Here is a 72,089-nt window from a genome sequence, read left to right as displayed (position 1 = left end):
ACACGTGGGGCTGCTTTTGCAGAGGAGCTGTCCCACACACAGGCTTTGACCGCCATACAAATTTATGGGTGATTTTTAAGAGGTGGAGATATACAGGATGTCAGAGTAGGTGCTGTAATGGTCTGCTAGGGCTTGAACTGCATAAACTCCACAAAGGAGAGAAGGAGTGCAAGGGTTACTCCTCTAGCAGGACCCACAGCTTACCAAAAGAGAGGGGTTTGTCCTGCCTGTGTCTGGGAGATTTCCATTGGAAGAAAACAAGGAATGGGTCTTGATTAGGTGGAGTTCCCTGTAGGCTGGAAATGATGATGAGCTGAGGTTAAAGGCCGGTACCACTCCTGAATGACTAGTGCTTAATGTGGCTTAGCCACACTGTCTTAGAGACCGCGTTTCCTGGTCTATGGTCTGCAGTTGCCCTGGATGCTTATCCCTAAAACTGCCTCAGGAGGTTTTCTGCAGTTAGCAACCTTTTTTAATCCCTAGAGACATTATTTATTCTCATACTTCAGCTCTTAGAGCTAAGCCTGTGCCTGGCCTTCATTTCGGAGCTGCCCAAGTGCTTGCTGTAACAGCTGCCTTGTTGCAGGTGAATTTTCATCTGTGCCATAAGAAGCTTGCAAGGAAGTTTGTGTTATACTTAGTCATGGTGCTTGATTCCAGCAATGTTATTTGTCCCCCAAGACCACAAATACAAAAATCACTTACAAATGTAAAAAGCCCCCAAACCACTGAGCGCCAGGCATAAACACTCTTTTACAAGGCACTGATTGCTTGAAGGGTCTCTCTGATATTGGAAGCCTGCCATTTGTTGGTCTTTTGTAACCAAACACATGAACTATGTCTCTTGGGTGGCAGGGGGAGTTTGTTTCCAAATCCAAGTGCAGTTACCAAGAGTGTGTTAGAGGAGTAGAAAATATGTATTTGTTTAAAGAGGGATTGCACCTTCCAACTTGGAAATGTGTAAGGTTTTTCAACCTGATAGCAGGTCTTTCTCTGGAGAGGAACAAGTATGTTGTCTGGCTGTAAAGTGAAGTGGAAGGAAATTGGAGTAAGGGCTTTTTGATGTTATTTGAGCAATGCCTTTAGAAAGCCCTCAGACAGGCAGCAAATACATCACTGCAAGGGATGGTGAGGGCACGCTGGCTCTGCAAAATGCCATTTCCCTGTTGGGAACCCAGAGCCACTGCCTCATGTGCAGGACATGCCACACCAGCTGACTGTAGTGTGGGAGGTGTGAGTGCTTATAACAACAGAAATTAGATGTGTGTAGCAGGTGCGGGGTTGCAAAAGGTGGATTGCTCAGATCATTTTATTTATGTTAAGGGCCATATACTGAGTATGAATCTAATCTTTCTGTTATTTTGTGCTCCAAATTCCTGTTAACTAATATGCCTTTTATTTCTCTAGTACAAATGACTGGGCATTGTGAGTATTCGTACCCCTGTGGTGAAGCTGTGCTCCTAGTTCCCAGCATAGCAAAGCAGTGGAGGGTAGGAGTGGGAATGTATGATCATACAGAATTGGGATGAGGAGTTTCTGTGCGTTGAAAACAGACCAGAAAATTTCTCATGTCCTTAAAATTGTGGAAGTATTTGAATAGCAGGAGTTGGGGATGGCTGCTATCATGTGCAGGAAGCAGTGTGAGGGTTGAAGATACCAGATATGAGAGCATGGAGCAGAGTGGAATAATCTTTCCTGTGTAATGAAGTGACGGGGAGTCATGTTTGGTGGCATGAGCACCCCTGTGTGTGTGGTGGGTGTGAGAGTGGTCTTATACAGTGAAGCTAGCCTATACCTCTGCTAAAGAAAAGGCGTTTGAAAGGGAAACCTACAGGTCAGTCTGTTTGACCTTCATGGGTAGCACAAAGAAATAGTAGTTTCATCCCCTTTATGTGTGGTGTCAGATTTCTGTGCTGGGGGACACACAAACATGGATATCTTTAATATCCCTGGGTGTATCACGGGTAACATGTTTATCGAAGGATCTGTCTTTTGAATGTTGTACAGCCATGTATCTATTTCAGGGTAGAGCAGCTTCATTTAAACTGCCGTGGAAGATTAAATTATATTATTCTCTTAACATGACAAGAGGGTGACAGACTCCAGTTTCACCGCACAATGGTACACAGCGGAGCGGAACTTGGAACATGTACCTGCTCCCTCCCAGGGAGGAGCAAATTGATTGAAGAGCTGTGTAGTGCGTTAGAAGGATGAGAAAGCGTGGATTAATTTTGACAATTTGATGTAAAACACGACCATCCTCTTCTTGAGCTAAACCACAAAGGGGGGCTCTGGGCCTGTCAGGAGTCACAGTGCAGGCAGAGCAGGGGACTCCACAGCGTTGAGAGGGATACAAGACCCGTGGAGGAACAGCTTTAGGCTTTTTCATCTTTCTTTCATTGCCAGCTTCTGACCTCATGACAGAGAAATGCAACTTCACACAGATGGAATAAAATAATCCATCTTATTTACAGATGGAAGCAAGAATGGTCCCTGGCTTGGGTACTAGCAGAGAGAATTAACAGAACTCTACTCTTCAAACCTTCTCCTTGCCCATTTGTAAGTCTGCATGGGTAAACTTTGATTTTTATGCAAGTCTGGCACAGAAAATCTCTGGGCTTCCTTTTCTTGTTTGCAAAACATCATTTCCCTGCCTTACAGGAGTGTCATGACAATTCATACATTAAACAGTGTGAGATGCTCAGATTTGGGGGTGATTCATACAGATGACTTGACAAAGATAGACTGCTTTGCAGGGCGTTAGACAAGATGAACCAGGCACATTTGATTAAAGGACTATTAGATGGACATTAGGCGGTTTCGAATGTAAACATCAAAGCTCTGGTAGAAATACATATTTGGCTTGCAGATCTTTTTATTCTCCTCAGTTTTGGCAGGACCTTGAAATCTTTCAAGTATTTTTCTAATAACACAGTAAAGTGCCTCCAGTGCAGGTTTTCACATGTGCTGCAGAAATGTTTATTGGACTAGAAAGAAACTGTGGAGCTGGGCTCATGGCTTAAGCTCCTGAAAGCATCCATGCAGTGGGAAAATTAGGCACTATATTAGCTCTGACAGTAAACACTACAGATTCTTCTGCTAATATTGAAGGTCCCATAGACCTTCTTATATCCCCTGTTGCTTACAGCCTGCAGGAACTTATGATACAGGAACATTGATTTCTGGCTGTATCAGAGTGACTTTGATGCCAGAATAGGCTCTTGCTCAGCAATGAAGGGAGCCAGTTGCTCTGGGATGCTGTCTCAATTAGATGTTTGATTTGCTCTCAGGAGGAAGGGGGGGATTTGTCAGGAGGGAAGATGGCATTCTTCTTTCACATCTAGCTTTAAACAGCTTCTTGGGTACACCAGAACTCTGTATGCTTTCTCTCAGCTGAATTCATCAGGGTACAACTGTTCTGCACAATAATCGTAAACCTCCAGGTTTTGGAGCATGAAGCATTTAGGAATAGTGTGACCTCTTTTTTGGTATTTCCTTATGTGGGGTCACATCATGACATCATGGGAATTCTGCTTAAAAACTGGCATCACAAGACTGTTTAGTGACTACAGGCTTGACTAAATATCTAAGTTGGTACATGTGAAAGCCAGTTTGTTTCGGAAGGTTGAATTCCTAAATACTCCAATCATACACACAACTGCTTACATAAAGCATTAGTTATGCTTAGTTCACTAACAAGATTTATGTGTGTGCTGTGCTAGAGGCAGCGAGACCATACTGTGCAACAAATGCTGTTCTCTGACAATGGCAGCTCTCGCTCTAGGTTAGATACTGGTAATTTATCACAAAGGCTTGACAAGTTTAACAATACATCAGGTGGATTTACTCTCACTTTGAGCTTAATGTTCTTCATTCTCTTATGTTCTAGAAATGATCCTTCAGTGAGGTCTGGAGGCTGGGAAGCTGGCTTAGAGGTATAATGGGACTCACTCATGGCTATCGTTAAATCTAAAATTGTTCCTTTGAATATTGTCTGCAGCCTTTAAGATGCAGACTGCAAGACTTTAATGCTGCCAAAGGGCTTTTCTTGGTAGAGAAAAATCTTCCTCTTGATGTTCAGCAGTTTCTTTATGGACTTGTTTGGTCTCTAGACACAAGGAAATCCTGGCAATTTTGATCATTTGAAGAGAATGAGTAATGCACAGTGCTTAGTACAGTGCGTCGCTCTTCAAATCACTGATTATGCTTTATTTTCTATTATGTTGAATGGAGTGATTCTATTATGGACTATCATTTTCTCTTTTTACTGCAGTTTATTTCAAGGATTCCTGCCGGAGTCCTATCTTGAGAACATTTCTAGATTACAATTGACTATCTAAGACTGTTTCAGGAATGCTTAATGGGCCAACTCAAATTAGCCAATCTGAAGAAGTGAATTTCGGCCTCGAGAGCTCTCTGAACACATGCCATTCTGAAAGCAAAGGGAAAAGGCTGTCTGCTGTCAGAATTTCAGTAGGTGTCAGTGTAGATTTTAAGCTGGATGCTATCCTGAGTATTTAGGTTCTTTTCTTTACAGATTTATCACAGTCCTGTTCTCACTTATCAGCCCTTGGTTCAGTTTAACCTTCTGTTTCCACACCCTTATCAAAGATTGCTGTTGATAGATGGTCACTAACTTAGATAACAGAGCCAGGACTAAGAGATATCTTTTACTCTGTGGTCATAAGTCTGCACAACACCATGACCTGACTATCCTGCCAGTGTAGTTGGGGACTGTAGCAAAACCACACATCTGGCTAAGACACAGGAGCAGATACTTCACGTTCATCCTGGTGTGACCTTCAACATCCTTATCTGGCAGGAATTGCTAAACCTGCATGGGAAGGTCAAAAGAGCTCATCTCATTCAGCCCATCAACATTTGGGCCTAACTCCGATTGCTGCCAAGGGTACATCAAAAGTAAACACAAGAACAAACAGGGAAATAATGGCCAAGAAGAAAGGTGGGCTGCCAGAGAAAGGCCATCTAATCTTCAGGGAATGATATTCAGTAACAGCTTTCAGACAGAATGTTGGGGTGGGTCAGAGCAAACAGTGAGCATGGTAGAAGGCAGCAGGCCATCAGTTTATGGCAGTTTATTCCAGATCTAGGGCAGTGTTTCAGCATGTTTCTCATTTGATTGGCTTGTCTGACTCTAATTACTACATTTTCCAAATGTATGTGATCAATACTTGCAGGAAATATACTGCCTATTAATGGGATTGAAGTCCCGAGCATACTTTTCAAGCTACAGAATTATCTGTTTTATTATATTCTTCCTCTTTAGCTTGAGGAAATTATAAAAAAGAGCAAAATTATAGGCTGGAGGCATATTTTTCCCAAAACCTCTTCTTTCTGTAGTTATTAAATCTTGCAAAGGTTTTAATTTCATAAACTGAGAGGGATACAGTGGCACTGATCCAATAAGTTGTCTTTCAGGGATCATTATTAAAATATCAAGGAATAATTTAATTTTCCCTCTGCATGATTTTATATTTTCTTCTGACTGTTTGAGACAGAACTGTTTGTGTATATGAAAGTCACAGCTGAAGAGCACACTGAGCATTCAGGGACTGGAGGAGAAAAATGTCAAAGTGGATCCAAGCCTTTCTCAGCTATCATCTGGGTGATCTTCATTTAAGCGGCATTTATCTAGTACAGAGATCACCAGGAAGGCTGATATCCATTATAGAGCAATACAGAAGTCCTCAAGAAACTAGGACAGCAACTACAGAAAGCAAGGCACATCGTGGCCAGGTCTCTTCATACTAAGTTACTTACCACTGCAGATGAGTGCAGGTTAAGAGAGGAGACCAACAATGGTGGATTTCAGGATTGCTTTTGGCACTGCATTCCCTTTTCAGGGACGTTCATAACTAGTTATTCCAGTATGTGTAGTGCTTGTGGTATGTGAAGAACAAGCTTTGTTTGCTTGCTTGTTTAAATGAAGATGGAATTAAGTGCATGCTTAAGTGATTTCCTGTTGGAAGATCCAAGATAGAACTTTGTGATGATAATTAAGGAGCTATTAGACAAAAGAAAAGGGTTAGCCCATATTTGACAGCAGCCCAGAGAAGAATGTGAGTGTCCCTCTTACTATTAAAATATTCCTGTGTATTCCTTGGTCATGCCTTCATTGGGAAACGGCACTTCACAGAGAGGCCTCAATACGAGTACCTGTAAAATCTCCTCTGTGTTTGATGTTGGTGCTTCTCTGAAGATGTATTTTTCCAACACGAGCCTGAGTCAGTAACAGACAGCTCAGAGGAAAGGCTGGGCTCCAGGAACAAATACAGCTTTCGTCTCCTTTCTTTGAGGGTTTTGGATTGCAAAAAGAAATGTAACCTGGCTGTTCGGTGTGCTTCTGTTCTGTGTTCAAAAGTCTGATGTGGAGGAGACCAAGAGCTGGTAATCAGTATTGAGTTAATTCCTGCCTTCATCGTTGCTGCCTTAGAAACTTCAAAGGAGAAAAGCTGCTCTCTTTACACTTACAAGCATAATTTCCAGAGCTGAAGCAGGGTAATTTTCACATGCAAATTCAAGAGGCAAGCCTGCCTTATCTGAGCTGGTGGATATGCTCTTTAATGGGACAACAGCACCTCTCCTTTTCTTCCCAGAATGGGAGCAAGGCAGAAGAAATAAAAGGTTTTCTTTTGCTGTTGTTTTAGAGGAAAAAAATATGCCCCATTACAAAAGGGGGAAATGCAGCCTTGTGCTTTGTTTTTATGCTTTGAATTGTGTTGAATGCTGGAAAAAAATAGAATTCAGCTTACCTTCTACAGCCTTATATTACATTTTTCATAAGCTATTGGAAGCATAATGCAGAAATCAAAGACTTGGCAAAGGAACAGGTCATCTTTACAATCCCCCTTCTTCTCAGGCATCTGAAATACACAGATCTGTGGACATTAATCCTAGCATTATTAATGTAGTGGAAAAACAGGGAGCAAATTTATAGCACATGCACTTCTCTCTTGGCATTTTTTTTTTTTTTACTTCATATTCTCTTTGGGACAGTAAGTTCTCTCGTTTGTTATTTCAAAAGCTGCCATCTTAGTCTTGAATATTGGTGACGGTTTTCTTTTTTTCATTGATCATGACAGCAGAATTATTGGGAAGGGAAGTTATTCGAAGCAGAGAAGGGTGAATGCTAAGGGAGCAGACAGGATCATAACTGCTAGTATGATTTAGGCAGGTCACTTTGCAAGTTTAGGTGCTCCTGCTAAATCATCTCACAAATGACCTGAGGATTTGAGTTGCTTGGGGTTTTTCTAGCAGTTCCGCAAAGCAGGCTGTGGTTTTTCAGTGCAGAAATGTGGCTTTTGTGTTTCCTCCGCTTGATGACCAGATTCCATCCTGCCTCTAACTGAGCTGTCTATTGGTGCCACATTGGTGAAGCAGGTACCTCTAGCAGGTTTGTAAGCCTGACCTCAGGCATCAGCTGGCCCTGAAGCATAAGCCTACATACAGGATGCTGTGTATAAGCATACAAATATCTAAAGCTCATAAGTACTTGGAAAGTTCTGTTTTCACAGCAGAGCCTCTCTGCATTAGTTTCCCATGTGGGTTTTCAGGTGTGTGTAAAGTTTTTTTTAACATGCTTATGAGAACATCTCATCCTGATGCAGAGTGGTTTTGGGTGAAGGCAGTACTTTTTGCTGGATTGACTCTGACTGAGGCTTGCTGTCCTTGAACAGCACACAGGGAGTGTGTTGTTCCCTCATCCAGGCACACAGGACAGCATGTGTTGGCTGACACCTCTATACACCCTACCATATCTCTCAGAGCTGCCTGGGAGAGAAACAGCTGATGACCTCTGCAGAAACTGAGGACTTCATTGTTAATTGCTAAGAACTTATCTAAGTCTGATTAAAATCAGCCTTTATTAAATTAAATAAGGTCCATCTGTTAATAGTGTGTGTGCCTTTCCACTGGAGACAGAGAAAGCAAGTCAAAGGGAGCATCATTCAGAGTATACTCTTGTTTCAGCTAAATTGCAGAACAGAGAAGTGTCTCAGTCCTTGAAGTCTAGGTCAGATCACACCAAGTCTCCTGTCTGTAATGAATCAAAACCAAATCCCAGCTCCAGCTGCTGTATGCAGTGGGAATTAGAATGAAAATGCAGATTCAATTAAATGAATCTCATTCTTCAGTGTTGATAAATGTAAGTGAGGAACTGGGCTGAATTCATACTATGGGTGAAATAGACTTGTGGATTTATCCTCATTCTTATTTTTAATAATGAAATGTCTTGAGATGACATTTTTGCTGGGCTTTTCAGATACCTCTGTGGGAATCTTAGTGTGAAGACAGATGTAATTTGGCTGAAGGCTTTATTGCCTTGGTTTTGTTCTGCTTTTTCATGCCCCTTAGATCTCAGTCAATGTAGTACTGTTGTGTTTGCCTGTATGCATCTGCATTCCCACTTGATGAGGCTTTTAACTCGGCCTTTGATATGCAAGTAAAGTGATGCAGAACCAGATCTAAATATGGGGGAACCTTTAGTCAAAGAAACACTGAGGAGGGAACCTTGGCAGAATTGCAATATAGCTGATAAGATAATGATGCCTGTGCTGGGAAGTATTCCTTCCTTTCCTGAAACAGCCTCTTGGGATATTAGGATTCTGGGTCTGGAAGGGTGGCTTGGCACCATTTTCAAATCAGCCCAGATGACTTGCTGATATTAATGATCTCTGGATGGCTTTCTGATGGACCTGATATGCTAAACAACCTTTGGAAGGGAAGAAGAGAGCTCTGGAGAGGAAGAGACATCTCTGGGTTGGTGATGCTGCCACTTTGCTTCTTGTGGCAGTGGGCAGGCAACATGGAAACTGTGTAAAGCCTGGATCACGAGGGCAATGTAATATCCATTAAAGCACCGTATGGTACCTGGGGCAGTCCATGGTCATGATGGATGCTGTGGCCTTCGGTGAACCTGTACGGAGGATCGTGCCTGAAGAACCAGAAGGCATCTGACTCCCACATGAGAAACTGTGAACAGGTGCCATGAGCTTACGGGTCTGGGACAGCTCTCTGTGGGGACAACTTTCCATGGGGATGACTCTAATCCTGTCCCTTAGCCTAAACCTAATGGCTCCCTGCAGAGATTTGTCCCCACAGAGAGTTGTTCTGACAGAGGACGGGCCACAGAGATCTGACCATTTGCACGTGCTTAGGTACAAAGTGAGAGGTAAATGCATCTCACCTGACATCAGAACAGGATATTCCTTGCAATCATGCACCAACCCCTCACCTATCAGAGTTCTCAGAGAGCTATTTTTTACTGTTTAAATTGTATATTGTTGTCATGCTTTTGTTCATGGGGATCAACTCAACTCTGTCCATGTGCTCCAAGTCCAGATCAGCTCTAGAGAATCATGAATCAAAAAAGCCCATTTACTGAAATGCCCATTTGAAAAATCCTGCTTCAATTGAAATCTCTGATGAAACTCCCACTGATTTCAAGTAGGCTGAGTTATTTTCCAAAGTCACCAGACAATGTGATTGAATCTCTCTGATTGCAAGCTGAGGCTCTATGAAGACAGCAAACCTTCCCATATTTAGCTATGTTGAAAATATCACAAGAACATCCTTTTATGAAGTATGTCATACTGTGTTCTTTGAGCTTGATCTTGTGAGGAAAAATGATTGTTTATGTGCAATTAACAAAGGTAAATGTTGAATAATGCTTTGGGGAGATTTATTTTAGGATTGAGAAGAAAATGCAGAAGTTTTATTAAATATTCTGTCTTAGTAAGAGGAGGGGGATGTTTCTTAAGGTGACCTAAAGAGCATATAACAAAGATAAAAGGATGTAATTAGTAGAAAGTTGAACTTGCGCTGAACTTTTCAACAAATACTGGAACATTTTCCCAGAGGATGTGGTGGATGCCTCACTGTCTGAGTCACGTGTAATAATGCTAGGCTGAATGTTTGTTCACTAAGAAATGTACAGTGGTGAACAGGAATATTGCCCTTCCTCCAAGGGATGTATTCTGTAGCCTCATTGGTCTTTTTCATGCTCATTTCTGTGAGTGTGTGGCCTGTTTTGACAGTTCCCTTATCAGAGAATAGCTCTGTCCTGCCTGTCAGGACTTCTGAGTCATTAAGATTTGGAGAGATAGGACTATTAACTTGTACCTTCCTTTACGTTCACACCTATGTACCATCTACACGGAAAAAAAATTATCTCTAGAACCTGGCTAACGTCAGGCTTCTGCATCCAAGCAAATTTCTTTGGCAGTGAATTTTGAATAAAAGGTCATCACTTTTAACAGAGATTAACAATACTGAAGATGATGTATGGTCTTGGAAGATATACACCTTATAAATTAAGGCTAGTAATAGTGTTGAAAAGCTTAGACAGAGCACTCATTGACTGATTGGAGGAGAGACCACAAGTGTACTATGCATTAACCAAAAAAAAACCCCAAAAAACAGGCGTCAGAAGTAAGCGATGTGTTCATAGAATATAGAAACTGCAAACTCTGGCAAAACAAGGGGGGAATCTTTTCCCAACATAATTTAGAAACAGCCAAAACATAGGCTCATCCTTATACCATATAGCTGCTGCTGTGTGTCCATACATTAAAGAGGACCTTTTTCAGCTAAATGGGCCATGGGCTTGACCTGGTTTAACACAGGAAATCTGTGGAAATATTGGACAAGGAAGGAAATCTCCTCAAAACCAAAGGAAAGGACTGTGGGACGTTCATTATTCAAGTCAGCCTAAAATCTCTCTGACCAGCAGCAGAAACCATGTCAAGTTATTTTGAAAGTACTTGAGCCCAACCCACCATTATCCTGACAATCGTAATTAATCCTACTGACTCTTATTGTGGCTATTGTGTACATACCCATTTAATAATCATCTGTTGTCCTGGGTAGTAATGTAACTTCATCGCTGTCACAGGGCCTTTGAAATTAAAGGTTACTAACCGAGTGATTAGGAAATGTGATCTAACTCCACTGCCTATGTTCTAGCTTAGCAGATTCAGACTTTCAATCATACGTGTAAAGTGTCATGCCTGAGATGTTCCTTCTCTATTTTACTTTTTCCTCAGCCTCATTAAGGTCTTGCTGAAAAAGTTAATTCACCTCTTTCCTGTATTTGTGAGGCGAGGCTTGGGTGTTGGCAGGCTAGAGCTGGGGAAGAAACCAGAAGCAGTGAGGTTTGGGGAGAAAAGGGGCAGCCTATCCTAGGGACTTTTGGAGCAAGGAGCCAGTCTTGACCGGCAACTGGCCTTGGATAGATGGACAAACTGTTCTTAGGAGGAGTTCGAGGAAGATAATTTAGATATTTAGGCTTTTAGATATTTGCTTGCAATTACAATTGTTTTAGTGAAGTGAATAGATAGTGCTCTCTGGATTTTCATCTCCATGCCCAGAGTTTAGAGTTGCAGGTACCACCTGTTAACACTATGCAAACAAAATATAATTGACTCCCGCAGGAACCCCTCTGAAAGGCAGCACCTTGGGATTAAAGTTGCAGACCCATCTATCTAAAATGATGTGGCAGATTTAATTAACGTATCTAAAAATACACAGGCTGCAATCAAGCCTTTGCTTCTGCCCGTGTCTGTTCCCTGAAGGGGAATGCACATAATTTTCAAAATCCTGGGTTCTGTCAGCCACCTGTGAGTTGAATTTATTGATGCATGAGATTATCATAAAATTAATTTGGACACTGCTGAATTATGAGGTTGAAAACAGGTTGAGAAGTAGTTTCTCACCCAGTTTAAGCAATATGCTGCCAATAACGTTCTTTCAAACTCATATGTAGAGCATGACTAGACAGCTACAGTTAAAAACTGTAAAAGATTGGAGATGGGATGCATATAGCCCCTTGTGGCAGCGAAAGATCTCCATAGTGTGGTACTGGGAATGACTTGAATCTGAGCAGCAGATAACTACAGACATCAAATACATTTCACTAGTTGCCACTCAGGAGGCAGATCTTTGCCATAGAGTCAGAAGATGGCTTTGCACTGAAACAGCTGTGGCGCCTTCAGCCAATATGTCTATCTGTCTATCCATCACTTGGGGTTTCAGGCTTTATATCCACTTTTTAATTAGAAGAACTTGGTTTTGTTAAAGCAGTAGTGAGCAGCAATTAAATGCAGTTTGCTCAGACTGCAGTAAAGATGTTAAGGGAAAAGAACGAATAACATTTCTTAGAGTGCTATCATGGTCCGCATAGAAGTTGCTCCCAGTGAACGTTCTTGGGCTGGCAAGTTTTGGCATTGCTTTTTGTCAGTTGTTTACAAAGGTCATTCCAGGCCTTAGGGTGCAATAGAGGCCCTGAAGTGAGATGCTCATGGTCTGGTAGAATGAAGCTATATTAATGACTCCACTCACAAGTCCAGATGCGAGATTTAAGGTCAGGTTCTTCTCTGTTAGAGTTCCAATGAGTTCAGTGAAACTCTCCTAGAGCATTGACCTGACTAACCTAACCAATAGTAATAGTCCTTGGAACTGAAGTAATACTTTTTATTCTGACTCTGTAGAAACATGTGCCTGGGAATGGAGTGGAGAAACAGTGTAAATAACTCTGGGTACTGACATCTTTGGTCAAATTTTAAAAATCACCCGTCTTGCTGCATGTGCAGTCTCGTGTGAAAGGATGCAGCTCTGCTGAGAAGGAGCTTAAGGGAATTCAAGGTTAGGAGTTTGTAACTCAAGCTCTTGGCAAAGACCACTATATATTGCCTGTTATACTTAGTCCATGCTTCAAGCTTATCTTACAGTCTAGAGATTGATAAAATCTCATTTGAGAAGCTGAATATTTGAGATCTGCTCAATTCTAGTGGCTGTGACTCTTGGAAGAAGGGCTGTAGTGCATAGATCTTATTTCAGCCTGCTTGCCATGGCTGCCTCAACCGCCTGCTGATTATCTGCCTGTGCTAGCACGGCAGATGGCTCTCAGTGTCCTGGTAACTCAAGTGGCCTCCCCAGCCATTTTTATAACTACAGTCCAGGGAATAGATGTAGGTGCCAAGGTGACTGTTCCAGTTTTAAAGCCCAGTGAGATAAGATGATTGAGAAAGCTTTAAATAAAAGCTAACCTGTGGAAATCCCTAGACAAATCATCCGTTTGTGAACTTTTACTTCCTCTTGCATTGCCTTAATCTTCTCCATCAGACAGGCTAAAGAAAGTCAAGGGTACAAGAGAACTATTTTAATTTATACCACCAACCTCACCCACATTAACAGCTTGGACTGTTTGCAAAGGCCTTCTGTATGTGTGATAGCATGTGTTGGAAGGCTGTAACCTGGGATTCCTTCAGAATGGAGTGAAAATATAAAATAAAAATTAGAATCCATAAAATATTTCCTTCTGATAAATAAAAGGGGGAGCAGAGAATTGTTGTGCAATGCAAAATGCAAATTCATCAGGTTTCTTTGCCATCAGCAAAGACCTATGCTAAACTTACAGGAGTCCGTTTATGTCTGTACCATTGTCAGCAATTGTTTTATTTTGTATTCCTGTCTGCAATAGGGTTGCAGCCCTATTTTAGTGTGCCTGTAAGAATGCGAGCTGCTCACGTGCCCCATTACCAGATCAGGGCTGAACAGTTGGTGTTGTGAGGCTTAATGACTTTGCACAATGTTAAATTGTGCATCCTCTTGGAGAGATAGGGTTCTGGCACTTTTTCAAGATCTATAAATACTCTGGAAGTCGGCCTGATTTCTTGTGAGGACCGTGGGCACAGTGCAGGGTGACTGTGTGTACACGTGTGCTCTGCAGGGAACTCCTCACCTGGTACAGAGCCTGCAGTCAGCCAGTCTCTTTTCCTGAAGAGAGGGTGGAAAACACCACGGAGAGAAACAGGCAGCTTCTCCAGGCATAATGGTGTTACTTACTCTTTCACCTTTCAAATACATTACAAAAATATCAGGAGGCCATTAAATAACTCATCTGTCCCCCAGTGGGTGTCCTTCCCTCAGGCAGGAGGGAAATTGTCCAGACCCGGGTCAGGTGTAAGCAAGCTGAGTCTTTTGGAGAAGGACTGGGGCTGTGAAGGTGAGGGAAATACCCAGAATTGTGACTAACAGTTAGGGAGAGCTGTGAGACCTAACAGTCCTCGTGTCACTGAATCTGCATGGGAGAGAAACGCGTGGGTGCCCATGCTGCAGAGCAACGCGATACAGCAGAAGTAGCCCTTGTACGTGGCATTTAGCTACTACAGTTGTGAGAAAGAAATGATTGCTGCAGCCTCCGGGAAGTGCATTGCATTAATTTATGTTACCACTTCTTATCCACAAACAGAGGAGCAAGTGCACAGCTCGTGGCTGGTAGCCGGCTGCGGGTCTGTCGGCAGGAGGCATGAGGCAGTGCACCAGGGCTACCAAAAGCCCCAATAAATAAGTTCTTAAAATTGTTTTTATAGCAGACACTGAATAAGTCTTTTGGACTCCAACATAATTGCTGCTTCTGGAATTTCTCTGTGGATTTTTATTAGAGCTGGCTGAAGCTGGAGGAAACAGTCCCTCTGACGTCAGAACTTTATATCGGGCTGTTTCCATTTTTATGCTGTGCTCCTCTGGGCATTCAAAGCATTTCTGTTACATAGCAGATCTGCCTGGAACTGCTTCATTTCACTCTGCTCTGATTTAAAGCAGATAAAGGTTTTTGCCTGTTGCCAATTACTAGAGCGTGCTTCAGTCTAATTCCAGGTATCATTTGGAGTGTATGTCAGCAGATATTTAGTTCTTTGGAGCATGAACCTTGGGCAGACCAGGTTTACCATAAATAAGAAAGCAAAGGTGCTGAGCCTAGTCTGTTGCTGGAGATAGACAATCTCACTCCCTCTCCCTGTGTGTCGTAAAATGTGTGGTGCTGCATCTGCTGGCTCCTGGCCAAGTGCTTGAGCTTGTTTAGCTGTGGCTAGAATTATTGCATGTGTTCTTCATTCATCACAGCCAATGTCTGAACTTGGCAAGTGCTCCCTAGGCCATGGGTGGCAGCTCTACTAGGTGAGCCATTAGTGGCTGATCTCGGCTGGAAGTCTTCTTCCTGCAGATCTTCAATGAGTTTCAGCTGTGCTAAACAGCAAACTGCAGCTACACTTATGTGCGCGCGGTAGTGGAAACCATTTGACACGCAAATCAGAGATGTCATTTCATTTAGCCAACGACTGTTGGCTGAGAAGGACCTGGACTTGTGCTCGGACCTGCAAGAGACCAGATGGCTAATATGGTCATCAGCCATTGCACCGTAATCCCACATCAAAACTTGGCTTTCCACAGAGTTCTGTAAACAGGAGTGAAATATAGAATGTTAAATACAAAGCAAAGCAGAACCACTCCATTATTACCTGCAGTGATGGGAGTTCAGTGCTGCTTTTAAGCAGCAGGGTTCTTAACTCCAGGCTTTTTCTATTTGGTTTTATTTCCCAAACCCTGCATTATCTTGTTAGGAGAGACATTATTTCCCTTTGGTAATTTCTCTTCCCTTCCTCAATTCTACCACCATTTTTTAAGCTTGCAATGGGGAGATTAAAGTTTATAGTTTTTGGAGCTCTGTCTTTCTTTATTTTCCCCCTTTCCTAATTCTTAACTCATCATGTTAAAATAACAGTAATTAAGTCTGTTCTCACTTAAAATGCAGTCCTGCCTTCAATAGGCAAAATTACATCTGAACTCTCTGAATTGGTCTAACCTTGGCAGTATTTCAACAGAAATCAGTGGCACTATGCTAGGGTAAGATTGGTGTCGATAGAGCAGAGTCAGGCCTCTGGTTATTTGAGTTATACAGAGTCAGTACGCTGCTATCTGTCAGAGTTTGTTAGCTTACATGCGAGGTTATGTGAGCACAAATACAGGGCTCGTCTGGGTCAACTCGGGCTCAATACCAGATCAGCCAGCTAGAGGGGTGGAATTCCAAGGAGCTGTTTGGATCCTCTACACTGCTCTGCTGTTTTGGGGTGGGTTTATTAGCCTGGAGGTATTGTCCAGCCCAGTGGCTGTGTGCTGCACCCAAATGAGAAAGTCTGTGGGAATAATTGAGCAAAGACACTGTCAGAGCTGGCAGCCAGAGTCCCTGCATTATTGCTTTTTGCCATAGGTTTATCCCAACCTTTCAATATCTGCATAAAGAAAAATTTCTGGTAGAATCCTGTGCAAGCCTTTGGCTGGTGTGTATTAGGAAAGTGGGGAATGCTTCTTGGATTAAGTCTCTAGCGTGGATGCCTCCTTGGAGGTAATATCCCAGCCACCTGATTTCAACACATGCTTACAGCTGGCTGTGACACTTTTTCTCACTATCTGTCCTGGAATCCGGTGTTTCTGTACACAGCTGTCTTTCGGAAGTGGCTGGATTTAATGGCATAGGATTCTTTTCCTCTTGCCAGAGGTTTTGGTACCAGTCTTTGCACTCCTTTCCAAAAGAAGAGCCAGAGACTCTGCAAAGTCTATACGTGAGACTTTGTTTTTGCAATCAACCCATGATATAGCAGCAATCTCAAGTGCTGAGATAGATATGTAGTTGGTAAATAGCTTTGAGAATTCTTTGGAATAAAAGGTATACATACTTTGTAAATGTAAGAGACCTAATTCACTTTGTTGCTAGGTCTGTGCTGACCAAGAGTGCTTGGGAAAGATCACACATTGCCATTCTATGTTTCTTGGGATGCAATGGGAGACTTGCTCAGATCCAAGAAAAACTGCTTCTGTGCCTGCCTCTGATTCATGCTGCATAGTTAAATGCCATGGGAAAGCACTTTTAATACAAACACCTTTGTTTATAGGCAGACATTTAATTATCATATTACAGAATTCTCAGGACCAGCTGCCACATGAGATTTCTGGCTAGGACATTTAACATAAAATTAAAACACAGCGTCACAGGCCCATTTAGCTGAAAACCTGAGCACAGTATTTGCATTTTGCTGTTCTCTGTAAAGAGCTTCCTGAATGATATTTCTGTGCAGATTAGTCATGAGAAGTCAGCGTGCTGTAAGCTTGATGACGTCTTTGTGACTGGATCAGAGAACAAATATTGTGATCTGTTCAGTATGGGCTCCCTGTGGGAGATTAAATTTCTTCTCCAAGGAATCTAGGTCATTTGCTAGGATTGGAGCACTGGGCCTCTGTGGAGAGGAAAACCAAACTGATTTTTTTCCATGCTTTTGAATCCAAAATTTTATTGATAATCCTGAATGCTTTGGGAGAATGCATAACAGTCCTAGTACACAGTGGAAAATAATGCTGCATATTAATAAATCTATGTAAAGGAAAGCTTGGAAGCCTACTTCTAATCCTGACGCGGTTTGTGAGATTGAGTGCCTTTCTCAGTCAAGCAAGGATCATATTTGTGAGTTTTCTCTCCTCATCGCAGTCTATTTTTTCCTGCACCCATCATTTCTGCCTGCTGGGTCCCATTCCCGGCTCAAATACTCTGTGTGCTCCGTGCACTGATTGCCTCTGCTTCTCTTCCTACCAGTTCAGTTTAGTTCCAGTGTGCAGCTTTTTGGGAGCTGTGCCTGGTGGATGAATGAAAGGTGGAGCTATCTGGACCTGTGCGCTGATTGTCAAAACTCACGTATGGCTCAGGGTCTTGGCAAAAGGTGGTCAAAGCAATGCAGCCTGGATGAGAGCCCTTGAGAGCTTCTTTGCTAAGAAGTTTCTGCTTCTGCTAGGCAGGGTGTTCTTTCTGGAAAAAAAGCCACATTTAATATACCTCTCTTGTTTGGTGCCAGTAAACAGGAAGAGGAAGACTGCTTCTGGCTTTGTAGATACTTTGCAGTAATAGAATTAGTCACCTTTTTTATTTCAGCATATGTAAAGCAGCCTGTTACCGGGGCCATTGGTCATCCTAGGCAGTGGTCTTCTTGCCTGCCAAGAAGATCAGTATTCAGCTGGATCAGTATTCAGGCTGCAAATGAAACTTTACCAAGCTGCTTGCCTGGTGCTGCAACCTCTGAGCTCACCAGAGACATGAGTACATCCAAGTGCAAGTCTTGAAAATGAAAAAGTGAGAAGGGGAAGGAGAATTGTGAAGCATACGGAGAGGGGGGTGTCGTTTGTTTATTTTAATTTTTTTAATTCCCTCCCCCCTCCTTTATCCTGAGATCAAGAAATGTTTTTTACCACCAGTGTCAGAGTATGAAGAAATACAAAACCACATCTTCCTGTTGCAATACAATCTGCTGCTGGAAACCATGTGAATGTTTTGAAAGACCAGGAGTTTCTTCACAGATCATACTGATTAGTATGTCTGAACTGCAACTCAAATCACTAAGCGTCTGCCCTGCATCACCACACTATATATGATGAGAAATGACCCATAGTCCACGAGAAATACAGTTCATTCTATAACACACTGGGCAAGTGTCTTGGGATGTTGAAGAAAATACTTAAGAGATGGGGGGAGAGGGAATGAAGTTAAATAAACCTAGAAGATACCTCATGTAACAGCTGCAGGGCTGTTGACAAGCTTCCAGCTTAGAAAAAACTGGTCAAGGACAGTTTTTCATAGCTACAGTTTTGTGACCTCCAGGTTGCGATAACCCTGGTATGCATCTTAGTGGAGTAGAAAACTGCGTTTGAAGCAGGTGCCTTGTTTCCACCGTGCTTCTAAGGGAAGCCTAAAGGCTCCGTGAGCTTCTTACACAGGTGGGATAAAGAGGATGGACAAGAGCTGTGGCTTCAAAAGCTGTTTCAGAAGGAAGAGATGGGTGGTCTGTGAAGGGGTGTTGCCATTGTCATTCCTGCAGGAAGCAGGAGCCCCAGAAGCAGCTGAGCATGGCTGGGCAGCTGGTGGGATTGGACTTGCTAGTTTCCCAGTGAGAGTTTCTTCCATGTCTGTGAGAAAAAAAAAGAGCTAGTACTTACCCATATTTGTGTTTCTGGGAAGCCATAGCTCAGGTGTAAGTATCTCAAAGTGGCCAGTGAGCTTGGAAAGAAGGGGATTCACACTGTGCTGCTGCAAATGCATCTTATTCGTCCTAGCTCTTTCGGGACTGAAAACTTTGAATTTCCCAGAAGTCAGGCTTTTATTTACAGTGCACCGAGATAGTTGTCTTGATGGGGTTGTTGAGATATCAACAGAAAATCTTTTCCGTGAGGTATCCAAAACCTCATAGATGTGCCTTGCAAGAAGGAAATGCTTTTCTCCAAAATCCATCTCTGGTTCCCCTTTTGCTTTGAGTGCCCGCAGTGCTAGATCACTGCTGTGGGTGCTGTACGAGCTTGTATGAAATCTGTGAAGTTCCCAGGCTCTTAGGAGCTGTGTGACCATAGGGGTTGGCTACTGACGTGTCCAGGGCTGACCCAGCAGTGAGCAGTGGCCACGTGGCTGTGGCTAAGATCATGGCTGGGACACAGCCCCACACAGGAGGTAGGGATGAGCAGGGCAACCTTGACACGTGAGGCTGATGAAAGTGCTTGTGGGTTTCTACAACTCTGAGTTTCATTGTGGTTTTTTGTGGGGTTCCTTTTCCTTTTTTATACACGCTCTTTTTTCACAAAGTCTTGAGTTAACTGCAGCCTCACAAACAAGATTGTTAAGAAAAGCTATGGTACAAAGTGACATTGGAACAGAGGTTTGCATTGCTCTTCCAGGAGAATTTAGTAAAATTGCTCAAAATCAGCAGGTCATTTCTATTCTGTCACCTTATTTAACATAAAAGGTATTGTGGATTTTATTATCAGAATAATTAAAACACACAAGTAGAATTTAAGACATAATCAAGGACATCTCTGGAATGATATTTGATAAATCTCATTCTGTTTTAAAAAATGTTGTACAAAATTTTATTCTGTTAAATTGTATTTAAATTACAAACAACTTTCTCACCAATTTCACATTTTTTAAAAAATTTCATCACAGTATTTTCAGCCAATTAGAAAATACTTAGCATTGAACACTGTCAAATCTGCAAGGCTTGCTGTTTGTTACACTGCTCTGTCAGGTCCTCGTGATTTCAGCTGACTGCAATTAATAATGATAATATTTGGGTTTAGCTACTTGGGATACATTTCTTGTTTTTTAAAGGTGTGTTTGGCACTTGCGGAAAGCACTATTGACTCTCTAATCTCTCACAGAGTGGGGGATTAATCCTGCTGGGTTCATACTCTAAGCTCAGTGGGACCAAAAGGGACTGGACTGCTTTGCTTTCTACAAAGCCCTGACCACTTCAGGCTGTGAAATATTTATGTCTTCTCAGCTGGCCTGTGATTCTCAAAGCATTAACATGGCAGAAAGTTAAACGATATTTAAATTGCTTTAGGATTCAGATGACTGCAAAAACCAAAACCTCTGTGGGCTCACATATGCTTCACCACGTTTGCAGCCCACAGCCAGCAGTCTGTGAAACAGCCCATTGCTGATGGAAACACAAACAAGGGCTGTCAGAAAATTTCTGTTCAAAGGTCAGTGGTAAATGACAGACACTTGAAAGTTGCTTTGTCTCTGTTCCACAAGCTGGAAAATGATAGGATTGGATTTTAATCAAGAAATCTGTTTTATTCTCTCCAGTCATGAGCTTTGTGGTCTCCTGTACTCCAACACGAAGCATAGCTGATAGTAAAGGGAGGAGAGCTTTGACGGTTCATTTATTTATTTTTTTTTAAATTTTTTTTTAATTATTTTTTTTTTGGAGTTCAGCTATTTATACGCATTTAGCACTGTTGTCTTTGACTGGGTCTTGGTCTGTTTCTCCTGATGCTTTCAAGTCTGAGACTGCTGCCCACCAGGCTGACTGGCTGTTGAGCTGGACCCTCTAATAACCCAGCAAAAGCACTTCCACGTGGAGCCAGTTTCTGACTGAGGAGCTGTGGGGAGTCCTCATGCTTCTGAGCCATGGAGAGGGGTCTCCTGGCAGGTAGGACTGGGAGCGGAATTGCATTAGCTGTGGGCTGAACCTGCAGGAGTGTTGTCTCAAGAGGCAGAATTGCAAGGATTGGGAATATGGGTCTTGACTATTTAAAATCGATATCTTCTGAACCTTTCTGACATGTTTTGAGATTATTTTGCTAAGCGACTGTTTTGAACAGTTTTTGGACAGTTAGGGCTGAAGGGGCAAAACCAACCCAACCACCATAAACGGTTTCCTTTTTTTTCTTTTTGATGAACATCCTCTTTTAGAATAGAAAAGCAGGTTGAAGCTTGCATAATATGAGAGGCCTCACTGCTTGGGTGGGTTTCCACATTCCCCTTGGAACCCACAGTTACACACCCACAGCTGTATATATGTATATGCTCATATAAACTAATAACTTTTCCAGCCGTCTCAGAGATGTTAGGAAATTATTTCTGTCATGATTTAGAAGTGAAAAACTTTTCTTTAAAGAGCAGTAGCAGTGGATGTGCATGTAATCTTACGTAGCACGAAGTGCTCTTCATACATGTTTCTAAGAAAAAAGTTTCATAGATGTTTACCAGGCTCAAAATAACAGAAACATGAGCTCACTGGAGCATCCCATCTCCATAGTGATATACACAACAACAGTGTCCCATCACTTCATATTAACATGTGGGACATTGCCTGAGGCACTTACAGGGTCTATCTCTCCAGAAAGTCAGAAAGTCACCTAATGCTCTCCCATGAGTGGGATGCCTGGGGCAGAAAGGCTGAGCTGGGGCCTGATAGTTGTCCTCTTTTCTCTTGTTCATGGGCTGCTTTGCAGATTAACTCCTGCTCTTGGAGGTTTCCACCCAATTTATGGTTCTGGTCACTGCTTTTAACACCTAGACAGCTGCCTCAAATACTTCTCTCTCTCTCTCTGTCTCTCTCTATCTCTATCTCTTTCTATCTCTTACCATCCCGCTTGCCCTCCCAGCAAACTTTAGCCCTTCACCTGCCTGCAGTCAGGTTGGTTTTGTCTGGGTAGGACTAGATTCCATGTAGGACTAGATTCTGCCACTATACTTGGTACCTCAGGATTATTTTCTGTTAGGGGGTCAGGAGCTCAATGTGCAAGGCACTGTACAAAAATAAGAAATACATATTGCTCCAGCCTCATGGACAGCGCAATCTAAGCTTTGCAATGCATTTCCCATGTTAGCATGGCATTCTTTGCAGTGTGTTCTTGCTCTTCTGATGCATTCTTTAGACAGATTAAGATCATCTTCAAATGAGGAGCAAAGTGATCCTGTATCCTGCAGAACCGGAGGAAAATGTCTGTCATCTTTAACTTGGAAGAAAAATCCTTTTAATTTACAAAGGATACTGCATTTTCAAGAAAGCCTCATTTCCTCTTCTTCCTGTCCACCCTTCCACTGCTCCATCATTATGTAGCTCAGCATCATACCCTTGCCTGCTCCAGTAGTTGAAGTGAGCGATGGAGGTGTTGCATTTGGAGGTAATTAAAGGTTGCTGCTCTCAGTCGTCACCCAACAATGTACCCTTTGAACAATGTACCCTTTGCACAACGTACCTTAGTGCAGACTTCATCCTGTGTTTTAGTGTAGATTGGTCATTTCATTTCTAATAGTCCTTCCATTTTATCCCCTGAGCAATGCCTAGTTGGAGGACAGTGCAGTAAGTGACTTCTTCCTAATCTGATTTCTGATTCTTAGTGGCCTGGATAGACCAGCATTAGTTTGCTATTTCAATCTGATCCATCAGTTGTCTGCTGCGCAGGGCTGCTCTTTTATATCACTTACGTGGGAAAACCATGACTTGATTCAGCTAGCCTCCAAGGCAAGGCCAACCAGGTCATGTGCGTGCAGAGCAGGGGCGATTAACAGCCTCCCATTGTACCAAACACTGTGCAGGCACTAGACAAAGAGGTTTGCTGTTGACCAGAGCTGCTGGGGAGAAAAGGGGCTTCTGCAGGCTGTGAATAGGGCGTGTGATGCAATGCAACAATATTTGTTTATGCATTGAATGAATACTTTGTCATCTGGATGCTGGCAGGATTCACTCGGCCCCTTTATTACCAGTTCTGCAAATAATGGACTGTGCTACTTGAAACAGAAATCCCCCAGAAAGCATTGTTTTTAACATGTCTGGTGGAAGTTACAGTTAAGTCAGTTATCAGACATAACCTAGAACAAGGTGAACAAGAGTGTCAGGGTGGGGATTGGCGTGGGTTTGGGATGGAAGATCATTACACTCTGCTTTATGAAGTGCTATACTTCTCCCCCATATCCAAACCCTTACTGGTGGATTGTAGTCTGGAAAGAGGGAAGACGAAGAGCAGGGAGGTACATTGGTCTTTTCCTGAACTGAGGGAACTGAGTGTGTTGGAAAGAAGCTGCATCTGCCATTCCATCAGAAGATCTTTCCTGGCAATTAAGTGAGGTTGGGGGATGTGCCAGACTCAGGGGCTTCTAAGCTTGGAAGAATGTTGCAGTCAGGCAGTCACTACCACCCACCTTTGCTTCAGAGCAGCTGGCTCAGGAAAGGCACGACAGGGCAAAACACAGCACTGACAATGTAATGAGTGATTTGACCCCTTTGGGGTTTCCCTTTCTCATGGGTCCCTGTCAGATGTATTCATTGCTCAAAGCCAATGAGATTTCTTTACTTCTCTTTGCTGACACCTGAAATTCCACCATCCTCCCCTTGTTCTGTCTACCTCAGGAATGCATATTATCCTCCTCAACATTTGTCAATTTGGTTAATAGGGCAGGAAGATGAAGAAAATAGCCCATTTCTTCCATGTTTCAACATATATGTGGCTGACAGTGGTGATGTTTATTTTTGCCAGTGAGGAACAGAGATGTGTTTGAGCTGATTTTTCGAGGGCGATGGTCTCAAATGCCTCCTGCAGCTTTGCAAACTCTTGCAAAATCCAAGAGCTTTGAAAACTCCTGGATACGATTGCACAAATCTTGGAATGCCAAAGTCACTCACTTTGCTGCCTGTGCCACCTGTTTAGATAACAAAGCAGCTATCTGCCTGCCTGCCAAGCCTCAGGCTGAAGTACGGGCACAGGCGTCAATGGGAGATGTTGCAGACTGGGAGAGGGTGGATCTTCTCATGAATGTGTCTCTCTTCGTCACACACCAGCATTGAAGGTCTCAGCTGTGACTTTGGAGGATGACTGAGCTTAGCATGAGGATGAAACTGCTTGTGTGAGAAATATCCCTAGAAACAGCATCCTGTCACTCTGGCAGCATCTTGACTTAGGTCTGGGTGCGGTGGAGGGTAATTGTATTTCCAGCACAGTCAGGAATAAGTTGGTTTAAGGCAGGAACATTCTGAGTACCTTTTTCACTGTGGTTTTCTCTAGCTTGGCACCCTCCAGCATTACTGAAACATGACCGATGTAGGCACGGGGTGAAATAGTTCCTTCATTACACAGAACGTAGTGCAGCTCCTGATCTGTCCCCTGTCCTGCTCTGGAGCTAGAGATTTAGTCCACTGACTTCTATGTCCTCCTGGAAAATGATTCATCTGATATGCACAGAATGCAGGCTGACTGTAGGACTGGTGGATATGTACTGTAGTGCTTATCAAGAGTTTGGAGGTTGTGATATAAAAACTTAAACTTTTATTCTTATAAAGGGATTGAGCTTGGGTATCTGAAGCTGAAAGTAGAAGTTTCTGCTTTCTGAAATAAACAACTGAGGTAGGCAAAACTGGTAGCATACTTGTGTGCTTGGTGAATTCAGCACAAAAAGCAGGATATAGTAAAAACTGATCGGTAAGCAATATTTGGAGAGTTTTCCAGGGCAGGCTTACTGGAAGTACGAAGTGATTGGTAACTATTGCCCTGGCTTTGCTTGGTGAGGTGTATTTTTTTCATGCTGGTTGTGGAAATAGAGATGGGTGGCCCTCTGTCCTTTCCAGGTCATGTTGAATCCAGCTGCAGTGACACCAGGTCTGGTTCTGGACCCAAGAGTCATAATTTGAGACAGGTGTTAAAATCTTTGTCTCCTTTTTGTGTCTGTCCCTTACACTAAGAGCTTTATAGTAGAACAAAAATGTGCATGAACCTTTTGATTGGTCACTAGGTCTGGACCCAAAATCTAAGCAGGATGCGTTCAGCCATCATATTCTACCTTTCTTTCCCAAATACTCCTATAGCCATTGCCTCCGGTCAGAGGTAATGAGAGGAGTATTCAGTATCGCACAAAGCAGCACAGTCTTACGTCTGTTCTCCATTTCAAAATCCTTGTCTCTGTTGTTCTACTTATGGGTGGATCACAAAAATAATTAGCTAAATGAACCAGGTGCCAAAACACTATGAGTGATTGTGTACTCCAGAGAATAACAATGATTAGGTCACCTTCCTTGCTTATCTTGGGTTCCCATCTTTGAAATAAGGACAGCAATATTTTTGCTTTTAAAAGAGCAGGACAAACTTGTTCTTGTTTGAAGTAGTAATTGTTGTTGTTATTATTATTCATATGGATGACAGGGAAGCACCTAATGAATTCTGGTTATGTTACAATAGGCCATGACTGCTATTGTCATGACTAACACAGCATTAATTTACTAGGCTGCCTGTTTATACTAATGCAAACTCTGCCACATACTTACGGTCCATTACCAACAGATCACTGTGGCCAGGAAATTCTTATGGTGCTGATCGTTTTGTATTACACCTCTGTCCTTTCAAAAGACAGCAGCCTTGCTCATTGAATAGAGTATCTCTGCATGTGCCTCCAAAGAGGAGCTGCCCAGCATGTTTCCTTACGGCCTAGCAATAGCAAGGTCTGTCTGGAACAATTTCTTCCTTTCTAGAGAGGGAAGCAGTTCAGGCTTTCAGCTGTTGATTTCAGATGCTTTCCACAGAGTGGGTTCTTTCAGCTGTTAGTGAACTGATTCAGAAAACCAAATTTAATCCTAGAGTGTCTTTGCCCAAAACCAAAAGTTGCTTAGCGTTTTTCTTCATGGAGCGTGTTTCTAATTGTATTCCTTAATAATTTTCTAGAAGAGACCTAGGATGCACAGAGTGATAGAATAGGATGTTACACGTGTATTTGGGTAAGTAGGAGTGGTGTCATCTTTCCTGTTGGCTGTCAGACAGGTGTGACGCCGTTTCCCCTGTTTGCAGCCATCACACTGGGAATCAGCAGCATTACAAATGAGCCACCCTTCCCAGGAGCTCTGCCCATTCCTCCAAGGGCTGAGCTGCACGAGCCACACAGCCCTTTCTGGTTTGGGCTACCTCTTCCCGGCTGCTGCTGGCCTGTGGCCCACTCTCCACCCCCGCATCCCCATAGAAGTCTTCATTGTTCGCTTCTTCCTCCTCCCAGTGGATTTTCAGCCAAAGGCCACCCCTGAAAATTGACAACGCGCTGTGTTGCATCAGTCCCTGCGCAGCTTGTGATTCAGCAGTTGTACAGGTTTCATACCTGCCAGGGACATGCCAGAAACCACGAATGTTCCTAAGCCAGCAACAGCAAAAGAACCGGGAGGTTTCCACTCAGCTGAAGACAATGTCTGCAGTAGATTTTCTTGCAAATTGGTTTCATTTCATTGCCAAGAGACAAGAGCAGGAAAGAGATGCCAAGGCATGAGAGCCGGAAAAGCAGCATCTGGATTTCTGGAGCCCAGAAAGCCCAAGATCTTTAAGAAAACACATGACACATTACTCTGCACTGAAGCCTGTTCAAAGGGAACAAAAATCTTCCTGGAAGCAAGGCCATTAAACCATTAAGTATTTTAGGCAAATCCCAGGCTGTGAGATCAATTAAAAGAAAACACTCCTGAGGTGCATGGAAGCAAAATACAAACATCTCTGCAGGCGTCAGCTTGAAAATATCATTATTCCAACAAGTGTTGGCACAGGAGCTGTTGCTGTGGTGTGAGCTGTGTGTCCTGGTGCCAGACCCCAGGCAAAAGGGCTGCCCTGCTGCTGATGGAGTTGTGTGTAACCTAGGAAGGGGCATCTCTTGGCATCTCATGGTGCCTCTTGCCAGCTCTGTCTGCCAGAGAGCCAAGAATGCATGCCAGCAATGGCAAGATTACTTCTTACTTAGCATAGCAGAGACCGGGACACAGCCTTATTAATTTCATTCAGTCGTTGGCTCAAGTGAATTGAGCTGGCAAGGAGAGCTATGACAGCAAACGCTTGTGTTGTGAGCACAGGAAGCCTTGTTCCCTGCCTTCCTCCTGCTCATTTGTCACCCCCTGCTCTGTGCAGGGATTTTAAGATCAGTGCAATTTAGGTGTGAGGGGGAAGGGAAAGACTGAACAGTTGAGGGCAGGAATAGAATGGCTGGTCTTTGCTCAGGGTTTATAGTTTCAAGGTAGCCAAGATAACAGTGATTGGCGTGGAGTTGTCTGGAATGAAGAGGGTAGTTAAGATGCAATTGAAGGAGTGGGAGAGATGCCTGCTGGAGCCTGTGGGGGATGGTTTACGCTTGGGAAAAGCCATACCACTGTAAATGGATGGAGAGTGTTTGTAGGAGAGCAAAAGAGAGGACTGAAGAACCAGGCCTGGTTCATCCTGGATCACCATCCTGCATTACATTAAAACATCCCAGCCCAAGACTGATGATGAAATTTTCTTACAGCATGTGTTCAGCAGTTGTGTTGCAGGCAGAGATGGGGTTTCCCTTGAACTGTGAACTGTTGTAGGCACAGAAATCTTCTCTAAATAGCCTTCAAGTCATTTTCCCAACGTCTTTGGACTGTAAGTGTGTGCCAGATCCCCATAAGGGCTGCTTGGCTGTGATCAGACAGAAGGCTTAATGACAGGAGATGCAAAAGATTGCTGGTTGAAGATGATCTGAGCAGAAGCGGGAGGCTGAGTTCTCATGGAGCTGCTGGTAGAGGTAGGGGTTGGAGTGGGGCTGGGGCAGGTCAGCCTGTGATGTGCAGTAATGCATGTTGGGGTCACACTATAGATCTGCTGAGCACAGGGGGCAAAATACATGGATATGACTTGAGCAGGACTCTGAGCTCTGATGGTGTTTGTTGTGGCTTTGACAAGCTTGCATTTGATAAATAATTTTAAGCACAGATTGATTGCAAAAGGGAAGGATGATGCCCTTAGCACTACCTGGGCTTTTCTATCAACTCCCATGGTACGTAACCAACAGATTACTTGCTTTTCACTGTGTCCACACACCAGTATACTCTGTGTGCTGTGTTTGATAGTCAGGTGCTTTGCAGCTTGATTTGGGCTTCTGCCTGGAAAAGCTACATACCTGGCACCCACCCAAGAGCTATGTATAGCAGGAGTTCCTAGAAGAAAGTGTGACAGCTTCAGAAAACAACAAATTGCCAAATAATTCTGTAGAGAGCAGCAAATTACTCCCCTTGTCCCAGCCCCAAATTCTAGTGAGAATTGGTATCAAGTGACTTAATGAAGGCAACACCACCAGGAATCAACAAGGAAGCTTTAGAGTCCTGCATTAAATGCCACATCACATTCATCCGCCCATGTGAAAGATCATGTGAGGTTTTTGTTCTTGTGACAAATCCTGTTGAAACAAACCCTGAGGACATGAAGACTCGATTCTCTGGTGACATGGCACAGGTCTTTGAAGATGCCTCCATTATTTAAATAGTGATTGGTTCTTCTGCATCTTCGAGTTCTCAAACCTTTCTTGGGTTTGCTGTACCTCTTAAATGAAGGATCTGTTAAAGAAGAAAATACCTCCCTAGTATGACCTCTGACACCATTTATGTTGTGTGTTTATACAATCCAAATGCTCCTTGCAGTTCTGCAATACCTTCACTTGTTCCACCCGTTGGATTACTAGTTGTAACAGGCACTAAATTATGGTTTTTTTGTTGCTTGCTTACTTTATACACCAGCAATTTCCTGGTTTAGATGTCCAGAGAGGTTCTGTAGTCTTTAATTTAATATTATTCATAGATTTTATAGAGTATTAGTTAACTTTGTAAAGCGCTTTAATGGGCAGCATCTTTTTAATTATATATGGCAAAACCTATAGAAACAAAGGGAAATTGACCCAATTTGTTATAGTTGGTTTACCGAGAGCCCTGAGGTGACTGAGCATCACTTTTCCTCTTTATTGTATTTCACACATTTCCCTGCTCCTGTCAGTTCAGATCACACCTAACTTGTCTTTCCTGAAGCAGCCCTCCCATGCAGTGCTGCTGCCCCTTCTTGCTCCAGCCCTGAGCCAGAACCCAGTGTCTTGTCAGGTATTTCAGGCAGGAGGAAAAGACTGGCAGAGTCTTGTTGATTTTTCTTTTCCTGCTGTGTATTGCTAATGTGCAAAATGCTGTCTTTCTGAGTGCTGCCACTTACTGCAAGACTTTGCCTGCACCCATAGCTCCAAACACTTAGCACGCAGTGCCTTGCCCCTGGCACTCTTCTTGAGGGTACAGACCCGTGGCTTGGTCTCATTGCTGTCCTGTTTCTCTGCTTTTCTTTGTCTCTCTGCCACACAAATCTATGAAATACAAGAGAAACTCTTCTCTGCCAGAAACAAGGGTGGATGCCTCTCCTGCTGCAGCAGCCTGTGCCTGTGTTTTACCTGGAGGCTGCTGTTGTCACAGTGCTGTCTCGTCATAAAGTTCAGCTATTACCTACAATCCTCTTAAAAAAACCTTTCAGTCCTGTTGAACTCGTAATTATATTTCTGTTGTGGAAATGACCAAGAAGCATTTTCTACAACCGTACAGCGACATGATGGCTGGATGACTCTGTATCGGCTCATGTATCTCCTTTGTGCAGCAAAAGCTGCCATAAGCATTGAGACAAACTATGCCCTTTTCAAGGTATCCATCAAACGCTGTCTGGCACATCAGTGAGGTGTGAGATAACAGCTCTGGTTTATATAGTTGGAATATGTTTGAATATCTGCTACACCGTATCCTGGATGCAGCATTAATTAAACAGAATGGCCCTGCTTCAGGTCCCAGTGGACGAGCATCCACATGGCAACTGTGAGCCTTGTCGGCAGCAAGAGATTATGGATTTAATTGGCAGGGTTAATCTTCATGTCAGGGTTCGAAATGAATTGTTAATTTGTTTGGATGAGTGTAAAGTCCTGTCCCAGAGAAGGCAGGTGAGAAAAAGCCTGCGAACCTGCCCTTACTGGGGACCTTTCTATTTAACACCTCCTGCAAGCAGACCTCTCCAATTCTTTCCCCCTGATGTGTGAGACTCCTGCACGGGGTTGGAGGAGCAGGTTGTGCTGCTCGCGTGTAAGCTCACATCCTTGCAGACAACAGCACAGCTGCTCTGGGCCATGAGATGGGAGAGGGATTGTTATGGGTTTCCTTTCTGATCTTGCTCCCTTGTGCTAAGGAGATCTGATTGCTGTGTTGCAGATACTGGATCAGGCCAACCAGCTCTTGGATCTCAGACTCCAGGAGGGATGTGCTGACACCAAAATGCTGCTGTTGGGGCAAGTGGTACCAGCCTTGCACACAGCGTGCAAAACGTGATGGGTCTGTATGGACACTAAACCCTTTCAGACACTTCTCTCTTTCTCCAGGACACTGTAGTATTAGAAGCTGTCAGATCACAACGCTTTTTCCTTTCTGCCCTCATTTTACACTCGGGACAGTAGAATATTTTCCCTCTTAGTTAGTATCCTTCTGATCTGTTAAGACTAATGCATTGGTTATATCGCATTAAGACACAGAATAAAAGCACTTCAGGGCTTAAATTATTTAAACGAAAATTTAACTTTTTGGCACTTGTTCTCTCTTTTGTGCATTGATTAATCTAATTAGTTCAGCGATAGGAATCACTTTCTCCTCATGCTGTGGTCTGATCCATTGTGACTGACAACGTGATTCTAGATGTGACATCAACTAGGACTGGCCTATAAATAAACCTAGGGTTTTTCTGGGTATATAACAAACCTGTTAAGGACCTTGCACTCAAAATACTACCCTATTGACTCTGCTTCATTTCCCACCACCTAGTCTTTCATTTTCCCTGAAGGGGAGCTGAGGAAAGTCTGTGTTTGTGTTCCCAAAACTAAGGTACCACTCTCCACAACACACAGCTCACACTGTGAGCTTTGACCTGAAAACTTGTATGACAGAAAGTCTGGTAGCAATTTTGGACTGATCGGCTGAGTTTGATTGGTAAGAAGTTGCTGTTATACTCCTTATATAGAATATGTGCTCCCAATTTTTGAAAAGCCTATATGTGTGTATATAAATATCACACAACTCTGTACTGAAATATGAGTACAACAACTTTCTGTTGTGTGTGGCAGTCAGTGGTGAGCCACTGCTCTGTGCCCAGCATCTTATTTATGGGGAAGCTAATGCTGCTCCGAGGTGCTGTAAAATAATGAGAGTTTTACATAGCAAAAAATATTTGGCTGTTTTTTTCCTACATACCTGGATTCTGTCTGTGCACATTGTGTGTCACCACTTCTGAGACCAAGTCCTGCCAGTAAAACACCAGGAGCTGGGGGTGAGTGGTTGGTTTTGGTGTTCAGATTAAGTCCCCTCCCAGAGGAGTGCTCGCTTCTGCATCTGTATCCTCTGTCTAAGACCGAGTGCTTCTTTCCTGCCCTATTTCCATGTCTTTATGCTGCTCTTCCCACCCACGTGAGCCTACAGATCCTTCCATCTGAATCTTATGCTGCAAGCAGAGTATCAATGAGCTGTAGAGGGGAAAGTGGGGCAAGGGTGTCCACAGAGATCTTGGACACTGAGTACAGATGGAAACAAAGCAGAAGAGCTGGTTTGGTGTTTGGTGATGCTTTTTCTTAGTACTCAGCAACTGTGACAGCCTAAGTAGAAATAGGCCCGGCATGGTACTTATTTAGGTACCCTGCATCTGGCTACAGTCACTTGTTATTTGAAACTACAAGTATTAAGAAGAAACCCTGCCATCCGTTGACATGGCAAATATCTTGTGCATTTGTCTAAAAATGTTTTGGGCTGCTCTGCATTCTTCAAATTAGTTGAGGCAATCTCTTTGTAGGTGTCCATCAAGCACCAGCACTGCCCCTACTTTCATCTTGAGTTCCATGTTCTCCTCACCTTACAGGCAGCCAGATGGTTGAATATAAGCCAAAACTAGGAAGGATTTCCTTTTTTTTTTTTTTGTGGGTGCTCGGAGGTTTATCAGGAATACAGTTGCACTTAATCAGCTAGTGTCCTGTGTAGCTAGGAAGGCCCACAGCTCATGCTCATGGGAATCATGCTCCATGTAGAACTGTGCTTTGTGGTTTTTTTCACTTATCATTATTAGTCACCAATAATGTAATGTTCTAGTACAGGTTTTGTGTACTAGCATTTCATATTAATACTTTGGAAATGATGACCACTATATTATTTGGAACAAGACTGTCGCCTCATCTCTGCTACATATAAAATTTTAATATTAAATGTGAATGACTGAGTTTATCGTAGACCTAATTATTTCTTTAGAGAATCTATGCTGTGCCTGCACTATCGGTATTGATGTTAACATATTATATAACCAGCTTTAGAAAACACAGCAGTCTGAAAGCACATGTCCCTTTGCTCACTCACTACCCTGAGTACTGAAAATCCACAGGATTTTAGTGGAAAGTAGGCATTTCTGCTGTGGCATTTTTTGGAAGGGTAGAACAGCAATTTCTAATCTTCAAATCAACTTTTGTCTGCAAGCTGTGCTCTCTAAATGCTTCTTTATTGGTATACATGGCGGAGATTTCACAAAACGTGTTAATGTTCCCCTTTGCTGCTCAAATTGGGTGGTGAAGTAATGGAACACGCCCCAGGTGTTCATTAAATACTCTCTTACTTCATGTGAATTGTGTGTTTCAGTGCAAACATGACAAGTATCGAGAGCTGCAAACGTGAGCCTGCAGTATCTGCTGTGTCCCTACGTGCAATCATTTACTACCTGTTAAATTTTATAGGCAATTGTAGTTTGTCAAAGAGAAATAATTCCCTATAAAACTTAACAGTGGTGAAGTGGAATTGCTACTGTGAACTTAGGATATTTTAGGATCATTTAGTAGGAGACCTTTTAGAAATCTAAGTCCCGAAGTTGTGGTTTTGCATTTTCCTTTCTAGGAGTCATGACCCCTGCTGCAAGCTCCAGTGCTTGAACAGCATCTTCGCCTGGATTTTCCAAGGAGCTGCTAGCTGTCTTCCTTCAAAAGCAGAGTCAGGATGAAGACATCAACTGTTTCTATCCATTGTTACTCAAATCTTTGCGAGTCAGGACCCTCCCAGTTTTCATCACCTCATTTATGGCTCAGGTAAGCTATGCGGTAGATAGTTTGTCGTGTTTCCCTATGACAGGAGCTGCTTTGCTTTAATCCTTCTGTATTATGGTTACACAGTAGTTCTGATGTATTTACATCAGTGAACTACACAGCAAAGATAATCTCATCTTAAGGAAACACAATAAAATAGCCTGCAAGATTAATACACGAGAAATCCAATTAGAACACAGATCCTGCTACTTCAATCATCGTACAAGTAGGCCCCTATAGGCAGGAACACGCCGTGTTTGATAAACTTGTTCCAGTTCTTGGCTATGGATAGTTAAGGAACTAAAGCAGTGACAGGTGAAGGCAAAGTTCCCAGACCAGAAAATGAGATGTGTCTGTGCTGGAAGTTTGCACAATACAGGTGGTTCTTGACACTGCAACAGTTTGTCTTACAAATGCCCAAACAGAGATAAACAGCACTATGTAGGTTTGACACTTTTATTAACAAAAAACCCATAGGGCTCATTCATTAGTACAAAATACAATCGTGTTCCTGTATGTTAAACAGCTTTTTTTTTTTTTTATTTTGTCTCTTTTCAACTGTTTCACAGTTATCAAAACAAAGCCCCTGCATATTGAACTTATTATTGTGCAAACAGTAATTATTTTAAGGATCAATTTCTGCACTAAGCCAAGTGTCAAAGAGCAGAATTTAATCTTGTTTTCACCCCTCCTTTGAGGGGCCACACGTGCTTCCTAAGAAACACAATCTAGTTGTTTGTCTTTTTTTGCAGCAAACAATCTAAGGCCACAGTTTATCTGCAAATTATAAAGAAATGACTCAAAGATTTCAGAAAAAAGAAAAAAAAGTACATCTTTACCCTTCATGCTGATTTGCTTGACCATGTTTATGCTAGGTAGCACACATCACCTATCAGGTATTATAGTCCAAAAAAGCACCCGATATTCTTTAAGCTAGTATTCTGAATTGTTAACATGCAAGTTAATACACAGCCACATTACTTTTCAAGTAATTATAATGGCATCTGTTTAAGGAAAATATGCTTGTTCCCTTTCCATGTGATGTGAATGAAAATCCTGCCTGATTGTATGGGCACGCCATCACTTATAAAGGCATGAGAGCTACATCTTGAGACTTAATACTAATTTTCAGAATGTCCTTTCTAAGACATGTACTCAAATTTTGGTTAAAGCTGCATTTGCTAGAGAAGACAATACTTAAGTTGTGAATGAAAAAAAATAACTGCAGTTTGGGAATACAGTCTTTTACACTGATGGAAAAGTAACAAGGCAAAGTGCTAGAAATCAGAAAATATAAGGAAGTCATTCTAGAAGATGACTAAAAATATATATCCATGTATGCCTGTAGAAAAATCCCTGCTTCTTATATGAAGACAAATTTCATAAAAAAACATTTAAACTTTTTAAAACTGCAGTTATTGGTGAAATGAAGGAAACTCTACTACTATCTTGTAGTTATTAGAAAGTATGATGTTTTACCACATGAAGCACCGGGTTTTAACCCCAAACCCTTCTGTAAGACATATGGAGTAGTTCTAGCAGTTCGAAATCCCCTGTAGGTTAGACTCGACTGTAAACGTGCGTATTTAGAATGCTGTGTTTCTGCTCCTTTAAGTGACCTGTTGATGGTGGCTTACATACTCCAACTGATACTTGGCAGGAAGCAAACATTATACTTTAAATGAAGGCAGCAGAAGGGCCAAGTAAAATAATGTGCCTTCACTCTTAGCAGCAAACAACTCTCACTGTTCTAAATGACCTGAGGAAGAAAACATCAAAATATTGCACCAAACCAAAATTAAACAGTAGAAACAAACAAGACAGAGAAACATGAACAAAAAAAAAAATAGTATGGATAGCAGACAACCAATGCAGCCCCTGACAGTAGATCTCTAGACAAAAATGCAGGAGTAATGAAAAACTTTGTGCCATTTCCAGAGGATGTTGTGCCCCTGATGCCTGCTTTCACTTCAGTTATAAGCTAAGTCTATTCTGGGTATATTTACACCTCTCCTCATGCCTCGTATCTCACTCACTAACCACAGAAACCATTTAGGGTCCCTTTTAGAATCTTGAAGTATACTGGAGCTTTTAACAAGACTTTTTTGGTCTCAAATCTGACCGTAAGTAAATATCGAAACCAGAGGTAGGCTTATAAAGGCTTCTGAATAAATAAGTATTGTCCATTTTGCTAAGTATACCTGCTGCTGGCAAAAGGACTCTCCCTTGCCATGCTTCCCCTTATCATGCTATCCATAGGCTTAAGATGCAGAACTCACAGTAGAAGAGGCTAGAATAATTCCCTTAAAAAATCCCTTGAAAGAAAGCATAGTGCATAAGCTCTTATCAAAGTTCAGTTTTCTTTTTACATACTTGTGTCTTTCATTCAGTAAATGGTTGCCTTCATAATATTGCATAATAGCTATTCTGTCATCCATGATGTCGTTAAGATCATTATGAATGATGAAATAGTACCACTTGGCAGTTGTTAGAAGGGCAGGTTTTCATGGAATACAAAGTTTAGCTAGAGTGGAGACTTCACTCGCCATTTTGTAGTGTTCCTTTCTTGGATGCAGACAGGGCCAAACTGAAGCCCCTTGAACACTGTAATCTTTTGGAAATGTTTTCTTACCCCACATTCTGTTACACTACACAAGTTCTACAACAGAAGTTCTCAAAATCATTATGTGAATTCTTCCAGAGTGTTCCAAACAAAATATAAATTCTTCTCCTCAGAAGATACTCATGTCTCCTCCTTGCACTTTATGTAGTATATCCACTTTCTGGAAAGCATTCGGTATTTTCAGGTACTTCAAGTATTCCAAGTGCAGCTGCTCCCACAGCATCCTCTGTGCAGACTAGACTGGGAGATTCTCTTCCATCACCAAACATGCTCATACCTTCCTCTTAGTCTTCCTTTCCCTTTCTTGTACATAAACTCAAGTTTTGAAAAAGAAAATAAAACTGTTTTCTTTTTAGCTGCACTACCAGCTTAAGCAGCAGAAAGATTAAGACATTCATCACAATGATGCTCAGTACAAATCATCTTCAGAGCATGAATGAAACAGGCTGAACTTCTTCTACATCAGTTGGATGTGGATCAATCTACAGAGAGAAGAAAAGCAACAATTACTGCCTATAACTCTTAAATTTCTAGATGTGTTATTTTTTTGCCATCTGACAATAAAAACACCACCTGCTGTTTATTTTTTTACCTCTGAATAAAGAGGCGGAGGCTGAAACCGGAACTCTTGTATGTAAGCAAACACAGGACAACACAATTGTTCCTCGCAGTCAATTGGTGGTGGATAAGCAGGAACATGTCTGGAGAACTCTTCCTCAGACACTACATCAGCATAATTTGGTGGTGCTGAAACACAGGAGATGCTACTGTCAAATATCAAATACTCACTCACAGCAAGGCAACATAAATACTACCGTATCCAAAACCATGAAGACTGCATTTATTAAACAGCGTCCTATTGTCACATTGTAGTAAGTGCACTATACTCATAAATGCTTTAGCGAGCACTATGTTTTCAGTAAGCTTAGGTGATTCAGCAGGAACGCTAGAGGTGCTTTTAGGGCTACTACAGCAGCAAGCCTGTGTTGTGTCAAGATATATTCAGTTGTGATTAACTTTATGGTGTCTACATCCAAAACAGAATTCCCACTACCACAACTTAGTCATTTCAAGATTCAGCTGAAAATAGTCAGATAGGTTATAGAGAGACTTGAGAAATGCTGTAGTTAGGATATCCTCACACAATCCTTTTGGGTCTCAACTTAGATTTGTGTGCCTCACTTCTCGTGAGTCATACTTTATTGGTCTACATCCCCAGTAGCACCCTTAAACTGGCACTGCTACTGCATTCTGTTGCGGGCAGTACTATGCTGTATAATAAAGAGTTCAATATGTATTACCTTCAGGGTGTTCTGGCATGGTCAATGCCAGCCAACTCATATCCATACTAAACTGGCTGGTAATGCTGGAATTTCTGCTTGAAAATCCAATACATGGAATAGTGCCAATCACCAGAGGCATTTCAATCATCAATTTCTTAGCACCAGGAATATGGATATACACCTGTGTGACAACCGCCGAATGAAAGAAAAAAAACATCATGAGACCCCATGCTGCTCCTAGAAGCTACCCTACTGCAGATGGTTTAAAAGTTAGGATTTTTCTCATCCCAGATATGTTTAGCTAATGTCCTGGCAGCTTCCCTTATTTTCCATTAACTTCCTTCTTCCTGTGCCTTGTCTCTAGGTGACATTAGAAAACCCAAAAAATACAAACCAGGCTGACAAAACTAATTAGAGAGTTGACTTTCAGTCCCATCTTCCCAATTCTTTAAAGAATCACTAGAGGAACCCGTTCACCTTCAACTACTTTCCCACAATAACCTCTGCAAGTCTACAACTAAGCTGCTTCTTCATTAGAAACATGTCTGCATTTTCCCCATTATTCCTATCTTTCCACTTTAGGATGTCTTAATCATCTTTCACCTATATGGTATAGGATATTTATTTATATTTATTGCTGCTCCCAAATTCAAAATCTAACCTCACCAGAGAAAATAATTCTGTTCCTAACTCAATGGAGCATTCAAGAGTACATTACTTGTAATAAAAATCCATACTTACAGCTAATGAATATTCTACCCTAATAATACAGCAGTCAAGTATAGAGGGGGATACAGGTGGGATTTTCAGAGTTTTCCCATTCCAGGTATCTGTACTCCCAGAGGCAATATGGTTTCCTCGGACATTGGCAACCATCTGACGGAAAGTTTTTGTCTTCCCACTGGCCAGGTAAGTTTGTGTTTGGAAAATGGCAGCTTTTGGAACAATCAGACGAGATGAGCAGTTCTCAATTTCTGCATAGATTGGTATGGCTTCCCCTTAAAGACAGAAAAAGTTCAATGAATAATTTGTATTTATCAACTTTCCTCTGGGAGGGAGTATCAAAGCATGTAATGCAGCACGTACATCATCTGCGATGTTATGAGAACAATACTTGTTAGTTTCCTCAAGCTAGGTTTTTTTTTTTTTGGCAGAGTGGTATCCAGGCAGAATTATAGCCACCTACTGCATTTTATGTATAAACAATGATTCATTTTGAAACATTAAGCATAATATGAACAAGCTATAAAAGCTTTATTTCCAAATTACACACCAATCTTCCTTTGATTTAGTACTAAATGAATTTCAGAATGTTTTATTTCCTCAATTTATCTGAAGTTACCGAGATGACAAAGAAGCTGCTAAAGCTCATTCTTACGGAAGTGTAAGCTTACACAAAGAGGACATAAAAACCTGCCTACATTCCCAATTAGTTATTTTATCCCAAATAAAAACATTTTGTTCTTTACATGGCTTTTCTGTAAGATTACTGACTAACTAGACTCCCATTCAACTTATATTCCCACAGGGGAAGCGAGAGGCAAGGCAAGATCATTTTTATTAAGACAAGTTCATGCAGATCTCAATTTACTACCTACTTAGCAGAGCTATTCGTTCAACTATGAAGTGCTGGCTTCACAGAAATAAAAAAAAAACCAACTATTAGATGTTTAATATTCAAATTTTTTAAGATAACTCCTCTTACCATTACAGTATCCCTTCCTCTCGATTTTGGCACTGAGAGACACTGGCCCAGAGGTGAAAAACCAACAGCCAACCATCTTCTCTTGACTTCTTATAACAGGTGTCTACAAAATACAAAGTATTTTTCATTTTATGGCATAGGTCTATCAACCACTTGCAGTTTAATGTTATGCATATTGGTCATTGCAATCTAGCTCTAAAATCCACCTGATTTGAATTGCTGTACTTCTCAAAGCAACTGGAGTTTTTCCACTCCAGTTGTGTCAAATGGAACCAAGGCTTGGCTATCTGACTGTTCTAAAATCTCAGTCTGCACTTAGATCCTACCAATCAGGTAACAGTGAGACCAATGTGCATTTGAATATAATCAGTCTTCAACAAGATTGATTTAGCAAGTATTATAGGTGTGACTTTTTAAATGCCTAATGGAGTACTGCAGTATTTGTATCTATGCTTCTCATCACAGAAGAATGCAGAATTAATTTCACCTGCAAGCAACTAGTAGTTTAATAGGTAAACTTTTCCTCTTTGTAATATTTGTAAGAAAAGGTAAAGATACACTACAGTGATGCATCTTCATGAATGGAAAGCCACAGAAGCCCCCAGAAATTTAGACTCATGACAAAAAACACTCTAATTATTCATGGAGGACTCTCATTTTAAGATGACATTTACATTGACTGTAAAATTTTCATTAGAAAAAACTTACAACCTCCAAGTACAGGCCAAGGGTCTAAGCCAGGATTCAAGCTACTTAAAAGTGACTAACTGGGCACTAGCATCCAGTCAATGCAATGATCAAGTCTAAAATTTGTCAGGCTCTGCACTTTCTTGGTGGTAGCTTTGGAATCCATCAAGACAGGCAGTGTCTACTTTGTGCCCTACAACCCTCTCTTGCACAGTATCTTTGGCATTCTCTAGTCTTGCAGAATCCGGATAGATGTCTTTGTACTCCTAACATACATTTTCAAATATAAAGATTATATTCTGACTACAGCTGTCACTGCCAAAATACTTATCTAAGTTCTGTCTAGAAAGATTAAAATGTAAGCATGAAAGAAGAAAACCCTGCTCAAAACATCTCTTAGCTACTTTCGCATTATGATGAAATGTTAAAATTACCGTAGTATTTTAAATAAAATAGAAATTACTCATTCACATTTAAATGAATAACCATTTAGATCCAGTTGCTATCATGAAAGTGCAAGGTATAATTTTATATTATTTTCATAATATGGGTTGAGATAAAAGAATCCAGCTCATTAGCTTCCATCTTGCCTATTTTCTCATTACTTAATGCCTGATCTTTCTTATTACTCTACAGTATTTCTAGTGATTATTAGAAACTCAATGCTTTAGGGTGGCCAAATCTGTCATAAGGAAATAACTGAAAAGATGTCTGAAGCAGCTGCATGCACATACTTAATGTTAGAAAAGGACATGCAAAATGGAAGGATACGTAACATAATGGCTAGAGCATAAATGACAGGCTGGGCATGATTAATACTCTTCTATAATTACTGTTCCTCAACCTACTATTATTGTAGAGTTTAGGACACAGCAGCCCTGTGAATGTAGTTGCTCTGGTAAGAGTAACTACTTTATGCTTGTGCATTATTATTATTAAGCCTTATTTATGCATCTGAAGCCTGCATAACTTTTTGGCAAGAGCATCTCTGCCAGCAGGGATGTAATCAATGGTATTAAAAAAAGCCACTCTGTTTGCTATTCACACAACCTAAGATCATCTATTTATAGAAAAAAGCTTAGGGAGCTTATATGCTTTCAGAAGTCAGAAAATGACACTCCAGAATAACATGGAAATGGTTACGGCTGGATGTGAATGCTTCTTGGAAATGATTTTTTTTTGCAGCTGGCTTTAAAGGGGGGAGGAGTAGTGGAGGACGAGGACCCTCTTACCAATAGAGCTGGTGAGCTGATGTCGATATGGCTAATGACCTGAAGCTCTGTCTGAACACTCTGATCGGGCGCCGCAGGCCTCTCCAGAACAGCTTTCACATAGTACTGAATACTGCCATACTTCCCAGTAAAAGAGGTCACCAAAGGTCTGAAACAAGCAGCCATGAAAGCATTACCATAAGTTTATAATTCAGTTCCAAACACGAATACTTCCTGTGTACATAAATGTTTACTAATTTACAGCTTGGGCTTTTAGGGCCTCAGGGAAACTGAAGAAAACAAGGCACATCTGTGTGGTGGTTGATTAAGACAAACATATAAAGCTGTTCTATCAGTTTGATATTAAAAAAAAAAACCCAAGTCAAGTTGCATTAAGTTCACGTTCCACAACAAGCAATGTCCGGCACAATCCCTTCAGGTTGGATTATTTAACTTACTCTTGAGGGAGTTGAAAGCTGAACGGAAATTCATGTCTTCCATCTAGAAGAATCAAGCTTTCCTCACCTGTAGCAGAAAAATGAATAGTATGTTTTAGTTATTCCATAAATAGAAGAACAAAGCAGACTCTTTTATAAGTTATTTATGTATAAAAGCACCCAGATGCAAGGGACTAGGAGAAGTTTTTATTGATCCCAGTGGGTTCTGGATTGGAGCCCACGCTTTATTTATGCTGCGATGCAATTTCAATGAAAAAAACAAGGAAGCATGGGGACCTTCAGTTTCAGTTCAGGACTCTGGCCAATTTCTAATCCAAAATGGCTTTTAGAAAGCATAGAGTAAGTTTCTTTTCCTTTTCAGCATGACAACGATTAATCTACTTTTTCAACTGAAGTGATTTTTGTGCTAAAAAGCTGCAATTTAAGATCAGTTATTAACAGAGGGCCTACTGTAGTACCATTTAAAAGGCCTCGGTTTACTTCTCCTATAGATAACCCGTGATTTAGAAATGCCATTTCCCTTTGAGTTTTCAGTCCTGCTGTGGCAGCCGAGGGATAGAAGAGCCAGCCAGGGCCCCGCACAAAACCCCCTTCCCCGGTTCCTTAAGCCACGGTGAAGGGAGGCCGCCCGCTTCCAGCGCCTTCCACAGGCAGCTTCGCCGGGGCCGCCGAGGGGGCAACGGGGACAGGCGGGTGCCCGCCCTGCTCGGGAGGCGCCGATCGCCTCCTGGCTCTGCCCCGCGGCTCCCAGCCGGGGCAAACCTCCCCCGGGCACCGGCGTGGGGGCTGCGGCTGCTGGAGCGGGAGGGCTGAAGCCGCGCACGGGCAGCTGCATCCAGCACCCGGCGCTCCTCCTCCTCCCCGGAGGTTTCAGCCGCTCCCAGCTCTGGGTCGGGCGGCCGTGGGCGCCTTCCCGCGGCGGGAGCCCCGCGAGCCGGGACGGGACTCGGACACCGTGTGTCCCCTGCCCCATCCCCGGGGTCCCGTCCAGCCCCCATCCCCGGGGGAGCCGGGAGGAGCCTCAGTCCCCGTGTCCCCTGCCCCATCCCCAGGGTCCCGTCTATCCCCCGTCCTTGGAGCAGCCGGGGGTGGGCTCGGGTAGCCGGGAGGGGACTCAGGCCCCGTGCCCCCCACCCCATCCCTGTGTCCCGTCCGGCCCCGAGGGAGCCGGGAGAAGCCTCAGCCCCCACCCCATCCCCGGGGCGGCCGGGAGGGGACTCAGCCCGCGTGCCCCCTTCCCCATCCCCGGGGCTCCCGCCGCGGTTTCCCGTCCCGACCCCGCCGCACCGGGCGGGGATCCCCGCTCACCTCCGGGCGGGTCCCGCAGGAGGCTCTGTCGGATGTCCAGGTACCGCACCTCGGCCTCCCGCCGCGGCCCCGGGGCCGCCGCCGCCCCGGAGACGGCGCCTGAGCCGTCGCTCCAGGCGACGCGTGCCCGGCCCGCGGCCTCGAGGCGCAGCCCGCGCAGCGGCAGCGGCCCCGCCAGCTCCAGCAGCACCTGCCCCGACACCGTGTCCCCGCTGCAGTACCCGCCGCCGCGCCGGGCCTCGTCCTCCAGCACCAGGGCCAGCGTCTTCACGGCCCCGGGGCCCGGGCCCGGCCCGGCCGCCGCCATCGCTCCCCGGCTGCGAGGGGGAGGCGAAGCGGGGTGGGGGAGGGGGAAAGCCCTGCGCCCGCCGTCGACGGTCGCTTAAAAACGCGCCCGTCTCCGCCGGCGCCCGCAGCGGAAAGTCCCGCCCCGCCGCGCCGCCCGTTGGGCGCTCCGCGAGCCGCGATTCGCCGCGCGCCGCCTCGCTCCCGCTCGGCCGCCGGGCGGGCGCACGCGCCGGGCCGCGTCACACTGCGTGATCGCCGCGCCGGGGCCAATCGCGGGCGGGCGGCCGCGCGTGGACAGCGCCGCCATTGGCGGGCCGGCCGCTGCCCCCGCGCGACACAGCCAATGGCGCGGCGCCGCCGCCACGTGCGCAGCCCGTGCATAAACAGGCGGGGCGGGGGCGGGGGAAGGGGCTGCGCCGGCTCCGGCGCTCAGCGGGCACCCCCGGCGCTCCGTGAAGCCAGAGAAGTCGCCTTTGTTGACCGACAGTCAGATCCGTTCTCCGGTGCGCAGTAAGCACATCACTGAGAAAGACAGTTCCGTTCAAGTTCGTGCAAATCATAAACTCATAGAATAGTTTGGGTTGGAAGGGACCTTAAAGCTCCTCTAGCTCCAAACCCCCTCCCGCTGGCTCAGGCTGCCCATGGCCCCATCCAGCCTGGCCTCGAGCACCTCCAGGGATGGGGCAGCCTGTGCCAGTGCCTCACCACCCCCACAGTGAAGAACTTTTTCCTTGTGTCTAGTCTAAATCTGCCCCTCTCCAGTTTATACCCATCGTCCCTAGTCCTATCACTACAAGCCTTTGTAAACAGTCCCTCCCCAGCTTTCCTGTAGCCCCTTCAGGCACTGGAAGGCCGCTATAAGGTCTCCGTGGAGCCTTCTCCAGGCTGAACAACCCCAACTCTCCCAGCCTGTCCTCACATGGGAGCTTGGAGGTCTTCTTCTAATCAAGCATACTGTAAGGCATTTGTCACCTTGATTTATACAGAAGTGATACGTTATTCATCAAGCAAGTGATCGCATATTTACATGTAATTTTAACAAATGCTAAGTCATTCCTGGCACCACCTGCTGTAAAGGGGTGTCTCTAGGGGCATCTGGTGGTCACCACCCCAAAAATTACCTGCCAGCTTCATCTATCGGTCAATTCTTTCCAATCTCTTTCCAAATTTTAGCTCAGTATGTAAATGATTGGCTTGGAACTTCCTAATTTATTGATGTACCCAGTTCCCAATTCAAAAACCATGCTTATATACTGCATTATTATTTCCAAACACTTAGTTCCCTTACAGCTGAAGAAACTTTAACTAGAAGTACGTGTTCCCAACACGCAAAAGTTCAAAAGATAGTAATTAACTGGCACCCATCTTGTGTAAGTCTCCTCTCTGATAATCCTAAGATATTTTTAAGATACTTAAAAGTATCATGGGCTTTTACCAACACCCTGGTTCAAGAGCGACATAAACCTTCCCATACAATGATTCTATAGGTAATATTTGGAAGATTCATCTGTTAGTATAAAAGCAAGTTTTGCTGTTATTTCCAGTTTTTAAAAAGATGAGTTTAGGAGAACTCACAGAATCTGTAGGAAGACCAGAAAATTGTGACTGTGTTCATATATGAGCATGGCCAGATCCAGCTGCCTGAGAGAGCTGAGGCTGCTACAGCCCCATGCCCCAGGCGCAGCAACAGCCGTGTTACAAAACAAAAGGCATGTACTGGGCAGATACTAAAATAAATTAAGTTCTAGGAAGTGTCATATTTTACCATTGCCCAAGCTGACAGTCGAGCACTTTCCTGAAGGTGTGTGCGGTGAGTGATCTGCCAGCATGTCTGTTGGTAACTAAGGAGTCATTACCTGGCCCAAGTCACCTGCCTGCTTGAAGCTTCTGACACCTGCATCTTCCTGCATTCCTCCAGCCCCCCTGGAGCACTGGAAAGCACCAGCCTGGTGCTTCCCCAGTGACTCAGTTAATTGCTGAAATTAGCAAAAATTTGCTTTCAGACTCAGAGCCTTGGCTTTTAAATAACTGACAAGATAAGGTCAAGTTTCTCAGAATCCCTGATATGCCTTTGTGAGGTCCTGTCCCAAGAAATGTAGGCTTATATTCAGAGTTACTTCTATGATGGAGAACTTGTCCTTGCCACCTTTCGTTGGTAGCAAGTTAATGCTCCTCTCTCTGTTAATCGATAATAAGGTGGGTAAATGTAATGTGGTTACAGATGGGGTGGAATCATAGGCTTCATTTGGGCCCTTGGCTGTGGGTTCCCCCACATCATGATGAACTATATAACTAAAGAAAGTAACGCTGTGATGGTTGGCTGAGTATTTAAAGAATTTTGGGGTATTCATATCCCTTTGTGCTTTTTGAAATGTTTTGTATAAAAATTGCAAGTGTTGCATTGTAGTTGGGAATTGTGTATAAAATCATGCTATCTTTGTTAATTTTCTAGTTCACTTGAACTAATATGGTTTGAATGTCTAATTTTATATAAATCTTATCCTTATATCTGGTTTTTACATTAACAGGTATCAGGTTAGTTTTGTAGCTAACCAGCAGAACATGTTTGGATGCTTGTACTGAATGTTTGCTTATTTGCCAAATTTGTTTAGGTACAATGCCTGTATGCAATTTCCTGCAACTGATTTTGAAAGTATGATAGTTATAGAGGAAAAAAGAAATAACTCAGATCTCACACCTCCCTTTTTTTCTTGTATGAATTAGATCCTGCATGAAAGTAATTAATTCTAATATGGATATTATGCATCCATTCAAACATTGCTTCCCATTTATTCTTTGCAAGTGCAAATGAGCTAGATAGGGAAATGAATAAACATGGACAATTGCATACGAAACAAAACATTATACAGAATTAGTGAGAGTAAAGGGGCTGGAATAGCTTGAACAATGAGCCCATAGAGGACACAATTAATAGAAATGGTCTGTTGCAGTCAGATTATAGAGACGTTTGTTTGCCCTTTAATATGCTTATGGTTTCATCAGGATTCCAAGACCAGAAGTTGTTGAAATTACAGTGGAGTGATGTGTTTTCTCATCCAACTGGCTTGAGAATACTTTCTTGTGCAAGAGGGATTTTAACTGACCAGCCCAATGAAATTGTAGCATGAGTAGTGTAAACCACTGCACTGCTATTTTTGTCTCTGATGAGCCAGAAGGAAGGAACAGAAGATAAATACTCAGACAGTGTGGGTGTATGTGTGTGACTGGATGTGCGTGTGTGGGTGTATGTGGGAAAGAGCAAGAGATAGAGTAACATGCTTGATTATATTTTCATTTCATTTCACTTATTTTGCCACTTTATGAAGGACTATGTAATAAAGAGCTGTCTGAACAAATTAATTAATGCACAAGTTAGCCTGTGAGAGTAAAGAATACACAAAAAAGTCTCCTTTGAAGATATCCATAAAGCAATGAACAGCTCTATCAATAATCTCAGACCTGAAGATGTAGGAACTAGGAGAACCATCTTCCTGCAGCAGCTGGTGGTATATTATCTCTGCTGGCTAGTTTGGAAAGGACTGCTGTGGTCAGGTCACTGAATTTAGATGGCTTTGACAGTGTTAGTCTCTAGATGTAGTAATTATTATTAACTTGTATCAGTGCAGATGTTGAAAATAGGCTATCAGGGCTTTAACCTGCTGAAAGAGTTTTTGAAAGTATTGTGTAGAGTCCAGGTTTGCACAAAGGGAAGGACCCCTGACATATAAATAACCATCTTTGTGGAAGATACAAGGTAAGAAGTGGTCTCAGCAGCAGCAACCTCTGCCAAGATTGTCTGTTTTTCAGGAATCCAAGCTGTGACTGAAGAGGAAGTGGAAAACTTGATCAGTATCTGCTGTCCTCTTCCTGCTAGAAGGGGATTGAGACAGAACTCTTAACCATGAGTCAGGCTTCAGCACTAGGAGTTTGCCAACTAAGCCTTTCTGATCTTAATAGCTTGACAGTTTAGGAACTAAACAGCTATTTCTGCTACTGGAGGAGGACTTTGAAAAGTGTTTATGAGAGCTGCTAACAGCTGATTTACAAACTGTGGATTTCTTATTTGAGATTGCTGTACTACCTTCATTCAAGTGTCTTTCTCATCCAGTACCAAACACTACAGACAAAAAACACCCGTGGTGACTGAACTGCAGTTCTGTGTGGTGGAAGAGGCATGAGATATGCTCACAAAGTTGGTGGGGGTATGTAAACACCATACTGACCTTCTTTTTGCATGGTGGGGAGGATTTGTCCATATACCTCCACCTTTTTCTGCAAATAGTCTCAACTATCTCAGTGGGTCTGACATGTGTTAGAAAGCAATGTAGTGAGAGCAATGTTTACCCCTGAAAGCAGGTATTATGAACTTCTTTTAAGTCCCGCAGAAGCCTTCAGAATGTGGGGCCTCTTTCTGGATAAGTTCGTGGAGTCAGGACAGAGCGGGATGGGATGCCATTCCTTTCTTTCCCTAGTTTCTGCCTGGCCTTTTACCAGTGAGTTCCTTTACCAGTGCTGTGCCAAAAATGCAGCCCTGGAGCAGAGTGTGAATTCTCCCTGGTGCTCGCAATCAGCACTAGAAGGTGATGGATGGGTGTTGGTGATGCTGTCACGTACAGTTTTTTTATTGCTTTTATTCTATTACCAGTAATTGAAAGGTCAGCCAAGTTTTTCTTACACGATTAAGTGACATTTACAGATAAGAGATTGCAAGGAGCCAGAGATGCTTTTCCAAATGCTGCTGCAAACACAGTGCCTGTCTAGTCTGGTGTGTCACCACTGCCAATCTATAAAAGAACAGTGTGCATATTTTTAAGAATCATGCTGGATGTAGTACACTGAGAAAAGCAAATACTGAGATACTAGCCCAGAAACCACAAGGTGCACATTTTATCTCAGCAGGTGTTTGTTCATACAACCTGTCAGAAAAGCGAAATCATCTTGAAGGCCAAAAGATTCATTCCAATACAAGGGTATGTCTGGAAATGGAAAACCACAAATGACAATGAAACAGCTGATGTAGGAAATCTGAGGCAGAGGAGAGACAGTGTAGGTTGCATTAGGCTGGTGACTGAGAACCAGATTGTCAAAGACTGACGTGCTGAGTGCTTGGTTCATACAGATGCCTCCAACACTATCCTTACCTTTGGAGGGGTGGAGAGGTCCATCTCATCCCTGGGTCAAGAGGCTGGGGTAGAAGAACAGGTTGTGGTGCAAAGTACAAAGGATCCTTTCCACTTCAAGTGGCAGCACAGTGCCAGGACATTCCTCTCACCTCCTGATGAACATTATCTTGTGAGGCAGCAGCAGCAGGCCTGCCCATAGCACAAGTGTCCCTATACTAGTTCCTAGGCCAACGCATTGGGATTGCATCCCAGCACGTGATGGACCATCGTATTGTTTCATGCGGTGGTAACGAAAACACTTAAGTGACCTATTGTTTACTTCAATGTTTATATAGTGAACCAGATTGCAGGATCTGTTACGGCTTGTTCCCTTACATAAAAGTGATCTAAATCCAGCACTCAGCTGGGCAGCAGGGACTGCTTGAAGGTGGCTTTGGATGTTTACAGCGACTACAGACTTTGCAAGGAGCATGAGTAGAGCAAAATGGATGTGGTTGGAACATCTCTTCATCCTGGTGTCCCCTGAGGAGAGAAAGATTTATTTGGGTTAGTTAGCACCTGCGCAATTAGAGTGGCTTTCTGGAAGTGCTTCTCTGGAGGAAAAGCTTCCTACAATTGTAATGTATACTCCTCTGCATTTCAGTGACTCTGACTTCAAAGCAAGGTGGTCAGGAATATTCCTATAAATATCTGACACAGAGGGAGGATACAGATTTTTGTTGTTGAATCAACTCTGAAACAGCAGCTGCATTATTCATGTGTGGATGGTGGTTTGGTGTTCCCGCTCAAGGGAATGGATAGCCAGAAAGGGAAGGGGAATTAACAAACTCATTTGGGTTCTTAGTTATGTGCTGCTTTAGCTGGTTCCTACTATGGGCTATAATTTGAGGGTTTTGAGGGCTTTGTAAAGTACCTTTTAAAAAAGATTTAAACTGGAAAAAAAAAAATTGAACTTAGGATGAACCTGAATCTCTTACCAGAAAAAACTCACACTGAAGAGAAGTGCCTGCCTGGATCTGAACTCATCTTTTGGTAGAGTGTTCCTGTAAACAGGAATGTGTGCCTTGTGGTTGCTCTCCAGGCTTACCAGTTCACACCAAGCAATAAAGTGGGATCATATCTCTGAGAAAACACAGATGGCATATTCAAAATCTTTGTAAAGATAGTTCCGAGTGTGCTCTTTGCTGGACAGCATCTGGTTGAAGCAGTTGCCCTCATGGCTGTGTGTGGCTTTCCGCATGCTCCAGCAACACAATGATTAAGTGATGTAGAAGTGCTCAACATGAAGTGTTTTTTTTCACAACACCATTTCTGATGGTTGCTGTTGTTACCCAGGCTTAGGAAAAATATTACTTCAGCAGAAAACAGAGATAATGGAATGCTTTATGTCAAAAGGGAATGTAGAGTAAGAACTACAGTGGATGGAAAGTAGAGTCAGCAGCCTGAGGTAACCCGAGTGGTCGGCAGAAGCTGCTTGGGATCACAGTCGAGCTCTGTTGATGGGAATGCTTGCTTCAACTTAGAACAGTGTTTATTGCCTTTTGCTGCTGCTTCGGCATGGTTTGCAATATAGATACAGTATGATTCTGCCCTTAAAAAGATGTGTGTCGTAAGGTGCTTATGCTTGAAGTCAGATTACTGGATGCTATAGGAGAAAGGGTGATTTTAGGGAAGTTGTACAAATGCATTCAGTTACTCAGCCTCCTGTGCCTGGAGTAGCAGAAGTTGCTCCATGATGTGGAACCTCTTTCCTCCTAACACTGAGGGAGGGTTTGTAGTCTCATAGTAACTGCCCAGAGTTAAGTCACTCTAGTCAAGCTAACCCAGTATCACAAGCTGCTAAATTTTCCTGCATGTTTGTGCTCAAACTTGAAGTCCAAGCCAGTATTTGAATCATCATATGCTTGCAGTGCCTAGGACAGGAGGGCAATGAGTGAAAGCAAGGCATTGTCGCTGGGAAGGTGTGCGGAGGTTCCCAGCACACAAATTATGCTTAAGTGCAAGAAAAGGTTATAATTCTCTATCATTTCAGTTACTGTATTATTTGCGTATTCATTATGTGTGTTTTAGAGAAGCATTTGTACATATATGTGTAAATATGTACGTATAAGACAAAATGAGACACTCATAAAACTGACTTGCTACAGTAACTGTTGTTGGGGAAGCCAATAATGGTCAGCTAGCCATGAAAATCTTGGGAGATAAGAACAGACGTATTATTAATACTGTTCATTTTTAGAAGTGTGCACAATGAAGAAGCTATTTTGGCACTTTCTTCTGAAATATGAAGTATTGGGCATTGTCAGAGCCAGGATACAGGGCTAGACTGACTTTTAACTGCCTGCTGTTGTGATTCTTATCTTCCTCTATGGGGTGAATTAGAATTCTTTGGATCAATGAATGTACACAGTCTTTTCCTGTATCAGAATAGCATTACACATCCTCTTGTCATTATAACACACCGGAAGATTATTTTCAATGATAATGACAAGACCATGTCAATCAAAGGACATTTGTAGTGGGAATTTGCTTGTTATTACATCTTTCATGTGACAAATTTTCCTCTTTTTCCTTCTTGAATTACTGCTCAGAAGTTGGCAGCAAAATTTTCAGAATTAAAAAAAAAAGACAAAAGAAAACGTCTTGCTTCTGCTGCCACCAATACTCTGTTATACAGGTACTAACTTCTCCTGAGCATCCATGATTATAGAAATGGCACAGGCAGAGCCTCCATTTTGTTCTGCTTAAATATCTGTACAGATCACAGCTTTTCCCTGATAGACACTATTGTTGGGAAACATTAGTATGCACTAGCTGTATTTTTCCATGTTCAAAGAAAGCAATCACAGAGCACTTCATTTATTTTACTAAGAGCTCAGTAAATTCTGCACTGTAGCCGTTCTGCAAAGAAGGTATTTTCATGTAGAAGCATTATCATTAACAGATTCTTTTTAAATTCCAGGAAGAGTGTGATATTTTTATTTGGCATAATGAAGTCTGAGCACTTATAAAATTAGATTGGTTTAAGGCCTTTAATTTCCTCCACATTTTATTTCTTTACTTAATTGGAAATTTCTTCCATGTAGACAAGCTCTTCTAGGCCGTGTTGTATTTTGGGCTTGGTGTGTAACTGATGAAGACACTTGACTATTGGTGTCCACAGGATCTGAAAAACGTAGAAATGGATTACAGAAGATGCTAACTGTAAAAACCGCACCAGGAAGTTAACTTATAAAGAGCAAAGATTTAGCCTAAATGTGGATGGAGAAACTAACTTGAGGTGGCTGAGTTTAGGCAAGCTGGATCCTCTTAGTGTCTCTGGAGAGAAAGGAGCATTTTCAAGTATGTCTTGGACACTGCCATGGATTTAGAGGCCAATCTCACTCAGAAATTTTAGGAACTTAATTCACATTTTCCAGTATGAGGGAACGGAGCACAAAGCTTCCCGAAAGTCAGTAGGATTTAGGTTCCTAAGTTGGGAAAATGCTTTAGAAATGTGACTAGTTATCACCTTGATTTAGCACATGTTCTTTACCTTTGATTTGGTCATTCTCTCCATTTTTGCTTGGGACTAGTTGTCCTTATAATAAATAACTGATTTAGAAGGAATTATAATTGTTTTGTCTCTTCTAAGTCTTCAGTTTTCATACTTTGCTAATCTGTAAAATGGCCTGAGAAAAATGGTGTCATAATCGCAACATTTTGCACCTTGACATTAAGTGTATATTTCACTTATGGCCAATTTAAAAATAAAAATAGAAACTTTGTAATAATCTCCCTTTACAGTTTGGGTTATGAGAAGCTGAGAATTCCCTTAGGCTTGATTGATAAAACATGGCATTTATCCTATTCCTAGGATGATGTTCAGCAAACTTTATGACAGAGGGAAACAGCTGGTAAAGTGGGTTCATGGAAAGGTGAAGGTAATATAGACATAAAAAACAAGAGGATAATGATTTTAAAAGGGATAATAGTTGTAATAACACCATTAACCTTTTGCTTCAACTTATTGAAAGTGTGGTCTCTTCAGCAGGCTAATCAAAGGTTTGCATTAACTGCAGTGCAAGAGAAAGTGGCAATATACAACCTGAGGTTATTTTTTTCCTTCTTCCAATTGTTCACTATCAAACTCTTACTGGAAAAAAAGAAAAAAAAATAAAAGAGAAAACCCGACCCTTTGTCTGTTGAGGACCCTTTCTGATTTTGAAATGAAGCTGACTTGCTTTCAGAAGGAACTCCTGCTCCCATCCTTCTCTGTAAGCAAGGGATTTTTCAAGGGAAAAAATAAATGCAAAATAAATAGAATTTGTTATAGATACATAGAAATTAAAGTCTGAAATGTAAACAGGTAGCAAAGTGTCATGGGGCAGAATGTCAGTAAGAGCTAGCCCTGAGCTGCTTGGTGGCACCACATGGAGGGGGATCATCATCAGAGACCTATCTCAAAGGGCAGGTATACACATCTCCTTGTAAACAGTGTAGGCGTGTAACTGCAGAGGTCTGTTGGCTCATCTGGGATGCACAGAGCTCAGTGCTGCTCTGTCTAGGTCACTTCTCATATATAAACAGGTAATTCAGCCTGGGTCAGAGAGAAACCGTCTGGTTTTGCTTTCCTTGTTACATGTACGCAAGGTCTGAGTAGCAGAAGCAGGCTGCACTGTAACAGTTTACTCACATGCTAAAAGGTAACTGCATTTATGCTGGAAAATTGCCATAGATTATCAAAAAGCTCCTGGTGACCTGATGGAATTGTTCAGGGATATGTCCTGTTGGACAAATCTGCTCCATCATATATGTGATTTTGCAAGTGGTGATCCTTATAGTTCACTTAAAGCATCTACCCAAGATGCACATCAGGGCAACTTTGGTTGGAAACTTCCCTTCTGTATGCAGTCAGTGGAGAGAGAGGCATCCGAGTTAGACACCCAAAGCAAGATTGTCTGACTGGCTTGCAATGTGTCACGTCAATCTAGTATGAAAGGAATAAGTGTAAAAGGAAATTTGCACCATTCCTTGCTGACAAAACCCCATACCATTAACAGCCTCATTCTGTGGAACCAGAAGACGGTGAAAGACTTCAGGGGCAGCGTGCCTTGAATTTGAATTAGCCAGATTGAATTTAAAATCAACAAGCTGAAAGGGCCTGAGATAAGAAGTCCGAACATTCAGAGGAAATGAGAACTGTTCTGAGAACTAAAGGTGGGAGAAACACTAAGTCACATTAAAAATATTCAACCAGAAAAGGGACACCTTTTCTTTTTCTGGACACCTTTTCTTAGAAGCCATCTATAATCAGTAACCTTTCCCAAGCTGTTTTTAGTAGCTGAATCCTTTGTTTCAAAACCACCCATTGATTCAGTGCCCTAAGTGAGAAGTAATTATGGTGGACAGAAATCTTGCTTGCTTTATAGATATATGAAGTGTAGAAGGGAGAGGGAGAAAGGTGAGTGAATGAATTTTTCCAAAAGATAGCTCTCTCAATTCATGTGAGTATGCTATAGTGTATAGTTAAGTACACGTGCATGTAGATGTACAGCTCTATTCATCTTTCTGTCTATTGATCTATTTATTTCCATATACACACATGCTGAAGTACATATGTGTGCATTCCTGAAAGATAATGAACTGTTTTGGTAGTACTTTGTCAGAATATCATTTAGAGAGTCACATCTTTTTAATGCACAGTAGTTTAAGCAAACTCCAAGGTTCTTACTCGGCAATAAACCCATTAAATCATCTTAAATACCATGTCATAATGACAATTTGATGCCACCAGATGTGGCACTAGGGATTTTTTTTTTTTAAATGCTTTCCTGGAGATACAGCTTCCTGAATTTTAAATTCTCTAGCCTGTTTGCACAGCTGTTAGATCACAGAGCTCTGCCATCTTTTTGCCTTGAATCAGTTATTCACTAAATCATGTGTGGCATGACTACAAACTCACTGCATCTAAAATGTTTAGGCTCATATCCACTTCACCCTCATAAAGACTGAATAGTTGGGCTGTATGGGAGAGGGTGCATGAGCATTAAAATCAAGAGCAGTATCCAGTCCAGCTGTGGAGCTCCCTCATGGGGAGGTTTTAGAGATGCAGTCAGAAGACTTTCCTTCACACACCCTTTTTCACTGGCTAGTTTAACATCCTGGATCTGTGAAAAATACAGCTGCCTGGACACTTTCCTGGCATTTCTCACCTTGTTAGCCAAAAAGGCAACCAGATTGGTACTACTGCACCATTTCTACACGAGGGAAACCTGAGAGAGGGACATGTAAGCAGGATAAAAGAAGAGTCAAAATAATAATAAAAAAACAACAAAACCAAAACAAAAACCCTCACAAAGAAATATTATTTCACATGGTGCATATTTAAATAGTGGCGCAAGCATGGGAGGCAGTGGAAAAACTATGAGGCCAACAAAAGAAATAGGTTAAATGAGGAGCTAAATGAATGGAGGAAAGGCACTTTCCCAGCCCCAAAACACAGTGGTCTGGAAGCAGCCCCTAATCCCAAAAGACCCTATCTTCTGATAGACAAAGCAGGAAACTCATCTAATGACCTGGCTGCCAACTTACCTGACCAGCAGCACTGGACCAATCAAAGATGGGACACTGGGCTTTTGCTTTGGTCCAGCACGAAGGGACCATGTTTTGATGCTTTTTGTCATGATGTGACTTTGTATGGATTACAGCTGCATGATCTGAGGTGGCAAACACAGTTGCTCTCATTCTGAGACCTTGCCTTAGATGGGCCTTTTCCCCTATAAAAGGCAGTGGGTGTCTGAAAGGTATGTTAGCAAGGATTTGAAACAAAATCATAGAGTTTGTGCAATTTGAATGTGCCAATAGGTGTGATCAAATCTGAGGTAAAAGCATTGATGGTGGGATTTGGAACTGTGCTTGAGTAGGGCAGAAATTGTGGCCTGTGACCCCAGGTGATTGCAGTGGACCTTTCGCAAGGGTCACGAATATCAGCACAAGACACTCAAAGCCTGAATATCTTTAGGGGACAAATACACCCACAAACTCAGCATGAACGTGAGTTGGTGTTATCAGAGTAGTGATTTCTCATCAGCGCTGAAGGATTATTCAATCCTAATTTAAAGTGGATTAGAAATACCCTTAATAAGGCTGATTGAAAGCCCAGTGGAAAGATTAGCATTGCCTTGCATGGAGTCATGGGTTGATTTGCTGCTTGGCTCTGGGGCTGACACATGAATGTTTGAGCAGCTCTGTACTGAAGAGGGCATGACATGCTGTCTAAATCACCCTTCAGTGAAGTGTAATATTTGATAACATCAGTAAATATGAAACAGAAATAAAACGACAAGAGCGTTTGAGCATCTTGTGATAGCAAATGAGGTGGTAAAGTTAAGTGGATATAGAAGAGGATCCCCAGAGGTTGGATTGCAGCATGATGCTGGTAGGAGCCTGTTTGTTACCATACTGATATCAATGTGTGGAGCAATAAATCTTTTTGGATTGTGGCTGAACAGAAAGATTTGCTCATAGCCTTTTCTCTTGTTTGTATTGTATAGGCTGTCCTCTCCTACTAGCAAACAAATAACAACTCTGTGCCAACTACAGCAGCAGTTTACATGGAAAAGCAATGAAGCAATTTGAGGAAAGTATTAGATGTAATTTTGACTTTAAATTTTTTTCTTTTTTTTTTCTGTCACTTAGCAGCTAGAAAGAGGAGATGCACTGATGTGCAGAGCCGGATGCATATTATGCAAACTCATATCACAATCTCATTGACTGTTTGTGGACCCCCATATCCCTCTGTTTCCATCTGTTGTTTTAAGACTAAGATGTTTGGAGGATGTCCAAATTCCTTTTCGTTCCCCAACTTGGGTGCAGTACCTGCCTGCCTAAGGCTCCCTACATAGGCAAGAGACAAAGAGAGAGAGCACGAGAGAGGCTTCTCCAGAGAACGTGATGTGCCAAGGGATGCTCCTTTCTCTCCCTCTCCCCCTTTCCTCTCTTAATATTCTTCCCCTGACTGCACAGGGATTTTATAGGGTGCCAGTCAAGGACCAGAGTCGAATGGGGTGAATTTGGACTATGCTGCTGTCTGCAACTGGTCATAGTTCAGAATTAAGAAGACACAGACTATAAGGAGTAGGAATGTGTGATCCATCATTTCTGTGGCTCACGTGTGGGCAGCAGCAGAAGCTGCCATGTCTCAGTCTAGGCAGTAGCTTGTGGCTGATGCAGTATTTCAAAAGATAACAAGGGAAAGTTGAGCTTTATCTAAGAAAACAGAAATGTCATTGAAGCAAAATGTATAAACCATAAACTCAATCCTATTTAAAATTAAGTATGTTTTAATTTCTGAAAAGAGTGATATTTTGGTGTTAGATTTACTGAACAGGAAAAGATTACAAGCATCATTAAAAGAAAATGTTTTCAAGAGCCCTTTTAAAAAATTGTATCCATGCTTGCAATTGCCATGTGCAAAATATAAAAACCAGAGAAGGGAAAAAAACCCAGCAAGCAGTGGAAATAGCCCATTTTGTGAATTATAGGAAAAAATATACCATCTGTGATTTAGTGCAGTTCCTAAGATCCCATCTGTGATCGAAGCACAGTCCTTGTTGAAGGCTGAATCCCTGAGATGTTCCATATGATAAAATATTTCTCTTGGAAAACATTTGGGCTAATGAGTTTGTTTTTCTGGAATATGGCTTTTCTAGATCAGACATAAAAACCTAGAGGCCTAATCTTGACTTCAGTGGCCGACTACAGCTGACACCAGGAGAAGCAGGAGTGAAAGGATGTCAAAGATCTAACTGCCTTTTCCTCCAAAATTTCTATGCTACTTTTTATCAGGCTTGGTTGTTGGGCCTAAGAGGTCTAGATGATGATTTCTTAATCTCTAGTGTCAGACATTGTCATCACCAGACTCCTTGCAGCTGCACAACAGAAGATCTATTTCCTTTTGTTAGTGGTATTAATTTTCAGTGGAGTAGAACCCAGAGATACATTCCTTAGCCTGGTAGAAGGCCTCTAGTGCAGTTGCACTTCTGCTGTCTTCTGCTGCCTTTCTATGTGGTGCCACTGTGATCTCTCAGTCTCAGTCCAGAGGCCTTAGCTGTATTAGGTGTTTATACAAATGCAACATATTTCATTCCAATCATTTATTAATTACACGCACATGTACAGACTGGCGTGATTTCAGTTACCACTGACATTTATATCTGAATAATAAATGCATTCACCTGTTTAATATATGTTTCTGTTTTCTACTTTACATAATTACATGCTGATTACACCATTGCAGAAAGGACTTGCATGTTTTGGAGAGTTATGCTATTACTGAAATAATGCCCGCAATAGAATGTGTGCGTATGCACACATCGAGAGAAGAGAATAAAGCCATGGCAGGTTGTTTCAGAGCTGTCCAGAGCTGGTGCAGCTCCATCTGGAATGAGGTATTCTGCTTGAGCAGACAGTACTCTACCTTGGGAGAGTGTCGGTTATTGCAGGTATCACCTGTGGGTGAATCTAGCTCTATTACAAAATGATTTCAACTTCATTATAAAACACCTGCAATAAGGATGTTCGTCCAACCTGGTTTCATGCTTGGCTGGCTCAGCTCCCTGTTCCCCTTGGTTGTGGTGAGTGATGTGAGGAGCATTCGGACTGGGGGAGCTGCTGCCCAAACAGATACCCCAGAGCCACCATCTCCCTTGTGGCTGCGGGGGCTGGGCCAGTGAGCCCCAGTCCCTGCTTACCTCTGCTGGGTTTAGGACGGACCTTTCACAGTGCCTACGTGGCCTTGGAGCACTTTAGGCATCCTCCAGGCTCGTGCGACCTGCCGTCGTGTAAACATGTGAAGGATGGAGCAAATCTGTGTCACAGCTTGTGATGTCCTGCTGGAGAGTGCAATCGCACCTGGGTCTTGTACAGCCCACTGGTCTGGGTGCTCTCATGCTTGGGGGTTCTCAGTCACCAGCTTGATACAGATGAATAAACAAACATGTAACAGCCATTGATAGCATCAGCATCTGTGTTTATACTGGTGGCAAGTTAAACAATTCACCCAAGCTAACAAAACAAAGCAGCATCAGAGCTCAGAGAGGGATGCCTGCCTCCCACTTTCCTTTCCTGAGTATCAGCCCTGTGAGGGAGGAAACTAGTCCTGTTCAACAACATAAATACGCCCTGGCTTTGCCTCTTCTGTACCATACAGGTCTTGCAGCCAAAGGGTTAAAAAGAAACGAGTGCATTTGGCATGCTCTGAAGAGCACCCAAAGTCTGAACATGAATGACCAAATTGCTTTTTACTTTTTAAATTAAGCCCTCTGTCTGTACGCATGCAGCTAATGCTGCTGTTCCATTAAATAAAAGAATTTGTTCCCACTCTTATTTTTAATAGGGTAAGACCCTGCCGTTCTATCTCACAACTTTACTGACAGAAGATCTTATTAAAAGCAATCCTCCCCCTCTCCTCCTTGAAATCTGAGCTTCTGATAGCTTCATTCACATTGTGTTTATTTTATACATACAGCTCTGCAGCTGCTGCTCCCTTCTTTTCCAATAAATGACAGCGTAACTGTTGCATCTACTAAAAAAAGTAAATAAAATTAAATGGGGAAGAACAATACTTCTCTAGCAGAGAATAATAACTCTTTTAAGGCATGTATCTAAATAGTACAGCCCGATCTTAATTGTAAGGATAATTCTTTGTTATTTCAAGCAACTTGGAAAGTGACAGCAAAGGCATGCTCTTGGCAGTACAAACAGAGAGATATCTGGGGATGCAGGGGGGAAAATTCTCCCAAACTGAAAGGATATTGAAGCATCTTTATTAGGTTAGGGCTGGAGACTGCAATGAGAAAGAATGGGAGAATATTGGTGGGTTGGTTGGTTTGGAGGGATTTTTTTTTTTAAGCACAGGCAGTACTGGCTGAGGCCCTGCAGTGGGTGTTGTACATGAGGCAGTGAGAGTTTGGTGTCAGCATTGGCAGTGAGAAGCTGCTTGACCAGCCAAACTCCAACCCCTGCATCTTTCTCCTCAGGGAGGACTGAGAGCAGGAGGTTTCCCTTGTCCTCCCCTGTCAGTGAGACAGGCTGGTCCCATGCTGAACCGGTGGCACGAACATGTGGCACTATCCAAGCTCCAGGCCAGTGCCTTTCTGTTTTCATTTCCCTCAATTTCACTGTCTCTGCCATTGCAGAGGGAGCCACCACCGATGGTGGAAGTCAGCAAGAGTGTACAGGTGTGGGGCTGGCATACTGTTTCAATATGTCTATTCAGTCCTTAGACAAAACTCCTCTTGAATTTGCCCTGAATTTGTCTGAGGAGCTGGGAAATGATATTAATGCAGAACAAAGTGAGAGAGGGTAATGTGAATCAAACTGCCAGGTTAGAGGAGGACAATATTTGTGACAGCATCAGAAACTGGAGTTGTTGTTTTTGAGAATCTACCAGCTTTTCCTGGAGTACAAAGAACCTGTGCAGATGTGCAATCAGCTCTCCTAACAGCTTGACTAATTCAGAAACTGCATAGATAAAACTTTGGGAGGAAGAAAGTTGTTGGGAGGGGGCTAGGGACAGGAGACAGTGGGGTGGCTGGGGTTAAAAATAGTATGTGGTAGAGTGGTTTGGTGGAGGAAGGGAGAAGAAATACTTCAAAGCATTGAAACACTGCCCTTGGTGAGGAGGTAGGAAAGAATGAGAAGATAAAAAATAATCCAGGTGATGACTTAAAAAAATGTAGAAATCTTTTATTTAAAAGAAAGCAAGAGAGACATGAAGCTACGAAAGGTGAGAAGTGCACTGTCTGTTTTGAGAGTAACTAAGAAAGACCTTGGGAAAGATCAGGCTGGGCAGAAGCGCCGCGCCTCTAAGGGAGTAGCAACAGTTGACAGTCAGCCAAGGTGGATGTCTTATCAAAAGGATGAAGGAATAATGGCTATAAAAGGAATGAAGAAGGTTTCCAAAGCAGCAGTAGTGGGAGATTTGCCCTGGATGTTATCTGAGAGATGTCTGGAGGAAAGGGTGAAGAAGGGCATCGGCTTAGGAAAGCCTGCAGCGTGGCTGTTTGTGCACTGCACAGCAGGACACAACCTTTCTGCTCTTCTGGGTGTAGAGCTGGTGCTCCTTTTTTGCCCTGTAAGCAATGCTCTGCCATCAGTGTGGAGACCCTGGGAAGATGCTATAGGAACTGAGCTCTCCACAGAGGGGCCCATGTACTGGAAGAGTGGGTACTTGCAGCTCCTCATGGATAACCTGAGTCTTGAGGGCAATCTCAAGTCTTCTACACATCATGTTTACCACATAATTGGTGGCCGTTTACCCTTGTACCTAAAGAGAGAGCAGCAAGTTGTTTACTGTGGCCTTAGCCTGCTTCCCTGCGCTGCTTGCACTGGGCTGGGTGCTGGAGGCCTGACTTGGAAGATGATGGGGTGAAACCTCAGCGTCCAGGAGAGGAGGAGGATGCTTCAGGCCATGCTCATGTACCTGCTCTGCAAGGCAGGCTGAGGCTGGCTGTGGGATACTAATCCAGCGTAGCTTGAGGGATAAATAAAAGGAGCTATGTTCCCATGAATGCCAGCACCAGGTGTCAGCAGGTAAAAAGGCAGCTCCCTGTCCTCAGCCAACCCAGAGAGGAGTCTGAGGCACCTGCAGGTTTCCCTGTCACTGTTTCGAGGAGTCCATTCTGCCATCCTGGGCCATTTTTTCTCTGCTCTGTCATGGCATGGCTGTGAGTAACACAGCATCACTCAGCACCCCCTGCACCTGCAGATTCCAGGCACGAACCGAGGGCAACATCTGGCCCTTCGAAATGATCCAAGAAGTACCAGACACAGCCCAGTGAGAAGCAGGAGAAATCTATAAACTCAAAGCTACACCCTCATTTTCTGATGCGTGGTAAATGGCAACAAGGTCATTGCTGGGTCCATTTTTGTCGTTTAATCAGGAGGAAGATTTACAGCTTTTGGAGATTTAGGCCTAGCAATTATCATACAGATGCTCCTTGCATATGCTCCAACTTGAGGCAAAACAGAAAGCAGTTAATATTAATATAAGCTAAAGCTTATAATGAAATAATCACGTCAGCAGAGATTTATCTTTTGGTGAAGGCAATGATTTGTCTGGGAACTGATCAGCTCTTTTCTCTCTAGACTAAACACTGAATTAGGACCAACCAGGTGGTAAGGATACGGTAGGCAAAAGGCCTGTGAATGGGGGCAATAAACGAGGTTTTCATTTAGTTGCATAAACTCTTAACCTTTCTTGCTGCAAAGTGCCATCTAGTGTTCGCAGCCATGCCTGCCGGCCCCTCGGCCAGCCACAAGTTGTAGTGTCAGGCTGCAAACACCTTAAAAAGACTAAAAGTAAGGCAGACAAACAAACAAACTTGAATTGTTAATGACCAGAAGTTATTGGTCTTTGATACATGAATGTAGTAACTTAGGCAAACGATGCTTCTTTATTATGTGACAGGATAGGAGGTGTTTCGGCTGGCTTCAAAAATTAACCTGGACCTCAGAAAGCAAAGCAGAGACCATGCTGAAGGAACACGTTGTCAGGAAAGCAATTGTGGAATTTCATGCAGAAAGTATGAGCCTAATGATATGTCAAATTTGCATGTGCAGAGAGGATCATGGCATTATTAATGTTTTTTTGTGTTGTAGAGGCTGGGTGCTCACGAGGGAGGTAGAATTGGGCACTACACACATGGACCGGTGCAAGATTGTCCCTTCCTCACAAGTCTGCAAGTCAGCTGCAATGAGTAGGTGAATCCAGGAACAGGAGAGCACCTTAATGACCATCATTTACTGTGAGTAGGTGCATGCGAGTTAATTGTGCATGCAAATAAGTCATGCAATAGCTAATAAACTCCACAAGCCTAAAATCAGACCCAGCAAAGGGACAAATTAGCATCTATATTGCAAGAATCGGAGAGCTGTGATCCACAATAACACTTAGAAATTGGAGGTGGAGGGGAGGTAAAAAAGTGCACAAAAATAACTCTGCACCCAGGTTTGTATCTGGGGCATCATTTGCACTGGGCTGGGGCTGTCCTGGTTGGCTTGGAAATCTCTATGCCACATCTGATCACCCCTGAAACCACCCTGAGCACAGACCTCAAACACAAAGGTTGTTATTATTATTTGTTGTTATCTGTAAAGCGCTGACAGCACTTAAAAGTGCCAGAGGATTCATGCCTTGGGTTTTGCTCCTACAGTGGCCAGAAGCAGAATCTAATTAGCCCAAACAATGTCTGTGATAGAGAGCAGCCTTACTGACAGGGAGCAAATTAGGTCTCTGACCTAGCAAAGCATTTAACTATGTGCCACGCTTTTTAGTACGTGTATATGTGGATTAAGACCTGGATGATGTAACCTTTTGCTGCCTCTAATTTTTTTTATTACAGTATGAAGCACAGCTCAGCTTGCTGGCCCAGAAATGCCTGTGTACAGTATTAATCTGCTTTCTAAATTGTATCCTTGTATCTGGACAAAAAGACAGTGTTTCCTCTGAAACTGAAGGATCTTTCCCATCTACCTTCTTAGATTCCTTTCTATTTGTTCCTTTGTGATCTGCTGAATCTTTGATGTTTCTTGTCTCACCTTCATGATAAAAAAGAAATCAAATACAATGGCAATGATGAACCTGGAAGGCTGCACAAACTATAGCGGATGATGAGAAATACCCAGTTTTATCCTCCTGAAGTTTGGGAAGTGAAAGTTGACTCTGAGCTTGAGGGAATCACCTTGCTGTGACATGACCTTTATGAATTTCTCAGAAAACTCCTTAAAGGGAGTTTTGAGTTTAAGGCTTTTCCTCGTACCATGGAAGAGGTGTGTCCTCAGCAGGACAGGCTGGAAGCATATCTGCTTTACTTTCCAAGTCACATTATGAGCTTGGTGGTTTCAGGGTAGGGAGAACAGGAGGTTTATGGAGGAAACTCCAGCTGGAAACAGGTGGTTGTTGCACTTGATCTGCTTGCATCCCTTGGTTCAGAAAAACTCTGGTAGAGTATGCCACAAATAGTCTCCTATGAGTCTCCAGCTCTTTCCCTGTACTTGTTGGACATCTGAAATCACTGATCTAGATGGACCTTTGGTCTGCTCCCATGTCTGCTCTTCTCTACCATGTTCTTCATTAATTCCCACCTCTTCTGATCCACTGCATTGTTTCCACTGCTGTGACAGGGCACAGTATCACAGAGGGCTCCTGGTCCTGAAGTTACACCTATACAAGTACTGCATGAAGCTGGCACATGACATAGCTGCCTGCAGAGCTTTTGCAAGCCTCACCATGAGCATCTGCTTCTTCTACTGAGCTGGGAATATGTGTTGAGTTACAAAGTGCTTCAGTCACCTTAAATTTTGATGCAAAACTAAAACCAGGGAATTTGTTAGCTCACACTGTAAGTGACTGCTGCAACTGTTTGTCATTCACACTGGCCAGAAGTGCCTGATGATCCCACTCCTGAGTGAGGACCTGAACCTAGGTGTTCACAGGCTCCTCAACTGGCAGTACAAGAGGAAATACAGATAAGAGTGCTTCTGAGTTATGGAGAGGCAACATGAGGTTTGCATGTCAGGATTACAATTTCCCTTGCAAGTGGAACTGCTGGTTCTTTAAAAAAGCCCAAGCACAGTGCAGCATATGCCCAAACAGTACAGTGTGCTGAGAAATTTGAACTGGGTTTTACTTATTGTTGTGTACTCAGAGCAGCAACATTTGTGCAGATCAGGTCTGACATGGGAGAGAAAAAGCCCACTCCTCTCTTCATTACAGCACAGCATGTTTCTTTAGTGCCACCTCTTGGCCAGCAGACTGTTAGGTTTCATATGAAGCATCTCATGTGACGTAAACATGTTAAACCTGCTCTGCTCCATGCTGGTGTTTCATGGAAGAAAGGAAGTAAATATTGTAAATTGGCATAGAAGAATAGCCTGAAATATTTTCTATTTCTTCCTTTGTTTTTTAACAGGCTTATGCTGTGTTGGGCATGGTATGGGTTTTGATGTAGAATACTGCCAGCTGGTGCATGCTCAGGCTTTGAATACAATCATACCAAAAAAATCAAGCATTTTCTAATACAAAAATACCACAGTATATTTCCTAACACAAAATACAATTACCAAAGGAAAAGGTTATCCAACATTTGCTTGGTTTATCTCTTCTCAACTGCGCTTCCAACATATCTTTTGGGATTTATAGACAGTATGGTCAGAAGGACCCCTTCTACCACACAGGAGGATTTTTTTCAAGTAAGTCTTCCACCAAGTTTGGAACTTTGGGTGGAACAAAATGACAGTTTTTCAGACTTTGGTCCACAAATCCCAGGGTTTATGACTTATTTGTCCTGAGTCAAGGAAAGGTAACTAATACAAACAGGGCAAGCTTAAGGTATGCTACACAAGAGCTGAAACATCCACAGGAATATTTTCAGAGATCTGAGGAAAGTTGCAGACAGCTGTGTCAGAGGATGCTCTCTAGGTAGGTGCTGACCATTTGGGTGAGGTTCTCAAGTGACAGATCATCCATGCCAACCTCAGGTAATCTGTGAAGATGGTTAATGGATTCCCTGTGACATAGAATCATAGAATCATAGAATAACCAGGTTGGAAGAGACCCACTGGATCATCGAGTCCAACAAACAAGTGAAACTGGTTTGTAGACTGAGTTCGTGTAGCTTCCATTTCTAGCCAGTGTTTTTTGTTAAACCTCAGCAGTGAGCTTTTCTAACCAGGACTATCTGATTTTTTTTTTTTTTTTGAAAGCATGGATGCTATCCTAATTACCAGCTACTGATTAATAAAATGAACTCAATAATATTTTGGAAAAATACTTTCTAATATGACTTACATATGGACCAGCTTTAATGCTTAAGTCCCACCTCAGTCACTGATTGGAATAGTTTATCCAAGTGCTTATCTTTAAGCCTCAAAATAATCCCACTGAACTTGGCAGTAGAAGGCATGCCTCACTATTAAAAGTAAAATGTCCAACCCCCGTATTTTACAATTTTAAGACCCAGGAACCTAAGTATTTGCCAACTGCAAACATTCTTTTAATTTTGGCTTCTCTTGGGCATATTATGTGACTGTAGTTTTACTCATTAAAGTCTCAGATTGTGTTTGTTTTGTTAACAACCATTAGGGCAGGGGTTCTTACTCTTAATTGACACCATCTGGAAAAGAGGAGGAAATTGCTCAGGATGAATGCAATGACGAGGTAAGGCCTTGCACTTTTCCACAGTTGCAAAACTTGTCCCATTTGGAATAACCACATCTGACCTGGGAACCAGTTTGCCCTTTATTTCTGCTGGAGACTGGAGGGAGAAGGAAATTTTCTTTCAGGAAAAAGGCAATTTACACATTGCCAGCAGAACCAGAAAATAATCATTTAAAAGCAAAAAGTTGCACAATTTGGGCTGCTAGCGAACTAGGCCTTTTTATGCAAATGGAATATCTTTGTTCCCAGGTTTTTTTTCCAATCTTGCACCACTTGTTCAGCATTTCCTCATTTTCTGGCACTGGTTTCCATAGCTGCATGCAATCACGCTCTCACACAGATGCCATTCCGTGTTCAAAGCACTGAATGCTACAGGGCGTATTAGTGTTTTTATGCTTTAGATCTATCTTTATGTAACTTCAGAGCTCATTAATATATACCATTTTGTGTGATTAAAAAAACAACAACCTGGCACAGGAGCAGCTTTGAACAGGAGAATCGATTGCAAGGAAAATGGCTTTCTTCTCATTATGCAGATTTTAAGCTAGACATGCGATGGGCTCAGGGAGTCAATGGACGAGGTACAACTTCTGCAAGGCAATCAGTCCCTGCCTGCAGCCGAGCAGACTGCATGTCAAAAAAAACTCAGAAGGAGTCAAAAGTTATTCAGAAATAGGAAGATTTTCACATCATGAGTTCACAATGGATGCCAATGAGTGAAAAATCCCATGATGGTCCTCTTAAGGCTGTTTAAAATCTCAGTGAAAGCCATACTCTTTCACTGTGTGTAAAGCTAGAGTTGGGACTGAGATGTGGACTTGCCAGAGTGATGGACTCACCAGGAGCATCTGAGTACAGGCCAGAAAGGTATAAATACTTTGGCTGTTGGTGAAGCACAGTTCCCCCTGTAGTTACAGCCTGAAACTCTGGCTCTAACAATGTTGTGCCAAGAAGTATTAAGATTACATGTGCCAGAGTGTAATTCTCTAGCTGTCCATGATGGCTTTGAAGGACTGAGGTGACGAATATCTCCTGCACTAAATAAGGTGATGTGGGATTTTTTTCTGACTGTCAGTTCCCACTTCTCAAGCTGCTTTCTGTCTAATGACATCAGCCTGTCCCCTGCTCACCAAAAGCACAGGCTGTTTTAGCAACACATGCCACCAGCAATTGCCCTTTATGGCTGCATGTCTGCCTCTGACGTGTCTGTCTCTTCTGCCAGGGCATCCTGATAACCTCTCAGAAGATCACATGGAACGGGCTCACATCCTCACTCACACTGTGATGGCTGCAACGATGAGGTGCAGTGGGAGAAATCGGGAACCAAATCGAACTCGCAATATGGCATCCAAAAGCTCAGAGATCCGAAGGTAGGGAAACTGCTTGGTGCATTTGACAGTAATCAAAATACGAACAAGGTCCTAAGGGGCAAGAGAACATTTTGGTGTGAGGAGGAAGGAGGCCAGTGCAACATGATACAAAAATGACTGAGATACCTGTAATGCTGTAGATGCATGTGTTTTATATGGCAATACTGAGCAAAGCAGAGATGCTCCTCCCCATCACTTCTAGGAGTCTATATTTTGAAGTAACAGCCTTCCATTAAAAAAGATACTTTGCATCAGGATAGTTGTGAATCTGCCTTTGTTGTCGTTTGGACAGTGGCAATAATGGAAAATCTGGTGTATAATCCACCCAGTTCTCACTAAAACCTTCCAGAAATGGGCAAGCAAGCACATTTCTCCAGTCTTAATACTGACTTTGTGTTAAGGGGTATGTGACTTGGGTAACAATGCAGCCTCTGGCTGGCTGGAGGGCAATGGAGAGACCCGCAAATCCACACCATCTCCACACATTTCCCCAGTGCTGGACAGTTTTCTTCCTCTTTTCCTTCTTCACATTCAAAGGGTTGTTCTGATTATATGCAACTATGACAGCAAATTGTGACTAATGTATGAAATGAAAATCCCTGCCTGATGGCACGGAGATCTTAGACAGCTACTCTGCAATTATTGCCTCGCTACAATTTCTGCTGGGTGTTACTTACTCCAACACAATACTGAGCACAGGCAATTTACTGTGCAGGTCATAAAAAAAAATCTCATTAAACCACATCATTTAAGACCAGGTAGTTTCCCAGCTCCCATTTCTGTTTGGTTTGAAGCCTCGGAGGCTGGCTGGATGACTGCCCAAGGGAAAAATCCTTCTCTGGTGTGAAGAACAGCAGTTGCAGAGGGTGAGCTGTGTTCTGCACAGGAGGATGCAGAGGCTGCTGAGCTGCCGTCTGCTTTGCTCCCTGCCCTAATGAACCAGGGGGATTTGGCGGGCTGCTGCGAGTGCAGGTGATATGCAGGGAGGTTTGGAGCTGAGCAAGTCTATTGAGTAGCCAACAGCCTGAATTTAATTGCTGTTTCATTCCCGGGAACAGCAAAACCCCTGGGGACTTGGCACGCTGTCCCACGGGATGATCTGTTGAATACTCTGTAAGATGCTGGACCAAATCCTTTCAGCAGCAGCATCAGGTGCTTGCAACTGCTGCTGGGAGCAGGCAGGGCCAGCTGGCAGCAGCGCAGGCGTCGTGTGAATGTGCTGATGTAGCACTGACATGGGAACTCCTGCCAGGGCCCTGCCTGCAGAAGGCTAGGCAGACATGAGAGCTATCTTTGTGCAGTGTAATTTCCTGACAGCCCCAGCTGTCCTGTCTCCTGTTTGGAGTTGGTAGAGGCCCCCCATAGAGGTGCCACAACTGTGCCAGTCGGGGTGAATCAGGCTCTCCAAATAGCCACCACCCAGGCCTTTCTCCTTCTCCAGCTGATGACCAGAGCCAGGAGATGGCTTCTGTGCAGCCCGGCTCGTGCCGCGTGCCAACCGGCTGCAAGAGCTGTGCGGCAGGAGGAGCAGCACTGGGAGCAGGTGGTGCACGGGCAGTTGTGAGCCTGGCTGGGGGTCAAGCGCTTCTGGACAGAAACAAACCGGATCTGCTCCAGGGAAGGTGGTTCATATCTATGTAATCAGAGACTCAATTCAGACCAAGACAACGTGAACATAACTTTGGGCATTGAAAGAGCCCGACAAAACCCCATCAGTTTACTGATTTTTTTTTCCTAAGAAAGCGACACTGTATATTTAAAATGAGTTAACTCTCTTTCCACAACACTTTAGTTCATCCTTTTTATTTTTTTAAGATATAAAGCTTTGCTTTCCATTCAAATATTACAATTTTTAGAAAATATTTGATGTTGATAGGGAGACAACACAATAATATCAGTTACCCAAGGAGAAATATTTGTATATACAGGGAGAAGTTGACCTCAAACACTCAGTTCACCTATTCATGTGTGATTTATATTGCCCCAGGCTCCGAGGCAGAGAGAACATTGACACCCTTTGATGTTGAAAGAAGCCTAGTGACTGGCCTTTGGAGAGATTTGTGATGTCTCTATCAGCCTGTCAATGGAAAAGCAGGCAGCAAAGCCAGGTCCCCTAAAGATTTCAGGGCCATGTAGCAGAAGGATCATGTAAGCATTTTACTTCCACCGAGTGCTTGAAAGGCTAAGTACAAGCAGCCGGTCTAATTGAGCATTTATAGGGTGCTGTGCTCTAGTCGGCATCTCACATCTCTCCTTGACCTGGAAAAGGCTGACCCTTTCAGCATGGAAAAGGTGCCAGCATCAGCGATGGGGACATTTAACAGCTGCACAGCCCTGGGTGATGGAGTGCTTCAGTTTCTGTGGCAGCCTGGTAGGATTGTGATAACCCTTGATTATTAGAGATGGAAATAATTTTCGTGCACTTGCTGAGAAGCAAGTACGCTCTGCTCATTTCTGTGGTATCAAGTGTCCATGGGACAAAATAGCGTTGAGCAGGGTTGACATCCCACACAGGAAAGGATAATGCTGTAACAAATAACAAGGCACCAACAGCGTATTCTGCACTGCTCATCACTGGTATGGAAACAGGTTGTGCACCAAGGCTAGCAAAGAGAAGCAGGGGACAAGAGGGAACAGGAGCTGGTGCTCCTTGCGAGTCAGATTACTAGGCAATGTGTTGAGTAACACTTTGGAAGACAGGATTAAAATTCAATACAATGCTGATAGATTGGGAAAATGACTTGAAAACAGTAACGTGATATAATAAAGACAGCTGTAGAATGGTTTACATAGAATTAGGGACTGTTGGCAAGGCACAGCAGGATCTGAGAATTACTGGGGATTATGAACTGAAGATGCATCTGAAATATGATGCTATTGCAAAATCAAACAAAGGACCAGTGCTCCATGCTCACAGTGAGGCTGAGAGCTCATTTGAATCAGGCGTGTCCAAGGTTGCAGCTCAAAAGGAGAGGTACAGAAACCATCTGAGCACTTGGAAACTAAGAGTGAGGGGTATCTGGTATGTACTGCTTGGCAAAGAAAGAGTAAGGAACTGCCTGTGAGGGAGAGACTGTAGTAGCCACAGGCTGTATGTGCTTCCTGGCTGTGGGCAATCAAAAAGTGAAGCTGCAGGTAACTTGGAGCAGAGGAGGAGAGTGGATAAGGATCTTGGTGACCAAGTGTCACTAAATGCCTTGCCCTGGAAAGGAATCAAGCTCAGTCTTGTAATTTGTGTCAGGTTCATTTTACACATGATGGAGATAGAAAGTTGTATTTCTTTTTAAAGCCCAATTTTGTTGGGCAGCAATGAAGGGTGCAGAAATATGGCAATAAATTCCTTTTCTGCTTTGGGTGCAGCACTAGAAAACACTCACACCTGTAGCATTAGTGATGCCATATATCATCCTTAACTTGCTCTTGTCCCTTTGAAAAGTCCAACACCAGCATCATACTTCCCTGTCTCTTCTCTTGTGCCTTTCAAGTGAAAGGACTGTAAAGTCACAGGCTTAAAGGTTGTGAACAGGATATCTGTGGCAGGAAAGCAGGTATCTGCGCATTTGCCTCAATGGGAAAGTGGAGAATAATTGTGGGTTCTGATTTTCCAGGGAGCCTCTGTGGGGAACTAAGAGTCTAGGCTTGTCCTTTTTGAGGCCTAATTATGTCTTTCTGTCAAGCTATAAAAACAAGGGTCTGTAGCATCACAAGGGAAAATGAAAGCTATTGGCCTGTGTTCTGCATTTAATAGGATGTCAAAATCTAAAGTACAGTCTGACTTTTTTTGACTGAGGTTAGGAAAGAAAATGTAACTAATTAGGCTGTTTCTGAATATCCCTCTATGCCTAGTAGCTGTAGACTTGCAAATTGTAACATACTGGGAGTCCCAAACTCTCTGATCAGTGCTGCTGTCTATATGGGAGGGGTCTTTCCTGCTGACAGGATTCAGGCTCCACTAGAGCAGTGTCACTGTTAGTGGGGACAATTCCCTAGGAAATCCTTGTGCCATCCTATCTCTCTGTGTTACAGAGATGGAGAAACAGACCTAGGGTTTCAGGTGAGGAGCAAGGTGCTCCATGGGAAATGTCACACGCTGTTGATGAACTAGTGTTTTACAGCTTACCTTGAAGATTAATTTCCAGCGTCTTTGAGAATGAAGAAACATTTGGAAAGTACCTTGTGTATGAAATGCAGGCTTTACTCTTTGAGTACTCAGCATGGTCCCTGAATCAAAGTAACAGTTGTCCCCAACACATGTAAATGAGTACAGGAGCTAGAATTCAGCCAACATACACCAGACAACTTATCTATGAGCTAAAGCAGTTGGTCCCAACATTTTTCTAGCAGCCAAGCTGCTCTTTGATGTCCTGCTTTTCCAGCTGCATGCAAGTTCTGACCATTAACTCTACTTGAAGACCCATAAAGCTGCCTCCTTTTTGTTTGCAGTCCTTCATCAGCAAGCACCAAAGGACAACATGATCATTCACCTCTAGAAAACCTGAGACAGGAGGTGGTAGGCTATATTGAAACAACTAAGGCATTCATTATACCTTGGAGTCTGCTACGTCAGGAATGTTAGATGATGTTGTACTGCCTTCCGCTATCCTTTGGAAGTCAGTTTGAGGTTTTATTCCTGTTGAAATAATTTCTTGGGGAGAACTGCAGCAGTTACAAGTTCCTTTTACCTTTCCCTTGTCAGCTGCCCTCATTCTGAACCAATGCTATGCTCAGCTGGCTCCTCATATTTTACAGATGAACTGAAATAAAAGTGAAATTTGTCCCACTGTGAGAGAAAAGAAGAGGGAAAAAAAATAACTGTCTACAAGATTTTTCATGCAAGTCCCACATCCTTAGTTTTGCCCTTTTTTTGACACAGAAATTTGATTGTATTCTGCTTAGACATTCTGGGGCACCTTTCTGGTTTTTGTTCTTCTTTTCTAACCTCACTTTGGGTTAGTCAGGAAACTGTCAACTTTGCCTCACAGTCAAAACTAAACACTGCAAATCAAACTCAGAGGACATCAATGGGCAGGAAAAAATGTGGTCTCAAAATGGTGATTTTTTTTTTTTTTTTATTGGCACTTCTGAATGAGCCCATAAGAAAATGGAAGGTCTTTCCAGGAATCAGCCTGAAAAGAAAAAAAAAGAGTGGAAAAGAGTGTAAAAGGAGAAAGACTTGCATAACCCAAAGGAGCTTTGGAAGCAGAGAGAAACAAGAGCACCTGCATCTCCTTGGCGACTGCCAAAATACTCCGTGACGTAGTCTCAACACTTGCATGGAGATTTATAGCTGTATTTTTCAATAAATGCACACTGTTTTCACCCACAAATAATAGTTTCTGCAGACACAGCCAACCCATGCTGCAAAGCACGTCTTTTCCCAGGCTGTAGCTGGAAAAGAGACTTAAAGCAGTTCGGGATCAGTACTGGAAGCAGAAAACATTTTTTCACTAGAAAACCTTGTCTATACAGACCATTCTTCTCTGGCTTTTTATGAAGATGCTCATTTTAATGGACTCATGGATGTCATAGACCAATACCTACTATGGCAATAGCAAGGAAAGGTAAAGGACTTGGTCATGACTTGAAAATGTGTTTGTCCTATGTTGCCAGCTGTAGAACTGATCCCTCTAAAAATTAAGGTGGCAACACTGTGTCCTTTCTATGGATTATTCCCGATGGTCACCAGCTTTATTAGCAAAAAATATGTGCAGGAGGCAGTAGCATCATTTTGGTGTAACCCCAAGGTATAACCATGAAGATGGCTCATCCAGTGCCAAGTCCTCCAGT

At 42.9% G+C, this 72,089-nt stretch overlaps 1 protein-coding gene across 1 annotated transcript; it reads right to left on the bottom strand.

Moving 5' to 3' along the window:
* Nucleotides 1–33,485: 33,485 nt before the first annotated feature.
* ARRDC4 (arrestin domain containing 4) lies at nucleotides 33,486–42,660 on the bottom strand. The gene is made up of 8 exons (XM_069867294.1): nucleotides 42,319–42,660; nucleotides 41,011–41,077; nucleotides 40,574–40,721; nucleotides 38,655–38,757; nucleotides 37,691–37,947; nucleotides 36,968–37,130; nucleotides 36,259–36,413; nucleotides 33,486–36,148 (listed from the first exon to the last, which is right to left on the bottom strand). The coding sequence occupies exons 1-8, from the start codon at nucleotides 42,623–42,625 to the stop codon at nucleotides 36,092–36,094; spliced, it is 1,257 nt and encodes a 418-aa protein (XP_069723395.1). The 5' UTR covers nucleotides 42,626–42,660; the 3' UTR covers nucleotides 33,486–36,091.
* Between the last annotated feature and the right edge of the window lie 29,429 nt (nucleotides 42,661–72,089).

This window comes from Phaenicophaeus curvirostris, chromosome 12 (genome assembly GCF_032191515.1).
Source record: "Phaenicophaeus curvirostris isolate KB17595 chromosome 12, BPBGC_Pcur_1.0, whole genome shotgun sequence".
NCBI classification, from domain to species: Eukaryota; Metazoa; Chordata; class Aves; order Cuculiformes; family Cuculidae; genus Phaenicophaeus; species Phaenicophaeus curvirostris.
This window is presented reverse-complemented; position numbering and strand designations above follow the sequence as displayed.

Excerpts from the sequence above, each read along its gene's own strand:
- ARRDC4 (XM_069867294.1), bottom strand. The coding sequence starts at position 42,625 with ATGGCGGCGGCCGGGCCGGGCCCGGGCCCCGGGGCCGTGAAGACGCTG. Across the intron at positions 40,722-41,010 it reads AGCTTTCAACTCCCTCAAGA|ACCTTTGGTGACCTCTTTTA; the intron begins GTAAGTTAAATA and ends TGCTTGTTTCAG. Across the intron at positions 38,758-40,573 it reads TCAGCTCACCAGCTCTATTG|ACACCTGTTATAAGAAGTCA; the intron begins GTAAGAGGGTCC and ends TGTATTTTGTAG.